The following is a 72089-nucleotide window of genomic DNA, read 5'->3' on the forward strand; positions in this document are numbered from 1 at the left end:
ACACGTTGAAACACTTTATTTACAATAGATCTTTACATGCATGAAATCTAGGTTTAATCCGAGTGCAATTTATTCTTTAAACGGCCATGATACGGGTTCCCAAAATAGGAGTTAAAATTGTTAGGGGTTTAGAGATGTGTTAGTGTCATAGGGACCGTCGTGTTAAAAACATGCCTAGTATTGTTCCACGTGAGTGGGAAAATGTGCCGGTGTAGACGGATTGTCAATCGAAGCTCTCAACGGAATTTTATGAGCGAATTAGTGCGAAAAAGTCACCCGCACGGGGGCACAAATTAAGGTGTTTTATGGATGCCTAAATGGTGTGGGATTGGCTGGAAAAATTTCTCATAGCTCAATGGTTCCATGTGTGAAGTTGTGGTTTAATCTGGGTCCAATTTGGGTTCCAAACAGGCAAGATATGGACCTTCAAAGTTAGGGGATTTTAAGGACCCTTTTGTCTTTAGGGCCAAGTGTGAATGGTCCTAGACCTTTGACCTAACTAGGGTTGTGCACTAACTACTAGTTAGTTTGGGCTCAGTTACCATAACTAGTCCTTAGCCTAACCTAGTTTATGTAACTATAATGATTAATTTGACTATAGTTAGTCCAACTAACTAAAGTTAATTTCTAATTGATCCATAGTTAAGTTAATCTAACCCTCTGATCAACTAACCTAATCGGTGGGCAACTAACCTAACCTAATGTTAACTAACCTAACTATAGTTAGTTTGTTCAGGGTTAGTTTAACCCTCTTTTTTTCCTAGGGGGGTCAGCGGGCGGTGGCTTCGGTGGGTCTCTTTTTTTTAATTTTTTTGGAGAGGGGGGGGGGGATTAATTAGCCTAAAGCCTTAAGGCTAAGGCTTGGTGGGCGCCGCCATCTTGTGGCGCGCGAGCTGGCTCTGCCTTTCCGCGGGCGTCGTGGGGCATCACCGCATGATGGCACGCGTGTGGGCTCCGCCTTTACATGGGTGTCGCCTTTGCATGGGTGCCGCCTTGGCTGGTGGGGTTTAGAGAGAGTGGGAGAGGGGGAAGGGCTGGTGAGGGGGGGAGGGAAAAGAGAGAGAGAGAGAGAGAGAGAGAGAGAGAGAGAGAGAGAACGTGGGGGGAGGGGGAGAGAGAGAGAGAGGGCTTGATTATAACGATTGATAGAGGCTCTCGCCTCCACAGGAATTCAAGGGTTTCGAAGGGGATTTTGGGGCTGAAAGTGGGGGTAGGGTTGAGAGAGTTAACTAGGAGTTCCAGGGTTCAGGAGGGGGTTGAAGGGTTTAGGAGGAGTCCAAGGTTGAGGAGTGGAGAGCTAGTCTCCTTCGTGGATTCGAGGGGTAAGGGTTGACGAGAAGGGAGGGAGGAGGAGGAGGGAGGAGGGAGGAGGAGGAAGGAGGAGGAGGAGGAGGAGGAGGGAGTTCAAGGGAGGGAGAAAGGAGGAGGAAGGAGAATGAGATGGGAGGAGGAGGAGGAGGGAGGAGGAGGAGATGGAGGAGAAGGGCGAATGAGGAGGAGGGAGTTCAAGGGAGGGAGGAAGAGGAGATGGAGGAGAAGGGAGGAGGAGGAGGAGGGAGTTCAAGGGTAGAGAGTGCAAGGGTAAGGGCATGCTAGAACACAATAGTGTAAGAGAGCATGGACGCAATGGAAATCAATTGCATGAACACAATAGTGAGCTTGAACATTGAATCCCAAAGAGTGGGAGCTTTATTCCATTGAGAGATACTTATACATGTTGGTCTCTCCACTTTTGGGCGGGACCTTTTCGGTCCCTACACAAAGTGGGGGGACCTTTTGGGTCTCTACACAAAGTAGAGGGACCTCCGAAAGTGTAGGCTTTTAGCCTTTCTCTCTCTAGATCCTGATTTTGCAAGTATGATTGGATCTTTTCTAGAGAGGATTTTGGCTATCCTCATCCTTTAAGACTGCACTTCTAGCCCTTGTTGCCATAGGGTTAACATTGGTGGGGTGCTAAGTCAAGGAGGAATCCATAGACAAGGCAGGCTCCATCAACACTCAGAGCCACACATCAACGCTTGTCGCCACTTACATTATTCGTGGTAGTCAATGCATTCAAACCCTAGACCAAGATGACCTTCTCAAAACCCTCACCCTGTAGCAACTCTGAGATAGTATTACTCTCACTCATTGATTCACACTCAAACAGAGAACCCCTTGATCTCTTCACACCCTTCCTGCCTAGGACATCCCAAATCTCAATAAGCAAAACAAGCATGCACGATGAATGAGGTCACTCACCAAGGAATGCCTAAGTTAACCAAAAAAGCTATGCTTGTTAGAAGAGGAGATCAATAAGGCGTAGTTACGTATCTAGGAAAACAATTTTGAAAGGGGTGCTCAAAGTTCAAATTAATTATGCATAGTAGTTATTCTTTTGTTGTAAGTCAACACAACTTAAAAATGAAGGAATTATTGCCATATGGAATCTAGAAGCGTTGTTGGACACACAAACAACACACATACCCCCCCCCCCCCAACACACACACACACACGCACGCAATATAATTGTTAGATTAAGGATCTTTTATCATTGAGAAATGGACATAGGAATTTCAAATAGGAAGTTCAAATAGGGGCATTACATCATTGAATGGGTGGATACATGAATGTGTCAAATCATCAAATCTTGAGATTACATATAGAACTTAATGTGTCAAACTCTTAACCTTGAATACATCTTGAACTTTGACCTTAAGAAGATATGCCCTTATGATACTAGAAGCAAGCAAGTATCAAATCATCAACAAAGTAAAAGTTTGTAATGCTTGATTAATATTTAGTGAGTTGAGTCAATTAAATGCTATGGTATTTGCATCTTATTACTGAGCATCAACCACATTAAAATGAGATATAATCAGTCATCAAGCGTGTATTTAGGTGTGGGCATTTGAACGACGAACCTAGGGATCATGATCATTTGATAGAGATTGCTCACATTTTGAATTGATTTTGTTTGATAGAGGCTTTCATTGTATCTAGCTATTGAATTAGCATATTCATATTAAATATGGAGTTGACAAACCACAAAGTGGATTAAGTTATGATATAGCAAAGTGTGTGTTTCTACATGCTACGAAATACAACCTTCACAAGCAAACTAGGTAAGCACATTGTCTCACGAAAGCATGAGGAACCCATAGTGTTGATTGTAGTTGAAATATTTTTGAAGGAGGCTTATGGAAGTACTACGAATCCGCATGGTTTTTAGTTGTATTAAAAATATTTATTGGATGAGGAAACTAGGCAAGGCAGGGATGGCATGAGGAGCCCATGGGTTGTTAGCTATAATAAAACTATCTATTGAAGGAGGGACTTGAAAGCCAACATGAAACACGCTAATAAACAAATTGAACTAATTGAGAATAGGGGCCCCTAGTTGAACTAATTGAGAATAGGAAGCAAACCGATAAACAAGCGGATAAACAAACCACACATTGAATTTTACAAGGAATGGGCCACCCCCCTCTCTCTTGCTCTCTCTCTAATAACTATTTTACAGATGCCCACATGGCTACCAAATTGAGAAATGATTTGTGTGTGCGCTTGCGTGCATGTCTTTGTCATCTTTTTATCTTCCTATATGAAGCCATGTGTTGCAAAAGGCTTATGTTGCCACGTGGCAAGAGGAGGGGAGGAGGCCTTCTGAGTCCTAACGTGTGTCTTTGTCATTTCACCAAAACAGTGTGTGTCTTTGCCTCTTCTCTCTACCGCCCCTCAACTCCCTCCCCCTCTCTCTCCCTTCCTTTCCTTTGATACCACCTTGAGATTATAAAACCTCTCTCTCTCTCTCTCACACACACACACACACACACTCTCTCTCTCTCTCTCCAAAAGATAAAGAGGACCGAGGGCCACATTCGTGGGGTGTGTGCATGCTGGTGTGTTTTCAATGTGACCGAAATTGATTGTATATTAGGGAAGATGTGGTGATCCCTAGCGTGGGGTTTGAAGGAGAAAGGCAGAGCAAGAGGCAGGCTGCCTCCAAAGGAGAGAGGCACGTCGAGAGGGCGTGTGCATGACAACCAGGGTAGGAGGGCGGTGGGGATTAACAAAAGTGAAGAAGAGGTTAAACTGATGAGATCGGAAAGTTGGGCACCGGGAAAAGTAGGGCTACCGGCTGCCGGGAAGTTGGGCTACCGGAAAGTTAGGCTGACGGAAAAAGTTGGGTTGCCGGAATTTCATTTACCGGCCATCTTCCTTAAAGCTCTGTTTTTTAAATCATCTTCTTCATTTTCTTCATTTTTCTGCTTCATCGCCATAGCCGAGCTTCATCTGCTTCGTCGCCATAGCCGAGCTTCATCATCTTTTTCTTCTTCGCCATAGCCATCTCCATCTCCATCTCCATCTCCATCTTCTTCCCCTCCTCCCATCTCCTTCGCAATGCTGATGACCACCTCTTCCAAAGACAAGAAAGGAAACCTCCTCCCCAATCACCTACCCCTCGCCCTCTCCTCCTCCAAACTCTCCAACCAATTCTTCACCGTCTCCCTTATCGCCTCCTGGTACTTCTCCAACATCGGCGTCCTCCTCCTCAACAAGTACCTCCTCTCCAATTATGGCTTCAAGTTCCCCATCTTCCTCACCATGTGCCACATGACCGCCTGCTCCCTCCTGAGCTACATTGCGATCGCCTGGCTCAAGATGGTGCCCATGCAAGCGATCCGCTCCCGCGTGCAGCTTGCCAAGATTTCGGCTCTTAGTGTCATTTTTTGTGCTTCTGTGGTGAGCGGTAACATATCATTGAGATATTTACCCGTGTCGTTCAACCAAGCTGTCGGGGCAACCACTCCCTTCTTTACGGCAGTTTTCGCTTACTTGGTGTCTATGAAGAGGGAAGCTTGGCTAACTTACGCCACGTTGGTGCCGGTGGTAGCCGGTGTTGTTATAGCCAGTGGGGTATGTGATTTTACCTTATTATGTAACATTCATACCCAAATCGAATGGTTGGTTGGCCACCGTCTTGAGCGCTCCAGGGTGAACGATTTTAGGATTTCTGTTTGATACACCCTTACACTTTGCTTTTTGGGATTCCATCCTTTGCCCATTTGAGTATACGTTATATAATTTCTCTTGTTGTGTGTCACTCGGAAGCTGAAGTTGGCGAGGTCTTGTTCATCCATTTCGTGATTGCATTACGAATTGTTACTAGTCGATTAATTTCGAGTTTGGGCTCCATCGAGGATCTCGATCTGCACTTGAACGATTGTCAGTGGATTTCTCTCATGGAATGTCTGCATAATATCTATTGATCTAACTTTGTCCTGTTTGGGGCAGGGCGAGCCCAGCTTTCATCTTCACGGCTTCATCATGTGTGTTGGTGCCACTGCTGCTCGAGCTCTTAAGTCAGTTTTGCAAGGGATATTACTGTCTTCTGAAGGGTAAGTGGATGCTTGCATTCCCAATGGAATGATGGCCTTTTCTGTGTAGCGTTTGCTCTATTTAGGTCTCTGGCAAGTACTTTATCGGTCTAAGGATCTGTCACTCTGTTCTCTTTCAAAACAGGGAAAAGTTGAACTCGATGAATCTGCTTCTATACATGGCGCCGATTGCAGTCATTGTGCTGCTGCCAGCAACCATGCTTATGGAGCCCAATGTGCTGCGGATTACAATTGCTTTGGCTAGGCAAGATTCACGAATAGTTTTGTACCTTGTCGTCAATTCAGCTATGGCTTACTTCGTGAACTTGACCAATTTCTTGGTGACCAAGCACACAAGTGCCTTGACACTGCAGGTCAGTTTTTAGCATCGTTGACAGCTTGTTCTTGTTGCGTTGGTCTGTACCACGTACATCTTGATGGGTGTTGTTGCTTGAAAGTCTCTCTCTCTCTCTCTCACACACACACACACACACACACACACACGCGCGCGCGTGCATAGCATCTTTTTAGACAACAATTGCACAGAGAGAGAGAGAGAGACCCACGCCACACTTTGGCTACTTCGCTTCCTAATGTGTGGTTTGCTGTGTATCGATTTGATGGCTCCAAGTTATCAAAAGTGCCTTAGACCCGACCCATGCCACACTTTGGCTACTTCGCTTCCTAATGTGTGGTTTGCTGTGTATCGATTTAATGGCTCCAAGTTATCAAAAGTGCCTTAGTATGATTAGATGCATGATGCAGGGTACTTCAATCCTTGGCTGAGATTTCAAGAAAGGATGTCAGGACAAAGGGCTTGTCCTCTCATCTCCCCCTTAGCTTGGATTCAACGTTTAGTACCCAACCCATTAGGCTTCTATGTGGATGGGTTAGCTGTACTGGATCCGCTGTTTTATATAAGTAGAGCCTCCTATGCTGACACATGATTATGCTTGTCACCATTCGTGTTCGGTGCCATTGTATGTTTTTGTAGCTGTTAAGTGGACTTTGTTTGCTATGCCAGTTCAACTTGCCATTGTACATGCAAAAATTGAAAAAAGCTTAGAGATGCTTTTCCATCACTGCTTCTGTGCAGAGATATTCTCTCTCTCTCTCTCTCTCTCATATGAAATCTGAGTAGATCAATGACTATGGAGTCTTGGATTGGGAGGGTGTTGTCTTGTATAGGAAGAGAGGGATAATGGCTGTGCATTGCTCATGTGTTACGATTAATAATAATTCAAGCATGTCTCAATTGTCCTGCTAGGACTAAAGCAGGCGATCATCTGACTCTGCTCACTTTTTATCAGTTTGTTTCTTTCTTGAATCTAAGAAAGTTGTACAAAGCAGAAGGAATATGATTGTGTCTATGATTGCCATGGGACCCTTGGAATGCTTTTTACTCATGGGGTGGACAACTTTTACAACACGTACACTTCTATAGACGGCAGACCAGTTGCTATATGCCACGTAGGAGCTAGCAAACTGTGTTTTTGACATGACATCTACTCAGGTTGCATAGGCTGTTGGATTGAGTATTGGACCTATGGCTCCTAGTCAGGGGTGCCCGGCTGTCTTGTTAAATCAACATGGTCTGCAACATGCTACAAGATTGAGTGAATGACCAGTGTCATTTGACTTGATGGAAGTGTATGATAGCATTCAAGCATCTCTTCCTCAGGGGGCACAGCTTAAAACAAACTGTGCACAGGAAGAGCTTCATCTCTCTCTCTCTCTCTCACACACACAGGTGTGGAGATTTTGTTGCTTTATATTACACAGTAGCATCCCCGAAAGGAGAGCTCAAAAGTACATCAACTGAAAATCTCAGTTTATGACGAGTATACATCATAGTCCATGTAATGAGTCTGCAGAAAGAAGAGATTGCTGCAGTGAGCGTCTAATAAAAGGATAGGTAGAAAAAGTAGGATCACCAAAGACTCTATGATTTCAATATTTCCATAGAGTCCATAGTGCCGAGTAATGAACCCAGAAGAAAAATAACTCAAACTCCTGTCAGCGTGGATGAATCCCAAAAAGCCAGAAATGCTTGCCTAACTAGTTCTCAAATGTTGCTGAAGAAGACTCAAAAGTCTTTAGTGTGTGGGCAATGTCAAAGGAGATGAGGCATAGATTCCTGTGGAGGCAAACATCAGTGACAAACAGCAGGAGCAATGTGTCTGTGTGCTAAAAGCTGTCCTGACGGAAAGATCCCTAGCATCACCCGCCACAAAAAAATCTGTTGTCGAAGAGGAACTTTGCAATCTCTTCCTCCACCACTTCACTGGGCGATTCATGCGCCATAGTTTATTTGCCTTATCAGAAACCCAAGGTGGGGGCCAAAGAACCTTGTACAAAGGAGATACCGTGAGATAATCTCAAAGGATGGGCTGATGATCCTGGGGAATGAGGAGTCCAATCTTCAAGCCTGTTCTAAAGCTCAAGTGGGGTTATTGGCAGAAAGGTCTGAAGCATGTGCCCTATCAGCTAGATTTAGATGCTCGTTTGGGAGAGACTAAAATGAAATCGTTTGGACTTCACAAGTAGTTGTAGCTTGAATGAAGAGATTTTGGACTACTTTTTGATTAGCCTTCTCCTTTAGTGCTAGCCTTCGTCATGGCTGAGTCTGCCCTTCACCTACGGAGTGCCGACAGAAAGTATGTGTGGGTGTGTGGATGTGTATGTGTGAGAGCATATTTTTATACTATGGTCCACACCCATTGTTGGGCGCTGATGACCTCAATGGGGATGTCATAGTAGCTAGTCCCTACTATGCGCGATGGAGTTTATGCTTTTCAATCTTATGAGTGACTATCGTGAGATTGAAACTGCACTATGTTGTGTTTTTAGAGGATGAGTTTGGGAATGTTCCTGGATTCATTTAGGTGTATGGAGCATGTGAGCAATGGTTTGCCACAAAGGGCGATAATGCATCCCTAAAACCTATTTCGTGGTGGCCAAAGGAAAAGGTATGTGGTACCATCATCATGAATCACATTTGCCACAGAGCGGACCCCTTTGAAAGTAATAAAGAAGGAACGTCTAGGTTCCTGTAAAGCCAACGGAGGATCAAAGGCCTTTGACCAATGTATACTTTCAGCCCATAAAGAATTGCCCTGTAAAGAGTCACGGCCATGCTATTCCAAGTGTGAAAGGATATGCTTCCAATCAAATATCATTTTGGAGACCAAAGGACAGCCTTTGATCTTGCCATCAATTCTACCAAGTAAAAAATCCCAGTGAGTGGGCTGCCAATAACCAAAAGTAGAGGTGGTAACGTGCGAAAGCAAAGAGCGCATCATGGTAGCCCAAGGTTGATCTCCTTGCAGAAATTGCAGCATCATTTTGCCCTTATGAGCAGGGATATGCATATGAATGTTGAGAATATTTAAACCCCATGCATCTTTGGTGAGCAGAGACGTTGCATTGAAAGCAATCTCAAACTTTTCAGGCCATGTTTGGAATGCCAAAAAGTTTCCATAATGGTTGACATAAAGCATGTAACGTCTGCCTTGCCAAACATGATCAAAGGCTGGTGAAATTGAATGTATGCCACCAAAATGGATTGGACTATTCTTAGGCGAACATGTAATGGCCAAGTTGCTAGTTTCCAGCATTCCAATTGTTTCTTCGATTTTGCAAGCACCCAGTCAGTTTGTTGACGAGGACTAATCGTCCAGCCCAAAGGTTAACGAAGATGACGAACTAACTAAGTAGACGGAACAATTTCCCTCGGCCATAAAAGACTATGCCAGTCTTTAGAATGCAATGGCAAAAGCTTAGATTTCTTGAAATTCAAATGTAGACTAGCGGCCGGGCCGTATAATGATAGAGCATGCATAAGGGAAGAAAGATCCCTCTTAGTATTCTTTGGAGTAAAAAAAGAATCATAAGCATATGCTTGAGCAACCATAGTGCGACTTTCAGGAATTTCCAATCCATGCAACATGTTTGTAGTCACAAGATGATCCATGTATTGAAGCATTGGATGCGTGGCTATCGCATACAAAAGTGCACTAAGTGGACATCCGTGGTGACTCGAACAACAGAGAGTCCAATTATCAGAAATATCCCCAGACAAAATACAAGCAGTTTTATTGTCATTATACAACCAGTAAGTAACATGCTGCATTTTTGTGCCAAAACCCAAAGCTTGCATGATCTGTGAAATGAAATCCCATTGAACCGTGTCAAAAGCGTTGGCAATGTCTGTGGATTTGTATGTGTGAGAGCATACTTTTATACTATGGTCTACACCCACTGTTGGGCGCTGATGACGTCAATGGGGATGTCATAGTAGCTAGTCCCTGCTATGCGTGATGGAGTTTATGGTTTTCAATCTTACGAGTGACTATCGTGAGATTGAAACTGCACTATGTTGTGTTTTTAGAGGATGAGTTTGGGAATGTTCTTGGATTCATCTAGGTAAAGGCTGAGCTGAAGCAATAATTGAGACCAATGATGCCTCTCAGAGGCCAACATATGAGTATTACGAGTTTGTGCTGTTCATCTGCCATGATAACTTCAAAAAAGCTGTTGTAGATGAACGCCACAGTATGATCTTCAGCCACCTGTTGCTCTTAATGATAACCAAGGCAGATGGATTGTTATACAGTGTCTTATCCAAGGAGAGCTATTTGAATTTGCCTTTGTCTATGCACCTCAATCCTCTCATAGTAGAGGTTTGATTTGGGATTGTTTGTGCTGTTCATCTGCAATGATAACTTCAAAAAAGCCCTTAGCTGCATAATGCACCTTGCGTACAAAACAACCTCCCAAAGTTCTTGTTAACCAATTGCCCACATCAAGTTGCAACAGGCATACGACCTAGGAAGAAGATAATGAGAGCGTGATTAGCGTATTCCCGTGTACTGGGTCTACTATTTGATCAACCTCCACCATAATTCCAACAGTTGGAGGAGCATCTTTCCAGCCCTTCCTTGTGTCTTCAAACCCTTGATGCATTACATCGAAAACTAATTGTGCCTCCTGTGAGGGGTAGACAGGGTCATCTTGACGCAAAGCCTGCTTTTGCTTCTTGCTTCTTGTTTTGAGCAATCGTTCTTTATCGAAAGTCTTTTTGAATTCATAAGTTGCCATTGTAAATGAAGAAAGAAGAAAGGATGAAGAAATTTATGCATAGTGACATAGTAAGGTCTTAAGACAGCCCAAAAAAAGGATAAAAATAGGTGCTATATGCAAGAAAGAGGAATAACAGGGCGAGTAAAAAAACCTCCCCAAAGCGAGCTTGGAAAGGAAAAAATGAAATTCTATAAACAGACGAAAAAGAGAACAAAGGTAAAAACAAGGAGCACAAAGAAGACATCAGAAATAGACGACATAGTGTTGAGAGTTCACGCTCAACATCATGTGATCATGTGTGCATAGCACCAGCACATGATCATATGTGCATACCACTAACCTTATAGAGTGCTATAGAGGAAAGGGTTCGATCCCCTAACCCTAACCCTAAAAGGGTTTGTATATAATCTATTTTTTCAACTAAATCTAGTGTACAGTTAGTCATTTGTGGTGTGCTCTCTAGCTGTGCCCTCTCTCCTCATCTCCACTCTTCTCCTCTCCCCTTTTCATATTTTGTCATGGTATCAGAGCTCCCTTGCCTTTCGTTGAGGCATTGCGATCCTTGAGAGAGATTGTGAGATTGAGAGTTCTCGAGTGTTCTCGTGAGAGTTCACTTCCGTAGAGAATTTTCGTTCATTGGAAAAATTTCCGTCCATTCATTTCCGCTGAGAGATTCTTGTGTGAGAGAGAGTCCATCGCGTGTTCACTGAGTTCATTGAGAGAGATTCTGAGTGTGTTTCATTCTCTGTGTGAGAGAGATGAGTTTTCTATGCTTCAGTGAGAGAGAGAGAGAGTTAGTTTTGTGAGAAGAAAGAAATAGAGAGAAATTGCTTGCGTGCTCATTGAGAGGAAGAGACTCTGTTCCATGTCTCCATGGTTGCTCGTGGCTAAGCAATAGCTCCTCAATAAGCAGAAGCCATCGACCACTGCTCCGACAAGGGCTCATGAAGCTCATAGCCAATTGAGACGACCCTTGACTGCCTCTATCGACGGGCTGCCTCCAAACAACAAGCCTACCTTCCAAGCGGCTCTCCTACTCACACACGGGATGCGGCTCAACAACGACTGCTTCGACGCCTCAGGCCTCTTCAACCAGCCTTGCAACATACCTTAGCCTCTGCAAAACCGCTCCCGAAGGATTGCTCTTTCCAACAACGCCCACGGATCTCTTTAGCCTCTAAGGCCAGCCCACGACGTTGCATCTTTCAAACGACAAACCTCCTCAGCGACTCCTATGGCCTCCACACCAACGATGCGAAGCTACATAGCTCTGCAACCTTCGACGCCCCAACTAACAGCCACCATCAACGCTAGTGCCTCCCGAGCGGTTCCATCAACCTGCATGCGGATCTCCTACAGCAGCTCTAGGCATCAAGCACATCGCCCGCTCCAAGAGCCCGTAGCTACAATGAAAGCCCAAGCTTCAACGACCCTGTAGCTCCCAGGCTCCTCGGCTCAGCTTCCAAGCCTCAAGCACCGAGCTCTAGCAGCAGCCTCATAGTAGGCGGATTGACAATAGTGGCTCCTACGTCATCTTCCACAACGATCGCATCTTCGAGCTCCTACGCAGTAGCATCATGTCAACAATGACAGTGCTTATGAGCCACATCGCCTTTGAGCTCTAAAGCTCCATCGAAGCCGCCTTCCTCAAACGACCTTCACGCATCAGAGGACTAGCTCTACAGTCAGCCACGGGCACTGGCTCTCCAACGCAAGTGCATACGCACGACTCGTAGCACCAGCTCCTAGCCCAGCGACACCTCAGCTCCAGACGCGAGCAAACGGTCTACTCCATCTCCAGTAACTAGTTTGAGACTCCAAGGGCTCTAGCAACGAAAAGCTTGTGTTTTTAGTTTTCGACAGCAGCTCTTCTCCGAACGGCCAATGACGGAGAAGATGACGGAATCTTTAAGATTCTGTTAGCACCTCAAAAGATTTCGATAAGCTAAATCACGACACGTGGCATATCCTATCTCCATGCCACGTTAGTAGTCTCGTTAGTTTGCCACGTCAGCATCAGGCTGGTCATATGCCACGTCATCTTATCTGTCACGTGGCAGATAAGCTCTTAATTCTTGACACGTGGCACGAATGCCACATCAGCTCAGTAGTCCACGTCACCTCTGTCACGTCATTTGTTACGTCATCACTGCCACGTCATCATTGCCATGTCATCTGCTGACATCATCTGTGTCACCTCAGCACAGGCTTCACTGGCACACCTCTTGGTAGGCACAGTGCCAGGTCACACTACATGTGACCCATAGTGACACATCATCATTGAGCACATTTGCACTCCTTTTGCCCCTCCACCTAGATCGCTCCAAAAAAAAAAGTTGCTCGTTTTTTCGTGCTCTACGCGCTCGTTACATCACGCGCATATTTCGGTGCAAGTTACACTCACATTTTAGCCTCGCCAACGAAACCACTTCCTTCACGCACATTCGCCTCTACATCGACGCATCTGATCCAGTACTTAAAAAGAACAAAAGAAAAGGAATTATTTGCTGTTCTTTCATCGATCGACGGTTGGTATAGACTAGATCAAAGTAGACTAGATTGCCATAGAGGGGATGCTTTGAATTTTCCCAAGTTGCCAATCTAAGCCATGCCCGAAATTTTCGACTAGTATTTATTCGGAGTCCGTCCATACGCTCACATATGGTTTCACATCATTACATTATCTGAAACCTTCGTTCATCAGCTCAGTGAGTAGACTTCAGAGAGTACAGAGGCATTGCAGATTGATTCAGTGGGCAGATAGCACTTGATTTCACACACACATGCCACCATTGTAAAGCCTATTCGGCTATCTCACGGCATCGTGTACATCATTTCAGCCTTGTAAAGCCTCTTGGCTATTCCCGGCATCATTGCCACAAGCCTTGTAATACACATTAGATTTTATATATTGCAGTCCTATCTTCACCGACGGTTCAGAGATTTCACTTGGCATAGACAATGTATTTGCAGTTGATTCATACAGGGATTTTCACGACACTTTTAAGTACATTTCTTGCATCATGTCGACTAGCAACCTCAATCTGGAGGCATCTGCTAAGTTAGACAACTCCAATTACGGTACATGGAAATACCGAATGGAGGCTATTCTTGTACTTCATGACAAATGGGAGTACGTCAATGAGACCATTGGATGATTGAGCCACCATTAGCTCTACTCCATCTGTTGTCACAGCATCAACAACGGGATCTACAGCTACACAAACAGTTTTCGCACTAGTAGCAGATCCTGCCATCGCCCGAGCTCAGGCAGAATGGGATAAGAAAGACAAGTATGCCTATCATCTGATCAAGCAGAATGTACAAGATGTCATGCTAGGACAGCTCAACACAGTCAAGACATCGAAAGAAGCATGGGATATGTTCGCAGCTCTCTACGAGTCCAAGAACACATCCAGGATTCTCACCCTGAGAAACCAAATCAACCAGAGTTTCCGCAACAGTAGTGAAACCGATCATGCTTATGTACTCCGCATAAAAGACTACAACAATCAACTTGCAGCGGCAGGAGAGACTATGAATCCCGCATAAATGGTTTAAGTAATCCTGAATGGACTAGGAGAGGGATACGAGAATCTAGTCTAGAGTATTACCATCCAACGGCAAATTTCGACACTGGAAGAACTTCAGTCAGTCCTACTTGGTGAAGAACTTAGGACTCAAGCTATTCAAGCACGTAAAGGTCATTCTAATGATCAGGCATTCACAGCTTCAGGCAGAGGCAGAGGCAGAGGTAGATCATATCAGAAAAGTGGTTATCATTAACAAAATCAAAGTCAGAATCAACATCAGCATCAGCATCATCCTCAACAACATTAGAATCAGCAAAGAGGAAATCATTCCAACCTAGGAAGATTTCAAGGACGAGGGAATGCATCCACCAATGTGTCAAACATCCAGTGTAACTACCGTTACAAGTTTGGACACTATGAAAGAGATTGCCGCAAGAAGCAGTACGACCAAGGCGGTCAATCCAGCAGTAATCGAGGGAATTCTCGAGGCAGAGGAAATCATCGTGGTGGACATTCTAGTCACAGTCATTTTGCAAATGAACATGGGCGAGAAAATGCATCAGACTGATATAGTGTACCCAGACACTGATTACAATCTCAAATAGGATTACAGCTATCAAGTCGACCAAGTGGAACATGATCCTTGGTATATCGACAGCGGTGCATCATCTCACATGACAAATCATCAGGAATGGTTCACAGAAATAAAGCCATTAGAAGAATGTCATATATACAGTAAACAATGCACCGAATCCAAATCAAGGGACATGTGTTATCCCTATGAACAATTTCACTGGTACGAAAGGATTGGTGAAAGATGTGCTCTATGTTTCGAAGCTTAGCAAGAATCTTTTGTCAGTAGGTCAAATGACGGAACACAACTACAGAGTCATCTTTGACGGTGATGAATGCACTATCAGAGACAAATCCAAAAGATGTCAACTAGTAGCAAAAGGTGTCAAGGAAGGACGCTAACACAGAATGCTAGCTACAGTACTAGATAAGCATGCCATGTCAGCTCAACCGCAACAGATGCCACTCTCTGCAAAATGGCACAAGAGATATGGTCATGTCAACTTCAAGTACTTATTAGATCTCAGGAATCAAAATATGGCAATCGGGGTTCCAAAGCTACAGTTTCTTGGAAAGGTTTGCGAAGCATGTTGCTTCGGCAAACGAAAGCGAACCAACTTTGTCAGAAGTACCTCTCGTGCACGAGGTATTCTTGATTTGATACATACAGATGTATGGGGTTATGTCCAGACCCGCAGCATAAATGGTTCACTTTATTACTTGACTTTCATCGATGACTACAGCAGATATTGTTGGGTCTACTTTCTGAAAGAGAAATCTGAAGTGTTTTTCAGATTTTAAGAATTCAAAGCCATGGTAGAAAACCAGACGGGCAGAAAGACCAAGGTCATGAGATCAGATAGAGGAGGTGAATACATGTCTTCAGCATTCATGAACTTTTGCAGAAGTCACGGCATTCGAAGACAATTCACATGTGTAGATACTCCTCAGCAGAATGCAAGAGCTGAAAGGAAGAATGGGACTTTAGCAGATAGTGCTAGAGCAATGCTTAGTGAAAAGCATCTTACGAATCAGTATTGGGTAGAAGCAATAGCCACTGTAAACTATTTGCTTAATCGGCTTCCTACCAAACCGATACAGGGTATGACTCCTTATGAAGCATTCACTGGACACAAGCCACACATTGGGCATCTCCGCATATTTGGTTGCATAGCATATGCCCACATACATAATGATCATCGTAGGAAATTGGATGCGAAGTCACGCAAATGCATCATGGTTGGCTACAGTGAAGAAAGCAAAGCATACAAATTGTATGATCCCATCAACCGCAAGGTCATTATCTCCAGAGATGTAATCTTTGATGAGGAATCAGAATGGAAAACCTCACCTACACAGGAGATAGAAGCATCGACTTCACAATCATCTACAGAACAGGTTGATGAAGAAGAGCAAGAATTGCCAGTAACACCCTAAGCAGAGCCATAGTAGCTCAGACGGTCTACTAGGGAAAGTAGACCTCCAGCCATATTGACATATGCTCATAAAGGCAAAGCAATTCAGGTGAAAACCACCAACTATGCTCTTATGACTACCATCATGGCTACAGAAGAGCCAGTGTACTTCGAAGACGCAATAGGCAAGCCAGAATGGCAAACTGCTATGAATGAAGAAATGGATGCTTTGTATAAAAATAACACTTGAGAATTATGCGACCTTCCACTAGGAAAGAAAGCCATCGCAAACAAATGGGTATACAAAGTGAAGTACAATCTAGATGGAAGTATTCAGAGATACAAAGCCAGACTAGTTGCAAAAGAATTTGCACAACAATATGGTCAAGACTATGATGAGACTTATGCTCCAGTAGCAAAGATGGATTCCATACGGTTCTTGATATCACTAGCGACACTCAGTAAATGGAATGTGTATCAGCTCAATGTCAAGAATGCATTTCTCAATGGTTATCTAGACGAGGAAGTCTACATGGAACAACCAGCAAGTTATGTTGAACCAGAAAATGAGAATAAGGTTTGCCATTTCAAGAAAAGTCTCTACGGCTTAAAGCAAGCACCCAGAAGTTGGTATAACAGAATCGACAAGTATTTTGCTAATCTGGGATGCATGAAATCCAATGCAGATCATACTCTCTGCTACAAAGTTCAAGGGGAAGACATTACTATTGCACTTTTGTACGTAGATGATCTGATTGTGACAGGAAGCAAGGATAGCTTCATCAGAAAACTAAAACAAGACTTATCTGCAGAGTTCGACGTGAAAGATCTTGGACTTATGCACAATTGTCTTGGAATTGAGTTTTGGAGAGTTATAGATAGCACATTCATGAGTCAGCTCAAGTATGTTGACAGTTTCCTGAAGAAGTTTCATATGTCAGATTGCAAGATTGCAGCCACTCCCATGGAACAGAGTTTGAAACTTACTAAAGATTCAGAAAAGTCTACAGTCAATGACAGATACTACATGCAGCTCATCGGATCTCTTATATATCTGACAATCACACGGCCAAATATTTGCTATGCAGTAAGCTCACTAGCACAGTTTATGGCAAATCCAAAACAGTCTCATTGGAATGCAGCCAAAAGAGTCTTGAGATACATCAGAGGTACAAGACAGTTTGGGATAGAATATAGAGGAAGTCATCCATGGTTGCATGGATACTGTGACAGTGACTATGCCGGAGATCATGAGACCAGGAGATCGACACAGGGATATGCATTTTTACTTGGTCAAGGTGCTATATCATGGTTGTCAAACAAACAACCAACTGTTTCTTTGTCTTCGACTGAAGCAGAATATAGAGCACTCACTACAGGTGCATGTGAGGCCATATGGCTTATAAGACTATTGTCAGAAACAGATTACTTTGATGAGTCAAAGCCAACAACAATATACTGCGATAATCAATCGGCTCAAGCATTGGCCAAGAATCCAGTATATCACTCTAGGACAAAGCACATTCATGTCAGAGAAAGAGTGTTACTTGGTGACATCACACTGCAGCATTGTGATAGCAAAGAGAATGTTGCAGACATCTTTACCAAACCACTCGGTAAAGAGCTATTCGAGAAACATCGACTAGCTCTTGGTTTGATGCAGAGGAAGGACATTCCCATTAAAGAGGTGTGATGGAATGTAATGCTCAGTCCTTCTTCGATTCCCCAGAATCATCATCTTGAGGGAAGGCCTACTTCATGATGTTGATCTTGAGGGAAGGTGTTGAGAGTTCACGCTCAACATCATGTGATCATGTGTGCATAGCACGATCACGTGATCATATGTGCATAGCACTAACCTTATAGAGTGCTATAAAGGAAAGGGTTAGATCCCCTAACCCTAACCCAAAAGGATTTGTATATATTCTATTTTTTCAACTAAATCTAGTGTACAGTTAGTCATTTGTGGTGTGCTCTCTAGCTGTGCCCTCTCTCCTCATCTCCACTCTTCTCCTCTCCCCTCTTCATATTTTGTCACATAGCACTGCTAAAAGAAACCCCTAGACGCAGAAGAGAGAAACGAGTAAAAGAGCAGAAAAAATAGGTAAGGAGAAAGGTGGCGACAGTAGGAAGGTCGCTGAAATCTGCACGCATGTTGAGGAAACTCAAGGGGCGTAGAACCAAATGCGCCAGTGTAGAGAATGCCTAAACGCAGCAAAGAACCGGGCCAACGAGCTTGAAGACGGGTCGCAGCAACAGAAGGCCTTCGAATAAGCCACCAAGGAGAGCAGAAGACTGTTGGGGTGTGATGGAACCCCTAACCAAAGTCGCTGCAAGAAGGAGGCACGCTATAGCTCTTGTTCCACGCTTTCCCACTCTCACCTCTCACACGCTGCACACACACACACACATAGGTTGGATAGCCAGCCCCCCTTGGGGTTTTCAGCCTTCCCATGACTACCTTTGGGTCCTCCAATCTGTCGTTCAACTTTCTGGGCCTTCGTTCTCTACTCACACTTGTTGCAAAACACCTCCCGAGGCCTTATGTGCTCTGCACAGGTCATCTGGCTCTTCTTCTCTGGTTTCTGTCTATTCCCTGCCCTCTGCTCCCTTTTATGCCGCCCTAATTTTGAGTTCCTGCTGTGTGAGTGCGTGTGGGTTTTATTGGGAGTTTTCCTCAGGCTATGTGTGTATATTTGTGTAGCCTAGTTCTGTTGATAGTTTTGCTGCCATTATTGACACGACCTAGCAGGATCTAACCCCATCAAAACCTTGGTCTGCCACACTAGAATCCGATGCAGGCAACTCACCACCCAACCATGATGCTCATGGGTCTTGAACGTGTAGAATCTGAGCATCTGTCCCGAGTCACAGGCTAGAGAGCCTCATGGGAACTGCCAGCCTTGCAAGACGTACCTCTCCCTTGGCGTCCCATACCGCTTGGTGAAAGCTTGCGCTAGTAGATCCATGCTCTGCTCCTCCTTGGCTGGGTGTGCAACCATGGCCCTGGCCTCCCTATATAACCTCAGGGAAGAGTGTCCGCCAAGCAAAGCCAAGAAAACCACACGTGTGCCAAGAAAAGCGGAGAGCGAAAAACAATCCTATTGACCCTTGTTCCCACGGATAGCACTCTAGCCCGTATCTGCCTACCTGTCCCTAGCGTGCACATGACATACTCCCCTTCCTCAAAGAGCTCACGAGCTTGAAGACAGGTCGCAGCAACAGAAGGCCTTCGAATAAGCCACCAAGGAGAGCAGAAGACTGTTGGGGTGTGATGGAACCCCTAATTAAAGTTGCTGCAAGAAGGAGGCACGCCATAGCTCTTGCTCCACGCTCCCCCACTCTCACCTCTCACACGTTGCACACCACACACACACACAGGTTGGATAGCCAGCCCCCCTTGGGGTTTTAAGCCTTCCCGTGACCACCTTTGGGTCCTCCAATCTGTCATTCAACTTTCTAGGCCTTCGTTCTCTACTCACACTTGTTGTAAAACACCTCCCGAGGCCTTATGTGCTCTGCACAGGTCATCTGGCTCTTCTCCTCTGGTTTCTGTCTATTCCCTGCCCTTTGCTCCCTTTCTGCTGCCCTAATTTTGAGTTCCTGCTGTGTGAATGCGTGTGGGTTTTATTGGGAGTTTTCCTCAGGCATGTGTGTATATTTGTGTAGCCTAGTTCTGTTGATAGTTTTGCTGCCATTATTGACACGACCTCGCAGGATCTAACCCCATCAAAACCTTGGTCTACCACACTAGAATCCGATGCAGGCAACTCACCACCCAACCATGATGCTCATGGGTCTTGAACCTGTAGAATCTGAGCATCCGCCCCGAGCCACATGCTAAAGAGCCTCATGGGAACTGCCAGCCTTGCAAGACGTACCTCTCCCTTGGTGTCCCATACCGACTGGTGAAAGGTTGCGCTAGTAGATCCATGCTCTGCTCCTCCTTGGCTGGGTGTGTGCAACCATGGCCTTGGCCCTCCCTATATAACCTCAGGGAAGAGTGTCCGCCAAGCAAAGCCAAGAAAACCACACGTGTGCCAAGAAAAGCGGAGAAAGCGAAAAACAATCCTACTGACCCTTGTTCCCACGGATAGCACTCTAGCCCGTATCTGCCTACTGAAAGGCCTGAAGGGGGAAGAAGAGCAAGAGGGAGAGAGTGAGAGTAAGAGAGAGACTCCAAGTGTGCGGGTGTGAAGTGATGAGCCACACCACAAACTCATTAGTTTTATTAGGATTAGGTTTTGCCCTATGACTGTCTTAAGACAGTCATAGGTGTCCTATCTTTAATAAAGGGGTGGCAATGTGCCTTTACCCCAACAACCTCCCACCTAAAGGCCAATGTGCCAAAAGGGGAGAAAAGAATAAAAATTACAGCAATATACAGTTACTGTATACAAGACCATAAAATAAGAATGGTCTTATCCTAATCCCATGATGAAATGTCAATGTGCTTGGTCTTTTGATGAAAGACCGGATTCTTTGCCAACATGATAGCACTCTGACTATCACAATGCAAAACTGGCATATCTCCTGTAATGCCCAAATCTCCCACCAGCCGAGTAAGCCATATTGCTTCCTTGCAAGCCTCAGTGGCTGCAACATATTCAGCTTCAGTAGTTGACAGTGCAACGCATTTCTGCAACCCAGACACCCATGATATAGCACCTCCTGCAAATGTGAAAATATAACCGGTAGTAGACTTCCGGTTATCTGCATTCCCTGCATAGTCTGAATCTGTAAAACCATGCACCAATGCATCCTGCCTACCATAGCATATGCACAAGTCTTTGGTACCCTTGAGATACCTCAAGACACCTTTCACTGCTTCCCAGTGCCTCTTGCCTGGATTTGCCATATACCTGCTGATGACTCCCACCGCAAAGGCAATATCCGGACGAGTGGCAACCATGGCATACATCAAAGAACCAACTGCAGATGCATACGGAACCTTGGCCATTTCAGCCTTATCATCATCTGATCTGGGGCTGTCCTTACTGCTGAGTTTTAAATGTGGAGGCAACGGGGTACTAATAGACTTCCCCCCCTCCATTTTAAACCGCTGCAGTACTTTGTCAATGTACTCCTTCTGTGACAGAAACAAAAGTCCCTTGGACCTGTCACGAGTAATCCGCATGCCAAGAATATGATTTGCATCACCCAAGTCTTTCATGTCAAAAGACTTATGCAGTTGTTTCTTCAAAGCACTAATCTCATGCTGAGATTTACTGGCAATAAGCATGTCATCCACATATAGAATGAGTAGCATCAAACTGCCATCCTTTGCCCGTTTGGTGTACAAGCAATGATCGGTTTCACACCTATGATACCCTTGGGACTACATGAAGGCATCAAACTTCTTGTACCATTCTCTTGGCGCCTGCTTGAGTCCATACAAGCTCCTCTTGAGCTTACACACAAGCTGCTCTTTCCCTTTAACAGCATATCCCTCTGGCTGACTCATATAGATCTCATCATGGAGATCTCCGTGAAGAAAAGCTGTCTTCACATCCATCTGACATAAATCCATGTCGTCATGAGCAACAAGAGCTAACACTGCTCTCAAAGTAGTCATCTTGACTACAGGGGAAAAGATCTCATCAAAGTCAATGCCCTTCTCCTGCTTAAATCCCTTGGCAACCAATCTGGCCTTATACCTCGGTAAAGCATTTGAATCCACTTTGACTTTGTAAACCCACTTGCATGGCAAAATCTTTCTGCCTGCAGGTAGCTGCACCAAGTCCCATGTATCATTTTGAAGTAGGGAGTCCATTTCTGACTGCATGGCTTTCTCCCACTTCTTTCTCTGTTCTTCCCATAGCTTCCTTGAAGCTGGAAGGCTCACCACAATCTGTCAGCATGATAAAATCAGCCACATTATTGGCTCCTGGAACAAACCTGGCAGGAGGCCGTTGTACACGGGAGCTCCTCCTAACAAAATGTTTCGGATTAGGCTGCTGTCCAGCCTGTTCATCATGCATGACGGGTGGCTGTACCACCATATCTGGCTGTTCTGCAGCCCCATCTGCTGGTATATCCAGTGGTGCATCATTGGCAAAATTATCTGGCTGATTTTCAGCCTGTATACCCTCTTGAACAGGGTTATCTGGCTGCTGCATATAAATGGGCATTCTTTGCTGTCCAACATCATCATAAATAACCCTCGTGTATTCCACAGGTTGCACGGGTTCCTTGTGTACACTATCCTCTTTAAAGATGACATCATTGCTGCGTATAATCTTCCGTTTAACGGGATCCCATAACCTGTACCCCATTTCACCTTCGTCACCATAACCCATAAAGATGCATCTGATAGACTTTGGCTCCAGTTTGGTGCGCAGTTCTTTGCGTACATGAGCAAAGCACTCGCAGCCAAATACACGTAAGTGCTTATATGAAGGTGGCTTGCCAGTCCACACCTCCTCTGGCACTTTCAACTCCAAAGCCTTGTTTGGCGACCTGTTAATAATGTGAACTGCTGTTTGCACGGCTTCTGCCCAAAAGCCATGGGGTAATGCAGCATAAGACAACATACATCGAACCTTCTCCTGAATAGTTCGATTCATCCGCTCACTTGCACCATTTTGAGATGCATTATGAGGGGCTGTGAGTTCCTGTTTGATGCCCTTAGCTTGGCAAAACTGCACAAAAGCATGTGACACATACTCACCCCCATTATCGGATCTGAGGCATTTCAGCCTACGACCTGTCCGATTCTCAACCTGAGCGACAAACTTCTTGAAAGCATCTAAGGCATCGCCCTTATGCTTCAAGAAATAGACCCACACTTTGCGTGTGGCATCATCAATGAAAGTAATAAAATATTTTGCACCCCCTAGTGATAACTGTGGCATCTCACACAAATCAGTGTGCACTAGATCAAGTGGTGCTCTATGCTGGGGAGTTCTCCTCTTATGAGGAGTCACAGAATGCTTGCCAAATATGCAATGATCACAAGTAGGCAAATCTGAAAAAGAAAGAGACGGCAGATAACCCAAACGTGACAGTTCTTGCATTCCTTTAACAAACATGTGTCCCAACCGGCTATGCCACAATGAAACCTTTGGCAGCTCGGTTATGGCAACAACATGATTACCCACACTGGAAACATGAAGAGGGTACAAGGTATCACTCTTAAAACCCTCAGCCACTTCAGCCTGGCCATCAGTAATCACCCATTTGGAATCCCCAAATGTGGTGTGGTAACCACTGTCATCCAATGAGCCAGTGCTAATCAGATTTTTCTTGATTTGCGGCACATGGCGGACACCATCAAGCATGAATATGCGTCCATCAGGAAATACTATCTGTATACTGCCAATCCCTGCAATCTGACATGCATAGTTGTTCCCAAGATGAACAACTCCATGAGTACCTGTGTAGGAAGTAAACCACTCCCTATGAGGAGTAACATGAAAAGAAGCACCTGAATCCAAGAGCCAGGTGTGCATGTCATGGCCATCAATAACCAAAGCATGTGCTATTACAGCAGAAGAGCATAAAACATCATGTATGTCACTGTCACTATCCTCTGCTGCAACATTCACTGCATCCAAGTCATCTGCTTTGGCCTTGCCTTTGCCCTTGCTTCCACTGCCTGCATCCTTTGTTTCAGCCTTCTTGGCTTTCTGATCCCGTATAAACTTGAAGCACTTAGACTTCACATGTCCCTTCTTGCCACAATAAAAGCATTCAATATCCTTTTTACCACGGGACTGACTGCGGGATTTGGACTTACTAGCAGATCTCCCCTTCTGCTGAGTCCTGCCTCTATCCTGTACCTGCAAGGCATTTGAAGACTTGCTAGTCGCATTATTCTTCCTGCTCATTTCCTCCATAAGGAGAGAGCTCTCTACATCAGCATACATAAGAGTGACATTCGAATTTGACAGGGTGGTCTTGAAAGTGTCCCAACTCTCAGGGAGGGTACACAACAAGAAAGTAGCCTTGAACTCCTCATCAAGGTTCAATCCCTGTGCAATCAGCTGTGTAAAGATGGCATTGAACTCACTCAAGTGTGAGGTCATAGCTGTACCTTCCTTCATGCGAAGATCAACCAGCTTCTTCAACCAATAAACCTTACTGGCTGAGCTCTTTTGGGCATACAACTCTTCTAGCCTCTGCCATAGGCCATAAGAGGTCTTTTCAGCCTGAACATTGAACACAAGAGTATCAGAAATAGTGAGCATGATGGCTGCCCTTGCGGACAAATCAAGCTCTTCCCAGTCATTAGCTGCCATGTCAGATGGCTTGACACCCTTCACCCTTATGGGCTTAGAAATCTTCTTTAACAGAAGTACATTCAAGCACTGTTCTGCCCATAATGCATAATTGTGTGCTCCTTCCAGTTTCTTTATGTTCAGAATTGAAGAATCACTTCCCCCTGATGCCATATCAGATAAGGAAAGTATCTGACTCCCTGGAAGTAAAAAGACTGAATAAAAATTCTGATTTCTCAGAAAAAACCTGCTCTATCAAGAGCCAGAAGCACTCACAATAGTGCTGTTTTTTACTGTCAAAAGAATCTGCAGCAAAACAGTAAATGTCCCTGCAATCACTGTACCTTCTGACAAACTGTACCGTGCTCAAATAGGCATAAAAATTCTGATTTCTCAGAAAAAACAGTAAGTTCAGAATGCAGCAGTTGCTCCACAAGTGCTTTAACAGTGCATAATGAGCTGACAAAGCACAAAACACAGCTGTCCGCACAAAACACAGCTGTCCTGATCACTTCTCCCACCTCAGATGAGGTATTGCACTGATTTAATATGCATAAACCACTTGGCATACACTTGACTGAAAAAAAAAGGGTCCAGACACTTCAGCCTGTCACAAAACCTGCAACAGAAAATGGGATAAATCCCATGCAATCACCCTTCTGCCAAGGGGATAAAAGGCATCTGAAGATCTCTGACAGTAACCCAAGTGCTCTCAAGCAAAATCTGAGCAAAAGCCCTTTGATCTGACACTTGTACCAAGTGAAAACAACCTCAACAGTGAGGTAGCATGCAATGTGAAAATCTCTCTGACAAAATCAACCAACAGTGTAATGCATATACTGCCCTGTGTGGAAATGGCATACACAGATCCCAACGTACAAACACTCAATGAGGAACCTTTTGAGCACTGTCAACGATGGACAGTTAGGGACTGAGTAAACTCGATGCGCCCTGGCCAAGCGTGGCTCAACTGAGGTTCTCTGAGTGTTGCACAAGAAATGTGACCTGCAAGAAAATGTCACCTCCACACTGCGGAAATCGAGGCAAATGTGTGCTCTCTGGCACCACACTACCTCAAGGCATACAAAGCATCACCTGCCGGGCAAAAGCCCTATGATCTGCTCACCTATAAACTGAGATTCAAACCCAGTAAAAGCATATGTCCTCTTGCAAAATCAAGGCATTACCTTCCCAGAACAAAATAACTGTGCAATCAACCACACACTGTGGTTCTCTTTTCCTCAAGCACGAGGTAAATGAAGGTACTTGCTGTACTTTCAAGAAAACACAGTTCTGTGAACTGAAAGATGATCCTGAATCAAGAGGAATGAAGAGCAGAGTGCTCTTTCTCCTCTCTTTCTTCCCCAAACAAAAAAATCTGCGCCTGCTGTACTTCCTGTACCTGCGCAGTGTACGGAATCCCAGAAGAGGGAAAACAAAAAATTTCGAAAGTTTTGCCTTGATGTAGCTCCCTGCAGGTACGGCGGCGTCGTCCGTACTGTACGGACGCCCGTCGTACGGACTGCCGTACAGTCGTGTACCTGTATGTGCGACGCCCAAGAGCTGCTATGCAGCTGTTGGCGTGACGCGGCGCCGCCCTGCTGCAGTTAGCAGCTGCTATACAGCTCGCGCCCGCGCCCGAGCTAGCTCCCGTGCCCTGCTCGATGCCCGCGCCCGCGCCCTGATCCAATGCGTGCCCACGCGCGATGCCCGCACCCGCGATGCAAGCCGTTGCTGCTTGATGCCCGTCCGTACGGATGTACGGACGACGTACGTCCGTACGGCGCTGCTGCTTGCTGGCTAGGTAGAGATCGAGGGGTAAGGGCTAGGCTAGGGTAGAAGGGAAAGGTGGCTCTGATACCAGTTGAAAGGCCTGAAGGGGGAAGAAGAGCAAGAGGGAGAGAGTGAGAGTAAGAGAGAGACTCCAAGTGTGCGGGTGTGAAGTGATGAGCCACACCACAAACTCATTAGTTTTATTAGGATTAGGTTTTGCCCTATGACTGTCTTAAGACAGTCATAGGTGTCCTATCTTTAATAAAGGGGTGGCAATGTGCCTTTACCCCAACACCTACCTGTCCCTAGCGTGCACATGACATACTCCCCTTCCTCAAAGAGCTCACTCTTGAGCTCATAAAAGCTCAGAAGAAGTAATCAACTTGCTAGAAATGATTCACTATTGGTTGAAACCATTAGACTTGATAATCCTACCAAGAGATCCAGCTGCTCATCCGATGAGCAGTAAGTCCTAGTCAAAAAGCAACATCCTTGTCAAATGAACCAACTGGCAACTCTACTTTGACAATGCTACCGGTAACCTAAGGTAGGCACATGCTACAAGTACCCAAGGTAAGCAACAACTTTCAAAGTTGGGCAAAAAATATCTATCATTCGACTTGCTTGCTTTAATCTTGATGTCCTTTACACTGGGAAATTCAAAGACTCGGAAAAGCCCAGAATCTACTACTTGAAGTATAAACGGAATAGTGGTCTCTTTCCAAAAGGAGAAAGTTCAACCAATCGGCACTTCCAAAACTCAGGAGTGAAATCCAATCTACACTTTCAAATTTCGAAAGTGAAATCGAATCTTACCTCCCAAACTTGGAAAGTCAAAATAGCTGCTTTTAAAGCTTGAAAAGCATAGTCGAGGGTCCTAACTCAAAGCAAATCTGACCGGTCAATCTTAAAGTAGCTTTAAGTATCAAGAACCAACATGTCAACATAGATTATTATGATTTAATCCATCTTCCAAAAAAAATGAAAAGATAGTTGTGTGTGCGTAGGCGCAGAGTCCTAAATAAATCTGGATACTCTGGCATAACCCCGTAGCATAAGATGGATTATGGAGTCCCATACCACCATAATACACCACACACCCGCGTGCTATGATTACTACAACACTAGTTTGTGGATCTATCACAAACGATAAATAGTAAATACAAATGGCCAACCAAAAAACAAAAACTGGAAAAAACTTTCGAAAAGTATAACTCAATTCGATATTAGGGAATAGACAACATTTGTGCACTTAGAAACTTCCTTGACTAGCGTCCTAGTTGAAGCATCTGTCTATACCCATCAAATCTTTGGAAACGAAGTGTGTTTCCCTTAACTTTAGACCCTTTCAATGACCTCCACAAGCAAGTAGGAGGTAATAAGAGTCCAAGAGCGGTTGAGTACAAATAAAGGCCGAGATGCCTAGAGATCAAGTCCGAGATCTCTTATGCTTACAAATAACATGGTGTTGATGCTGATAAAAGAAAAGAGGGAAGATAGAGAGAGTGGAAAAAAGGGTGAAAGATAAGCTCAGAAGACTATTAGTTCTTTTTCAAGAGATTCAATGCCCATTCACATGAAGTCTTCCTCTTCACAAAACTCTAGATGCAAGATACATTCAGGGGATCCTCCTCATCTATCAGAGTTATTCCTACCCATTCTTCTTCTATTACTCGTAGAAGCAACGACCAGTAATTTCCATGAACCTCACTAAACAATACCTCAATTTGGAAACCATAAAAAAGAACTCCGAGTACCTCTGAGTCTAACTCCAAAGACAGAATCATATTCAACTTCAAAAAAAGTACTTATGAAACCCAAATTGAAACCAGGACAAGTAGGATCAGAAACAGTGTGGGCTCCAAGTGATGAGCTTATGCATTGGGCTCCAAAGCATGTATCCTCGTACAAGAAACCGAGACAAACCCCCCCACAAAACTGACTGATATCAGATATACAAAAAAAACAGAGAATCCACGATTCAGGATGCATAGGACATTGACGATCTCCAGATCTGCACCACTGCCAAATAACCTCTTCACGGTTCAGTAACAAGTCAACCATGTATAGCCACAATAAACAGTTCACAGTAATCGCTATCACTTTGTGTCTGCTCAAGAACCCAGCCACGAACCAAATTCAGAGCTCCACAAAACAGGTCGCACGTAGTCTACGCAGGCTTTTCTCCAAGACAGAATTGCTTCGTTCAGCGTGTGTGAATCAGCTTATCCATGCATATACGTACTCAATAAGAGTCTCGTTCATGCTCACAAACCAATACCAGCCTGTGTAATGAACCGATTTTCCGGGTTCATTTCTAAATCTCTAATTTCCCTCCATCCTACGACTCTATGGCTGATTTACAGGCCCTTCTACAGCTTTGAAGCTGTAGTAAGCGTCCCGTGACCTCTATGGTGGGTATTTCTTTCCCAATCCTATTCATTTCCTACTCTAGGCTGACCTACCTATGTGCGTAGGACCTATCCTATGTGCCGGTACTGCTCTTCCTATGAGACAGGACCCTCCTTCCAATAGAAGGGGTGGAAGATGGGATGTGACCATACGAGTGGTCATATCTCATTAAATGTGCCCCTTTGATTCTCCCTAAGACCTAGGTTAACCTTTAGACCTTAGGTACTAGGGTTTCTAAGGTTCCTTGACCCCTCTTCCTACACTTTAATTATTATAATCCGCTTTTGCCCCTAGGCATTGACCTATAACTTAACATAACCCTTTTTCCTTCCTATCTCACTCAATATGTCTCCGATTTCAAAGCCGTCTGAACGAACGTTTGCCACTCCAACATACCTCGTGTCAGTTCAACCATGATCGAGATCATCCACGATAGGGCAGCTCTGATACCAACTGACACAACCTTGCAGGATCTAACCCTATCGAAACCTTGGTCTACCACACCAGAATCCTATGCAGGCAACTCGCCACCCAACCATGATGCTCACGGGTCTTGAACCCATAGAATCCGAGCATCCCCCCCGAGCCATAGGCTAGAGATCCTCATGGGAACTGCCAACCCTGCAAGCCATACCTCACCCTTGGTGTCCCATACCTTCCTCAAAGAGCAGTGGTATTGTTCTTTCTACGATGTATGCATGATGCAGGAGATGTGGCACAATGGATTAAATCCTTGCTTAAGGGATGTTTTGTTGAGGGTTGTTATAAGGCAGATAGAGGATTCTGTGAGGTCATTTTCACAGATGTCCAATATAAGCTACAGATCTTACAAAAATCTCCTCTCTTTTTGGGAATCAGTTGGTGCATGTCTATCCTTGGATGCCTTCTTTAAGAGAGTATTGGCTGGTTGATTGTCCCTCTTTCGAGTTCTTCATAAACCCCCAAAATTCAGATCATGCAAATATTGGTCTCTCATCTCAAGGTCTTGATTATATGCAATAGTAACATTATCGACTTGGGGCCTCCTGGACAATGCATCAGCCACTCTATTCTGTGCTCCTGGTGTATGTAGAATCTTAAAATGAAGCATGGACAGAAAATCTGCACATCTCATATGCTTCTCTGAAAGCTTAATCTAGGTCAAGAAATACCTGAGATCCATCTTCACCATGAAATCAGCAGCCAAACGGTTGTGTTTCCAAATGGTCAAAGCATGAATAACAGCCAATAACTCTTTTTCATACGGTGTAAGTACCTTTCTGCATCACCCAGTCACCTTCTCTCGTAAGCTATCACATGTCTTTCCTGCTGTAGAATAGTTCCAATGCATTCTCCACAAGCATCACAATCCACATCAAAGATTTTATGCGAGACTGGGATAACGAGAATCGGCTTTGCAGTCCACTTTTCTTTAAGAGTGTTGAAAGCTATCTAAGAATGCTGTTTGGACTGCTTCAGAAGCTCACAATTCGCAGACTTGAGTATGGAGCCCAACTCACAACCTAAGCAGGACTATTTCTGGATTCTGCTGGCCACGAATTGCGAACAGACTTGCTGGTTCTTTAGTAGGAAATCAGTCAATATTGATTGCAAGTTTGGACAGCTCCAAAACGCATAGATTAGTGCTAACAAATTCGCCTCAACTTGTTGGGGTAAAGGCACATTGCCACCCTTTAAAATGTTAAGACCACTATGATTGTCTTAAGACAGTCATAGGGTGAATCCCTAATCCTAATAAAACTCGAGTTTGTGGTGTGGCTCAACACTCATACACACCCACACTTCTTGTGTCTCCCTCTCTTTGTCTCCATTGTTCCACTCCCTCTCACTCTTTCCCTCACAAGTGGTATCAGAGCCACTCTCTCCCTCTCTCCGGTCTACCCCTCCCTCTCCCCTCGGGCCTCGTGCCCTCAGCAGCGGCACCAGCGAGCAGGGCAGCAGAGCGCGCACGCAGCGCGCAGGAGCAGCCGCGCGCAGCTATAGCTGCAATAGCTGCTACCCGCCTACCGGCGGCCGCAGCCAGCGCGCGCAGCGCGCAGCACCGGCCGCGCAACCAGGCTGCACAGGCAGCTGTACCGGAGCGACCAGCCGCGACAGGTACGGCCAGCCGTACCGGCTGTACGGAAGTCGTACAGGCAGCCGTACCGTACCAGCTGTACGGATGCCGCGACAAGCAGGTACAGTTCGAAATTCTTTTTGGGGATCCGTGCCCTCGCAGGTACAGGGTACAGCAGGTACCCTGCGCAGGTACAGCAGGCACAGATTTTTTTTTGGGGGAAGAAGGAAAAGAGAGAGCACTCTGCTCTGCATTCCCGGAATTTTTTTTTTGGTTCTAAAACTATGTGTTTAAGGTACAGCAAGTACACTCGTGTCCCTTGTGCTTGAGGTGACTAGTGCCACAGTGTGTGGTGGTTGCACAGTTATTTTGTTTTGGGGAGGTCAGATGCCTTAATTTGCAGAGGGCTTTTATGCTTTTGCTGAGTGCAAATCTCAGTTTTCGGGTGACAATTTCAAAGGGCTTTTGCCTGGAAGTGTATGCAGTGTATGCCTTGAGGCAGTGTGGAGCCAGGGTGCCCACATTGGTCTTGTTTCCGCAGTGTACTCAGTGACATTTCTTGCAGGTCACATTCTGTGTACGACACTTTGAAAATCTCAGTTGAGCCACGCTTGGCCAGGGCGCATCGAGTTTACTCGGTCCCTAACTGTCCATCGTTGACAATGCTCAAAAGATTTTCTCTTCAGTGTTTGCACGTTGGGATATGTGTTGTTACTGTGTACACAGGGCCGTTTATGCATTACATTGTCAGGTGAAAGTGCCAGGAGAGCGCTGTATTTTGTATGCTACCTCAGTGTTGAGGTGTTTTTCACTTGGTACAGGTGTCAAATCAAGGGGCTTTTACCGAGCTTTTGCTTGTGAGCACTTGAGTTACTGTTTGAGAACTTCAGATGCCTTTTATCCCCTTGGCAGAAGGGTGATTGTTTGGGATTTGTCCCATACTTTGTTGCAGGTTTGTGACAGGCTGAGGTGTTTGGAGCCTTTTTCAGTGGACAAAACAGTGTATGACAAGTGGTTTATGCATATAAAATCAGTGCGATACCTCATCTGAGGTGGGAGAAGTGTCCAGGACAGCAGTGTTTTGTGCTTCGTCAGATGATGATGCACTGATAAAGCACTTGTGGAACAGCTGCAGCATTCTAAAGTTACTGTTTTATGCCTATTTGAGCACGGTACAGTGTGTCAGAAGGTACAGTGACTGGAGGGAAAATTTTCTGTTTTGCTGCAGATTTTTTGACAGTAAAAAAAAAAAACAGCACTATTGTGAGTGCTCCTAGCTCTTGATAGAGCAGGTTTTCTGAGAAATCATAGTCATTTTTTGACTTACAGGGAGTCAGGCACTTTCCTTATCTGATATGGCATCAGGGGGAAGTGAATCTTCAATACTGAACATAAAGAAATTGGAAGGGGCACACAATTATGCATTATGGGCAGAACAGTGTTTGAATGTACTTCTGCTAAAGAAGATTTCTAAGCCCATAAGGGTGAAGGGTGTCAAGCCATCTGGGATGGCAGATGATGAGTGGGAGGAGCTTGATTTGTCCGCAAGGGCAGCTATCATGCTTACTCTCACTGATTCTCTTGTGTTCAATGTTCAGGCAGAAAAGACCTCTTATGGCCTATGGCAGAGGCTAGAAGAGTTGTATGCCCAAAAGAGCTCAGCCAGTAAGGTTTATTGGTTGAAGAAGCTTGCCGACCTTCGCATGAAGGAAGGTACAGCTATGACCTCACACTTGAGTGAGTTCAATGCCATCTTTACTCAGCTTATTGCACAGGGTTTGAACTTGGACGAGGAGTTCAAGGCTGCATTTTTGCTGTGTACACTTCCTGAGAGTTGGGACACTTTTAAGACAACCCTGTCTAATTCAAATGTCACTCTTATGTATGCTGATGTGGAGAGCTCTCTCCTTATGGAGGAGATGAGCAGGAAGAATAATGCGGGCAGCAAGTCTTCCAATGCTTTGCAAGTACAGGAAAGAGGTAGCACTCAGCAGAAGGGGAGATCTGCTAGCAAGTCCAAATCTCGCAGTCAGTCCCGTGGCAAAAATGATATTGAATGCTTTTACTGTGGCAAGAAGGGACATGTGAAGTCTAAGTGCTTCAAGTTTATACGGGATCAGAAAGCCAAGAAGGCTGAGACAAAGGATGCAGGCAGTGGAAGCAAAGGCAAAGGCAAGGCCAAGGCAGATGACTTGGATGCAGTGAATGTTGCAGCAGAGGACAGTGACAGTGACAGACATGATGTATTATGTTCTTCTGCTGTAATTGCACATACATTGATTATTGATGGCCATGACATGCACACCTGGCTCTTGGATTCAGGTGCTTCTTTTCATGTTACTCCTCATAGGGAGTGGTTTGCTTCCTACACAGGTACTCATGGAGTTGTTCACCTTGGGAACAACTATGCATGTCAGATTGCAGGGATTGGCAGTATACAGATAGTATTCCCTGATGGACGCATATTTATGCTTGATGGTGTTCGCCATGTGCCGCAAATCAAGAAAAATCTGATTAGCACTGGCTTGTTGGATGACAGTGGTTACCACACCACACTTGGGGATTCCAAATGGGTGATTACTGATGGCCAGGTTGTAGTGGCTGAAGGTTATAAGAGTGATACCTTGTACCCTCTTTATGTTTCCAGTGCAGGTAATCATGTTGTTGCCATAACCGAGCTGCCAAAGGTTTCATTGTGGCATAGCCGGTTGGGACACATGTCCGTTAAAGGAATGCAAGAACTGTCACGTTTGGGTTATCTGCCATCTCTTTCATTCTCAGATTTGCCTACTTGTGAGCATTGCATATTTGGCAAGCATTCTATGACTCCTCATAAGAGGAGAACTCCCCAGAATAGAGCACCGCTTGATCTAGTGCACACTGATTTGTGTGAGATGCCACAGCTATCACTAGGGTGCAAAGTATTTCATTACTTTTATTGATGATGCCACACGCAAAGTGTGGGTCTATTTCTTGAAGCATAAGAGCGATGCCTTAGATGCTTTCAAGAAGTTTGTCGCTCAGGTTGAGAATCGGACAGGACGCAGGCTGAAATGCCTCAGATCCGATAATGGGGGTGAGTATGTGTCACATGCTTTTGTACAGTTTTGCGAAGCAAAGGGCATTAAACAGGAACTCGCAGCCCCTCATAATGCATCTCAAAATGGTGTGAGTGAGCGGATGAATCGAACTATTCAGGAGAAAGTTCGATGTATGTTGTCTTATGCTACATTGCCCCATGGCTTTTGGGCAGAAGCCGTGCAAACAGCAGTTCACCTAATTAACAGGTCGCCGAACAAGGCTTTGGAGTTGAAAGTGCCAGAGGAGGTGTGGTCTGGCAAGCCACCTTCATATAAGCACTTACGTGTGTTTGGCTGCGAGTGCTTTGCTCATGTACGCAAAGAACTGCGCACCAAACTGGAACCAAAGTCTTTCAGATGCATCTTTATGGGTTACGGTGACGAAGGTGAAATGGGGTACAGGTTATGGGATCCTGTCAAACGGAAGATTATACGCAGCAATGACGTCATCTTTAAAGAGGATAGTGTACACAAAGAACCCGTGCAACCTGTGGAATACAGAAGGGTTGTTTATGATGATGTCGTACAGCAAAGAATGCCCATTAATATGCAGCAGCAGGCTGCTGTAAATAACCCTGTTCAAGAGGGTATACAGGCTGAAAATCAGCCAGACAATTTTGCCAATGATGCACCACTGGATATGCCAGCAAATGGCGCTGTAGAACAGCCAAATATGGTGGTACAGCCACCCGTCATGCATGACGAACAGGCTAGACAGCAGCCTAATATGGAACATTTTGTTAGGAGGAGCACCCGTGTACAACGGCCTCCTGACAGGTTTGTTCCAGGAGCCAATAATGTGGCTGATTTTATCATGCTGACAGATTGTGGTGAGCCTTCCAGCTTCAAGGAAGCTATGGGAAGAATTGAGAAAAGGAAGTGGGAGAAAGCCATGCAGTCAGAAATGGACTCCTTACTTCAAAATGATACATCGGACTTGGTGCAGCTACCTGCAGGCAGAAAGGTTTTGCCGTGCAAGTGGGTTTACAAAGTCAAAGTGGATTCAAATGCTTTACCGAGGTATAAGGCCAGATTGGTTGCCAAGGGATTTAAGCAGGAGAAGGGCATTGACTTTGATGAGATCTTTTCCCCTGTAGTCAAGATGACTACTTTGAGAGCAGTGTTAGCTCTTGTTGCTCATGAGGACATGGATTTATGTCAGATGGATGTGAAGACTGCTTTTCTTCACGGAGATCTCCATGATGAGATCTACATGAGTCAGCCAGAGGGATATGCTGTTAAAGGGAAAGAGCAGCTTGTGTGTAAGCTCAAGAGGAGCTTGTATGGACTCAAGCAGGCGCCAAGAGAATGGTACAAGAAGTTTGATGCCTTCATGCAGTCCCAAGGGTATCATAGGTGTGAGACCGATCACTGCTTGTACACCAAACGGGCAAAGGATGGCAGTTTGATGCTACTCATTCTATATGTAGATGACATGCTGATTGCCAGCAAATCTCAGCAGGAGATTAGTGCTTTGAAGAAACAACTGCATAAGTCTTTTGACATGAAAGACTTGGGTGATGCAAACCACATTCTTGGTATGCGGATTATTCGTGACAGGTCCAAGGGACTTTTGTTTCTGTCACAGAAGGAGTACATTGACAAAGTACTGCAGAGGTTTAAAATGGAGGGGGGGAAGTCTATTAGTACAGCCCCAGATCAGATGATGATAAGGCTGAGATGGCCAAGGTTCCGTATGCATCTGCAGTTGGTTCTTTGATGTATGCCATGGTTGCCACTCGTCCGGATATTGCTTTTGCGGTGGGAGTCATCAACAGGTATATGGCAAATCCAGGCAAGCGGCACTGGGAAGCAGTGAAAGGCGTCTTGAGGTATCTCAAGGGTACCAAAGACTTGTGCATATGCTATGGTAGGCAGGATGCATTGGTGCATGGTTTTACAGATTCAGACTATGCAGGGAATGCAGATAACCGGAAGTCTACTACCGGTTATATTTTCACATTTGCAGGAGGTGCTATATCATGGGTGTCTCGGTTGCAGGAATGCATTGCACTGTCAACCACTGAAGCTGAATATGTTGCAGCCACTGAGGCTTGCAAGGAAGCAATATGGCTTACTCGGCTGGTGGGAGATTTGGGCATTACAGGAGATATGCCAGTTTTGCATTGTGATAGTCAGAGTGCTATCATGTTGGCAAAGAATCCGGTCTTTCATCAGAAGACCAAGCACATAGATGTGAAATACCATTTCATCAGGGAGGTACTGGAAGACAAGCGGCTTGAGCTTGTGAAGGTGCATACTGATGATAATCCTGCAGATTTGCTCACTAAGAGCTTGCCTACAGAGCGGTTTGCACATTGTCGCCGCATCATGGGATTAGGATGAGACCATTCTTATTTTATGGTCTTGTATACAGTAATTGTATATTGCTGTACTTTTTTATTCTTTTCTCCCCTTTAGGCACATTGGCCTTTAGGTGGGAGGTTGTTGGGGTAAAGGCACATTGCCACCCTTTAAAATGTTAAGACCACTATGACTGTCTTAAGACAGTCATAGGGTGAATCCCTAATCCTAATAAAACTCTTGAGTTTGTGGTGTGGCTCAACACTCATACACACCCACACTTCTTGTGTCTCCCTCTCTCTGTCTCCATTGTTCCACTCCCTCTCACTCTTTCCCTCACACAACTCAGAAAAATCTGGAGTATTTGCTGGTCGGTGCACTGGATAGTTGACTTGAAACGGAAATCGATGATAGATAGATAGATAGATGGATAGATGGATTGATAGGATGATAGGATGATAGGATGGATGGATTGATAGGATGATAGGATAGGATAGGATAGGATAGGATAGGATAGGATAGGATAGGATAGATAGATGGATAGATAGGATAGGATAGGATGGACAGGACAGGATAGGATAGGATAGGATAGGATAGGATAGGATAGGATGGGATGGGATAGGATAGGATAGGATAGGATGGATCGGATGGATCGATAGATAGATAGATAGTTCTCATAGCTAGATAGATAGATAGTTCTCATAGTTAGAAAGATAGATAGATAGATAGTTCTCATAGTTAGATAGATAGATAGTGGAGAATGGATTGCTCTCATTTTTCTATAAACCAAGCATAGGTTGGGAAGTGATTTAACCATATGAGAAATACAGTTTTAAAAACCATGCTTGGAAGACTTATTTATTGGCATGGCAGCAAGATAAGGCCAAGATAGTAAAGCCATTTTGCAAATTACTTCCATGTTCAGCCACAAAAGGATAAAGGAAACAAGCTCATTCATTTTCTCTTGGATTAAGTGCAACATTCAGTGGTGTGTTTTGAGGCCAACATCCAGGGTCGTATTGTCACACATTAAAGCCCATAATTTGAGACAATTTGAGACTTAAAGACAGGTGTCATCATACAGAGGCCACAATTCTTCCTTGAATTTGACAGCAAATAGTAGGTTATGCGAATGTAGGAAGAAGTATGGCAAGCATAAGGATGGTTCGACCAAAGAATCTTATCATTGCAACTTCCGTGGTATCTTGTCATAGAGTGGCAATGGAAGGAAAAGGACTAGATGCTTTTGTTGTCACTTGATAGGCCATTAAAGAAAGGCATGCTTGCACCTCCAGGACACAGCAGTGGCCTCACATTTGAGTTTCAACAATTCTAGCAGCCTATCAGCTTGAATAGATCTTGGGTCGGAGAATATGAGCAAAATAGGGAAGAGATCACTAGAGTTTTTAAATAGACCATATAGAGTTTACAAAGGACCATGTTTCTTAGGAGTTACAAGTTAGACAGGGATACATAGACACACTCTTATTCAACTCCACAGAACACATGATTTGGTCTTTGTCATGTACCTCCTGCAATGCCATGTACTTCTGATAGCTGGCTGTGTTTACGCTCAGCTGAGGCACACAGGAGCTGCTAAAGGCTTGTGTAGATAGGCGGTCAAGAGCATGGGATGGCTGGAACTGCAGTGAAAGAGCAGTACAGCAGACAGCGGCAGGCGCTACAGCACATGGACTGCTACGTATTATCTTTCCTTGCTGCACTATGAAGCAGTTGCCACCAACATCACATTAAGTAATTGCAAACCTGTCAGACCTGCCAGCACTGCCATGGGTCGCCGCTCCTGCAGACAGCAACAGCAAATCATCACAAAAACACACCAAGCCCCATCGGGTTTACACTTCACCAGCTGCTGTGCATCTGCACATTATACGTGACCAATGGGCCAACGTGAGGATGAGGTCACTACCTTCAAGAGCACTATCTTGTGAGACTGCATGCTGCTGTGTCCAGTGAATTGCAAGACTAATCCTAGGTCCTTATCCATCACACTGCATGGGGTAGCCCAGGTCTGATGCACTTGATTGCTTGACTAAGTAAAATGGTCAGAGCAATGAATGCTTAAAGTCCTGCTGCTATGAGTAGATTATGGTGAGGCTGGTTGAGCAACCCATGCCTGGTACATTGTGGTTGCTTTTTTGCTTAGGCCAGAATATTGTAAAATGCAATGGGTGAGTTGCATCCTGGGAAACATGCTGTGTCAGTATGCCATTTTCCCAGATGAGCATATGCACTAATGAGTTCAAAGCTGGCTACTATCAGCTGTTAGAATGAGAATGGGAATGGAAATTAGAAGGAAGCCTCAAAATGGGACACCACATTACAGGTGACAGTACACCACTTCATACCATATGCCACGCTCCTGCATATACAAAGATGTCGAGAGGCTTAAAGAAAATTCGTCCTTGTCCATGTGTTGTACATGTAGCAACTCTGACGGCCACATCGGGTGAGGATGGCCAAGGATGGAAACATTCCTTGCTCTTCTAGTATTGGAGCATCAGGATGTTCTCAGGCATGGAAATGTGGCGCTTCTGAAATTCCTTTAGTCCACAAGGGGAAGAATTTAGGGAATCACACATACAAAAGTATGGGATCATCCCATAACAGGAACAAATGTAGTGACTGCTTTTACTAGAGAATGGGCTATGTTCTTCACAGGTGCCAGCTTTCTAGTTTTAGCCTTCATTGTGATTGAGAGTCTCCTTTGCTTGTGAGGAAAAAGAACCTTTTTCATCTGGTGCTATTAAGAATATATGGTATGCCTAACACATGTAACCTGTGCACGGTGACGCATCCACTATGAGCCAGCCGAAACGGAAACGGAAGAAACGGAGTTTCCGGCCCCTGCCAAAACGGAAAGGGAAGAAACAGCAATATGATACAATTTATGTATAAAAATTTATTTTTTATACATAATATAATTATCAATAGAGTGCAAATCATACATAATACAATTATCTATACTTGAAGCTTCAAGCATCAATGCATCATTCATGCCTCTATGATTCTAAATTCTTGAATGATGCTTCAATAATCTGAAATCAACATGTATCATGACTAACAAGTTTGACATTACAAGAATCTGAAATTTAGAAGTTTGAAGTACTTTAAACTTAGCACACAAGTTGAAACTTGAAACTTGAAACTTGAAAGCATCCAATGTCTAGACTCCATAGATGATCATGATTCATGATCCACAAATTCCATGATCATGACTCATGAGTCATGCAAGACTCAAAATAAAAGCACCCATGGATGATATAAAAAAAAGCAGCTGCCACCTGGCACCAAGGTCCAAAGTATACTCAGTAGTAAGTACTGTATCTACTATCATAAAAAAAGAAATAACATAGCCTAGGAATCAAGATGCATCATGCTGTAGCCTGCAGGCTGCTTGCATGATGCATCTGAAGTGTCATGACTAGGAGTAGGCTAGCACTATAGTCTGTACAGTCGTAGTCAAGTGACAAGGACCAAGGTACATCACTACTGATCATTTGCATCATCCATGGACTCCTCGTCATCGTCATCCTGTGCCTCCTCAGATGAGCCTGAGGCATCTGTGTCACTGTCTGAAGAAGAATCATCAACATCAGGAGGGAGACATGGACCCAATAAGCATCTCTCGGCATTGAGGAGGATGGAGAGGTGAGGAGGAGGATGGAGAGGTCACAAGTGAGAAAGGATGGAGAGGTAGAAGGAGGATGGAGAGCTCAGAGGTAAAAGAGGATGGAGGGGTGGAAGGAGCCTAGAGGATCAGAGGTAGAAGTGAAGGAGGATGGAGAGGTTACAGGTAAGAGAGGATGGAGAGAAGAAGGATGGAGGGATGGAGCGCAGGCTGCCAAGCTGCAGCTTGCAAGATGGAGAAGATGGAGAGAAGGATGAAGAGGATGGAGAGAGAAGGATGGAGGTCGGAGGAAAACGCGATGGAGAGTCCAAGAGCAAAGGATGGAGGGATGGAGAGAGCTTAGAGAAGGTGGAGAGAGCAGCAAGGATGCACAGAGGAGTGCGATGGGCGGGAGGCGGCGAAAAAAGGAGCTAGGTGGCGAAATCACGATTTTGGGGGTCTAGGTCAAAAACAAGTTTTACGAAACGGTGTTTCTTGAAATGAAGAAACGCCGCTTCCGTTTCCTATCAAGAAATGGCCGTTTCTGGCAACTATGATGTGATGTAAGACTGAAAATCTGTATTGAGATACATGATGTAGTCATGCTGTTTTGCGTACCCTCTCATGTACATCACTGGGGCAAAGCATAAGTTGCATGCAGGTGTTGACCTTGTCTCTAAAAATGTGCCTGGGATTCAATACAAGAAATCATGAAGTTGGCATGTTCTGACTGATTTACATAATGAATGCCAGTCAATTTAGTGACAGTTTATGTGCAAACTGAAGTCTATTCATAATCCTGGCTTGTTGGATAGAACATCCCTACAAGATGAATGCCATCCAATATAGTCACATTTTATTTTGCAAACTGAAGTCTGCAGGGAACTGGCGGTCTACAAATTTTGACTGCTTTTCTTGTTTTCTTGATTGTACATAGGTCCTTGGGAATGCAAAGGGAGCTGTGGCGGTTGTGGTTTCCATTCTTCTATTTCGCAACCCTGTCTCTGTTACTGGCATGCTTGGCTACACTCTAACAGTGTTTGGGGTGATAGGCTATGGTGAAGTAAAGAGGCGATGTAGGTAATTATTTCAATGAAGGTAAGAGTCTCTGCTACATCTAAATCACAGGGTCCTTACAGCCAGCTGCTTTGTTCTGGAAAGGATCATGCATCAAAGGGATATGTTCCAGAAACAATCATGCTTGGGCTGTATCTTTGTACACTTATACTCCACATTGGATCTATTTCCAGTATTTGATTCTTTTGTACGGCCCCCTTCACCTTCTGGATAGCTAATCCTTTTCCAATCCAAGCTGTATTTTCTACTCAGTGAGTTCTTAAGACCTGCTTGGATGCTCAAGGATTATCATCAGCATTGGTTAACATTACAGCAACATACAGGAGTCTTATTTTTTAAACATAGTAGATTTGCTGAGGCACTCTGCTCAGGATAGCTCATTGTAAAACCTGCCAGAGCATTTTTTCTTCAAGGTTAAATACACCACCACGTTCGTGATAAGCAGATGCTCTCGAGCAGATTTATGATCATCTTAGCAGCATTGGCACTGCATTGGATTTATATTTAATGCAGGCATCTTCTTGCTCATTCATGAAAAGGAGAACATGAGAACTGTGGACTTCAAGAGACATTGGGGCCTCATTAGAGTTGGTTTTTATATTGTGTTTCTTATCTTGATATTGAACTTTGAAAATTGTCTGTTCTTTATGAGGAAGCTTTGTAGAAGGGAGGATTGAGCAGGTTTACGAATTTGCCTTGTTTGTTATAAGGACTTGGTTTCAAGTAATGTCTTATGATCACGTGGGTTTCACTACAAAGGAATCTTACATTTTTAAAAAACATCTAAACTGGAGTATGTAATATCGAGTTGTAGAATAGGGTTCTAGAATTTCTTTAAAGAGATTTTACCATAAAGGTAAGCAATTGGTAAGCTTTGGGATGCAGTTTCTCAAGAGCCATTGAGGCCTCATTATACATTGTTTTTGAAGTGATTTCCTAGAAGCTATTCCAAGTTTTTCTCATGCTTACTAATGGGTCTCTACTTAATTCAAAAATTTATTATCTCTTGACTCAGAAGTCCAATTCATCTCGGCTTTTTTGCATCAGGCTTGTAATTTTGAGATCTAATGGACTCAGCATTTCGATTTGGCATTGAATCAACAGAAAACCAGGAATTTGCAGAAGTGGTATATGAAATTCATTCCATTAAAGCAATAAGGGTCCTAATCTAATCAATCCAATTAATCCCTCCCCCTCCCTTCGCTCGGCCTCACCACCTGCTCCCGCTACTCCGCCTTGCAGCCTCTCACTACCTCTGTTCCTCCATTCCCTCTGCCTTGCCGCCCCAACCCCCCTCTCTGAGTCCCTCCGCGCACCCTAGCCTGCCCCCTCTCTCACTCGCTGCGCATCCCCTGCCCCCCCCTTCTCCCTTCCCTCCCCCTCCCCCTCTCTCACTCCTCCGCTCAGCAAGCTGTCTTTCCAGTCAAGTCGCTGCCAAGTCTTCCTTGCCGAGCCAAGTGAAACTTGCATCTCTCAGACCTTTCTTTTCTAATTGTTCAGTTTTCCAAGAATTGGACACAAAAAAATTTGCCCAGGTTTTTTTAGTGGAATTTTGCCAGGGATCTCCGGGCTACAGCAAGCTAGGCGGTGGGTGGGGTGGAATCCTTGAGAAGCAACAGCAAAAGAGCGAGTGAGGTGACGTTGCATGCCATGATCAATATTGGGGAGACCGGAGAGGCTACATAGGCTATATGAAAGGTTGGAGGAGTGAGCTAATTGCTCATGATGGAGGTGAAGCTGCTGTTGTTGAGCGATGGCTATTGCGAGGTGATCATCCTGCGAGGAAGAGGAAGTTGGCTTGGAAGTAGTAGAAGAAGCTCTTGGCTGTTGCTTGTGCTTGGGAGGTTTAGCGAGCTTGATGTGGAGCTGATGGCCGACCTTGCAGGGATGCTCCAAGCAGCGGTGGGCAGAGGCAAAAGACTTGAAGATGGCAGGAAGGGCTAAGTCTTGAAGTGGAAGCGGGAGATCTTGCGTCGCCGTGGTGAGGATGGGGCCGCAGGATATTTGTTGACCAAAGCGAGCAAGGCAAAGTTTTATCCTTGCCTGCATGATTTGGAACTCTATGGACTGAATTGGCATCGGAGACACGTGGATGGTCCCCCTTACCCCCTCTCCCCCCCCCCCTCTCATGCTAATGCATTTTTGGCCTGCCCCTGGGCTAGGCCTTAGCAATGGGGATTTTTGTACGAAGCTAAAACCGATTATAGTAATTCTGAAAATTTGGCCATGATTTTTTCCCCCTTTCTCTCTCTCTTCTTCTTCTTCTCTCTCTCTCTCTCTCTCTCTCTCAACTTTTAGTTTGCCAGGGTAGGCCTCTTGAATGTATTCACTTGTTAGCTTAGAGAGAGGCCTCTCTCTAAGCTAACAAGTGAATACATTCAAGAGGGTAGTCAACTTTTAGTTTGCCAGGGTAGGCCTCTTGAATGTATTCACTTGTTAGCTTAGAGAGAGGCCTCTCTCTAAGCTAACAAGTGAATACATTCAAGAGGCCTACCCTGGCAAACTAAAAGTTGAGAGAGAGAGAGAGAGAAGAAGAAGATAGCCCCCCTATTATGGAGCTTTGTGAATCTTCTCTTTATTAGGAAGTTTGGCAAGATTGTGTTTTTTATTGTGAGGATTATTGTTTCCCATATTATCATATGATATTGTTGTGTTCACTTTGACTAAGAATGGTAGCAATCTTTAACATTTAAATTTATGAAATATCTGGAGTACTTTCCACAATTGGGTATAAGAATTTTGTGGTGGCTTTAAAGATACATTAGAAAAATGGTGCAGCTTGATGGTGAAATTTTAAATGGATTTCCATCTGGTGCATGGGTACTTTGTTGGATTTGGGTAGGTGCTTTCATACCAGGTGAATTTGTATTGGCTTGCTTATGCATTGGGTCTTTTGTTTGTTGGAGTGACAATAATTATATAGAAGCCAATCATTCTTCTGATGATTGCAAGTTGTGCAAGTTCTTTGTGTGAGTTGCGAAGGCTACTCAAATGTCTTATGGGGACTCATGAGATCTAAAAGAAGTACACAAAGCTAACATTCAATTTTGTAACCACCGAGTAAATATATGAAATTGGTGTCCTAAAATAGCTTTGTTCTTTTTCCCTTTTACCTCGTCTTTATGGGCAATTTTCCTATTTCATGACTTTGAACGCCTCTAGAGATTAATATGTTATAGTGTGTGTATAGTGGTTGATTAATGTTTGAGCTCATATGACTAAGGAGAACATTAATTAAGATATATTTCAGTCAATTGCAATTCGATAGAAGATCTCCTACATCATGAATGAAGCCTCTCAAAATTACAAAAATATAGCACATGAGTACTTTTTTATTTTGACATGTCAAGGACTTGCACCAACTTTGAGTGTGGTGCTAGTATTAGGATTCCAATTATACATGATCAAAGGTAAATCCATATGGTCATGTATAGGTTGGAAAATGTTGGAAGACAAACATTGGGAGAACCTTATTTACACCAAGGCACCATCAAAGATTTAAGGAAAACAAGTGATTTTATTTAATGAATAACATAATGAGTTAAAGGATGTGCAATAGCATCCCCTTTGACCTTATTGCCAAGCAAGTTGGGTTTGGTAATATTTTGTTTCTTGGTTTACAACCACTTGTGGCCAATATGGAATGGAGGCATCTTGTCACTTGAAGCTTGAGATGACATATGCTAGAGTTTGCTTTTCAATACTTGATGATGGTATTTTTTGTCGAAGTTTTTTTCTCTAGCATTTTAGATAAGGAAGGAGATAAACATGTTTTGTCAAGCTTGTGCTTCTTGGTATAGATCACAATTCTAGGACGTAATTGTGTTTACTTTTTATGTGAAGTAGTACTAAAGAGAGATTTATCTTGGTGAATGAGAGAGGGCTTTGATGTAACAAAGGCGAAGGAGTTAAGGTCCTAATAAACAAGGCGAGTAACCTTGTAGGGCCTTGTTATGGCCTTGTTAACACTAGTTTGGTAGCATAACAGGACATAAAAGTGTCTTTTTGAGGTTTTTGGAAAGATTGATTTATCAATTAAGAAGAGTGGTTAGCCTAGCAGGTTGCGTTATACGTCACATTTCATAAATAAGCATCTTTATATACTACACGTAATAGCCACAAAGTGTCATATCTTAACTATAACAATAATATATCATAAGGAAAAGTCACTACAGTACAATAAAGGCTAAAACTAAAATAGATTAAGTGCTCCTAATATCAACTACTAAAACAGGTTCCGTATTAAATCTCATTTTTATAGTTTTGAATTATCATGTATATAAGTGTTCTGCATATAACTTCTTTAAATTGGTATCACTCATTCATGATTAGAGGCACTCTATAAGTATAATTTAAATATATGAAGGTTCTTATGATATCCTTAAACCCTTGTATCTTGAATTTAGCGTGAATTACATCATAAAGAACAATCAATATATGATTTGAATTTGGTGTTCTACATGATTTTGGTCTCCTAAAAACTCACGCTACTCCATAACATCCTATTGAAGACATATATAAAGTATGGTTGAGCTTGGAACTTGTTAGATATGTCAAAGAATTTGCAAAAATCAAAATTTGCCTCGCCATCAGCATTCACTAAAATTACATTTAAGGCCATAGATCGTAATGAGTATGATTATCTACCTCCCAGGAAATATAAACATATGTGTTATAGTTATCCTTAGGCTCTAGGACTTATAAACTCTCTAAGAAAACTCATTCTAATTAAGAAGTATGGCCATTTTATCTAAAACCTGAGAAAACAGCTTGAAATGTCGGTGTTAGGTTGACCTTCAAACTTTAGGTAGAACTCAAATTAATAGGCGCAAGTTCCAATCCATAATAATTCCAAGTTTTTTTCAGCATATAAGCTATTATAGCAAATAATCAAAACCCCAAAATACCTTATCGATGCTTTTGAATAATTCTAGGAAGTGGCTAAGTAACAGGACATAAAAGTGTCCTAGGACATTTTTATGTCCTTCTACCAAACTAGTCTTAAGGAACTATTGGTCCTAGTAGTAAAGGGATATTGGTCTTGGTAAATGAGTTAAGGTTATGGCCTTGTTAAGGAGTTGCATAATAATATCCATATTTACCAAGTCGAGCCAAATGTCTCCTAATGGATGAAAAGCCATGATAAATCACTTAATGGCTTCATGTGGAGTCGACATTTGCCTTAAGAACTTGCTCCTAGATCGTGCGTTGTAGAGAGCATTGTATTGTAGTTATTTCAAGTCTATTCCTTCTCCTTGTCTAACTCATGTGCACACATTCTCCTCTGTGTGTGTGTGTGTGTGTGTGTGTGTGTGTATGTGTGCGCGCGAGGCTAAGTGGCGGCGCTTCGAGAGGTTGCATGTGACTATGGGATCTAGGATGATTGTGGGCAAGCCCTTAGTCTCCCACCAAATCATACAGGTAGAGTTTGGAATGACATTGCTCTAGGTTGATGCCATCTTCCAGATGGTCACTTATTTTCACAGGGTCTGGACCTTACCTAGAGGGGAAATACCAAGATTGGTACTAGAGTCGCCTATACAACTAGTTGAGAGTGGGGCTAGCATGGCTTGGTATGCACACATACCGAAATGGCTTTGCAGCTAGGGCATTCAGATGGATCACCTCACCTCCTTTCAAAACAGTCTAGATGTCCTTGATCCTTTGATCCCACGAGATAAGATCAACCGTATTATACAGTTGGACCTACTCCAACTCTATACATCACTGATTGGGGGGGGAATTAGGGGTTTTCCTACAAGATACGATGCTACTGTGGCCACTTCTTGATAGTATTGGAGGATGTAGTGAGTATCAGATCCCAGTACCTGGAGGACAGATGAGTCTCCCACGCCTTGAAGATTGGCATTGAAAAGATGCAGGTCTCATCCCATTAGTTGAGGATTGAGGCATGGAGAGCCATAAGTACACCTAGGGAGCAGTGGATCGGTAGATTATGCACATTGGAGGAGATGGAGACAAAGGAGCACTTCCTGTGTACTTGCCCCGTTTACTATGAGATCTGAGGATTAGGAGGGGCACGGTTTTGGGCCTCTCTCCAAGTTGATTTACTTCTAGGACCAAGTTTGCATTGGTCACAATTTGATGGAGATGCGATGGCATAGAGACCTTGAGGTGCTGAATCAGCGAGGTGGAGGAGACTGGCACATGAGATTGAGATAGACTGAGCCTAGCGGCATGTCACGGATTTTTACACATTTGAGTCTGCCCCTGGACATAGTAGAGTAGAGGAGGAGACAGATGATACGAGGGCAAAGTGGATGGTGGGATGCGATGATGACAAGGAGAGATGTAGGAGATACATATGATGCAAAGACGGACTAGGGCATGCACGATGGAGGTTTAACCCATCATATCTATATGACAAGGGGGTTGCTCAATTAGAGGTGTCACTATCAACATGGCCCAATGAATACAAGGATCATGGAGACCATGTCCCCAGCCACAAAGAGAGACGTATCGACAAACATAGCTATGAGACATTTTCGTAGCTCATAGGAGAGCCACCTTGGCACCGGTTGGGTTATGTATTTTAACTCTGAGATTGAGTACTAGTTTTTGACTCTTGTACTTTGAGTTTAGTTTAGCATAGTACTTAGCAAAGGTCCTTAGTGAGCCCTCTGCTTTAACCCCACAGTGGCTTGTATTGAGTTATTTTTGTGTTTGTAATTTGTTTCATAGGCATGTGAAGATGGTAATATCCCTCTCTCTCTCTCTCTCTCTCTCTCTCTCTCTCTCTCTCTCTCTCTCTCTCTCTCTCTCCCCCCTCTTCACTCCCCCCTCATCTCCCTTATTCTTGCTCAGATGTGCTTTGCTCTAGCTCTTTCTTCTTGATCTTCATTCCCTCCTCATACTTTCCTCTCTATTCCATCTCTCTTGTCTCTTTGCGTGTGTGTGTGTGTGTGCGCGCGCTCCAAATCTTAAAATCACATTTATTGTTTTAATCCTTAATTTCTCCCCGCCGCCTCCTTTACGTTCACACACCTAAATACACTAAGTTTTTTCGCCTTACATAACCATTTATTTACTTTTCCTTAAGCTCACCCCAATTATTTACTTTTCCTTAAGCTATTTTTACACTTAAAGCATAATATCAAAAATTAGCTTTATAAGTATATGATGTGAGCAACAATTTTTATTGTGATCCAGATAATAAGGGTGGGGTGTTTATGACATTTGTCTTCCCAACTAAGATAAAATATGGCTCTTATTGCTTATTTCTTATCTTCTAAATTCTTATTTCCCTTATTTTTTATTTTCCTACTATTTTCTTTTAATTTTTTCCTTATTTCTTACCTCTTGCTTACTATTTTATCTTCAATTTTTAATTTACTCCTTATCTCTTCCCTTCTTGGTCTCCTTCCCTTGATTTTTCTAATTCTTTAAAACTCACTTCTAATTTTTCCTTATTATTATTACTTTTCGATTCCTGTTGTTTAATTTTTACTTCTTCATAAAAAATATTTCTAATAAATTTTCACTTTTCCTTTATTGATTTTTAACCTTTCACTAATTACCCCCTAATTTGTTTTCATTCATACTCCCTACCCCCCCCCCCTTTTTTTCCTTTAACTTTATATAACTATTTTTTCTCTCATCACTCTAAATTGTCCCCTCAACTACTTTCCCTAACCACTCTGTAACCTAACATATTTTTAACCCTAACCTACTCTTACCCTAGCTTGACTAACTCCCTGCACACCCGTCTCTCTCCCTTCCTCGACTATCCTCACTTAACTCCCTGCCTCCCAAATTTGGTTTTATAAGTCTGTAGCATGAGCAACTTTTTTTATTGTGATCTTGATAACAAGGGAGGGGTGTTCCTTTTCCAAACAAATTTCGTTTCACTATATGAAACATGGTTTTGTCGAGTCTACACACACACACACACACACACACACACACACACACACACACACACACACGAACAAGTTTTTCTAAATTAAGACATGACACATGTACAAATAAAACCCCATTGAGTAGGGAGTGGCACAAATATGTAAAGCACTCAAACTCAAAATTAGACACAGTCCTCAGAAGTCCGTGATCATATTGAATATCTACTTTATGCATCACAAAATGCCCAACAAGCTACAAGCGTACACTTTCACAATCTCTAGGTGAAAATAGGAAGCCAGTGTTAAGAGCATAACAAAGGCCATCAACACAAAGTAAGTACATTCAACTCAAAGATATTGACTTTATTAGAAGAAGAACATTAGATTGTAATGAAAATTTAAGAAAAACTGAGGATGGGTCATCTTAGAGCAATATAATACCCTTGCTTAGTATTAGGGTTAGGGTACCTATGGAGAGGATATGTATCCTCATTTTGGCTTTCATCAATGTAACACACAGTACTACAAGATAGTTTGACTCTTTGTGTGTTTATCATTGTTTCAAATATCTAATATCAGAGCATAAGGTCCTGATCGCTGTACCTCAAAGCTACACTCTTGTGCTTAGCATGTTTTTCTTGCCAATAGTTAGTTGTGGGAGAAGACATTTCAACTTGGAGGATTGGACAAGTCATAATTAGAGTCAGCCCTACCGATGGGTTGGTGGGTGCATGAATAGACCTCTTTCTGAGGTTGTTTTTGTTCTTGGGACCTATAACTCGTAGGTTCCAACTTGTCATCCTCATCTTTCACCATAAGGACTCTTGTTTGGGTGGGGTAAATTCAGGATTTGTGCTGTTTTATGATGGTTTCCTTGGTTTTGGCTCTTTTGTGATGGTTGCCTTGTTTTGAAGCTTCTTCTTCTATACCCAAGCTGCCTTGATTTTGGGCGCTTCTTCTTCGCCTATGTTTTATGTCACTTCCAGGGAGTCGCATGATCTTTTTTGTGAGTGTTTGGGTTGTTAGTGTTGTTTCCCTTCCTATTTGGCCTTAAAACTCACTGCTTTGGGGTTGCATCATTAAAAACAACTTTGCTAAAGCATTGTTTGGGACTGCTTTTGCTTTATTTTTCAGATCCACTTAAACGAATGACCTGCTATATCACTTTTTAGGGTTGCTCTTGAGGCCACGTATCTCTGTAGGATTAGTAGTTACTTATTTGGGACTAAATTACAAAACCGACCTACATTTCATCACTTTTGGGGCTACTATAGTAGTTACACTATAAACAACTTGTGTTTGGGCATTTACAATTATTGTTTTGCTAGATTTCGTTTCTTCCCAAAGGTAAACACTATTTTGGAGTATTATAAGGATTGCTCATTTCCATTATGAATAGCTTGGCCTTACTCATACTTATTTGACTAGACATGGTTTCAATAACAATCCAACTTAAAGTACCATGTATGTCAAGAGAGACAAAGGGGATTCGGTGAGAGTAATCCCTTATGGATGATTTTGCTACCCACAGGCACCAATCAGAATATAATTTAAGAATTTAAGAATGACCTTAAGGCCTCATTTGAGATGTCAGATTTGGGACTATCACATTATTGTTTGGGTATACAATTTATGTAGCAGAAAGAGGGCATAACCATGAAATAGTCACAAGTATATACATGGGCTGATGGGTATGGCATTTTTATAGACCTTAATGTAAGTAAGGTCCTCACAAAGCTTGATGTGTGTTGGATATTAGTTTAGAATGCAAAATTGTAAGCCAATTTCAACTCTTGGGCTTAAGCTATCCATGGATGACAACACAAAAGGTGCTTAGTATTTTACCACAATCATGCTACATGTTAGAAGCAACGTGATAACAGAGCAACAATGCGAGAAATAGAATGCATAAGATACACAATACCAAAAGTGCACAGAATGAAAGAGAAATAGAGACATTGATATACATAGTTCACATGGTTCACCTAGTGTGGGCCACATCCATGGAGAAACAGCCAGTCCTGCATTTTTCTTATCCAAACAGTGAGAAGATATATGATACAAGTAGTATATCCACCACTACTCTCTTACTATGTGAGTACAGAAAGTGCACAGAATGAATGAGAAATAGAGATATTGATATACATGGTTCATCGAGTGTGGGCTACATCCACAAAGAAACATTAGGTCCTATGCTTTCCTTGTCCAAACAGTGAGAAGATATATGATACAAAGCAGTATATCCACCACTGCTCTCTTACTATGTGAGCCACACCATTATCTTTCAATTTTGACCACACAACTCACGCACCAATTTTCATGTATTTTTTGCTTCAACGGTGTAGCCCCCAACTCGAGGGCCTAATGCATGTCATCGGGCCCCCTTGGAACCCCCGGTGAATAGTCCTAGGGGGGAGCATTGCCTGCCCCTACCCCCCCTTCATGGAATGGGTAGAAACATGCTTGGATCCAAAGCACAACAAAAACAAAACCTCTAAAAAAAAATAGGCTCCATATACAATACTACATACAAAGTATCATTAAATAAGAATTTATGAAGTGAATGTGTACAAAACTAGGTTTAGGATGAATATCACGAATTCCTAGTAATACTATTTAGTCTTGCAAATGCTCTTGCCACCTTTCAAAAAATTATGAATGACATATTTTGGCTTTATTTAGGCAAATTTGCAGTGGTGTTTTTAGATGATATCCTGATCTATAGCAAAACACAATTGGAGCATAACACCCAGCTTAGAATTGTCATTGGTATTCCAAGGCAAGAGAATTATGTGCAAAAGGGTCTAAATGTGGATTTCTTAAACTAAGATCTTGTATTAGAAAAATCTAGTCTTTTCTAGGATTTATGGTATTCTTTTATTTGAGATTATGCTAAGATAGATCTCCCACTAATAAAACTTCTTAAGGGGGTGGCAAAGAAGAGGAACAAGCTTGTAAGTTGGAATGAATGCTTGAATGATAGTTTGAGACTTTAAAACATCAGGTCATTATTGCATCTATGCTAGCTATTGTGGATTCTAATAAATCATTTGTGATTGAGACATATGCTAGTGACTTTGCAATAGGTGTTGCTCTATTCCAAGATAATAATGCTTAACTATAGGCTTACACATAAGAAAATAAATCTTATGCAATAGTACATGCCTTAAATAACAATGCTGAACTATAGTTTTACACATAAGAGAATGAATTTCATGCAATAGTACATGCCTTAAAGATATGGAGACATTATTTATATGGCTTGAATTTGAGGTTTTGATAGATTATTTCGTCTTATGATTTTATTTCCTGTTTTGGGAGCTCTCCTAGGAGTTCTTCTATCTTTGCTTCTAGTTGCTTTGCCTCTAGCGGAGCGGTTACTCTACTGATGGAATTGTTTGTATGGATCCTTTTGACCATATGAAATAAGAGCAATGGAGCTCTTGTAAGGCAAAAGGAAGTGCAAAGACCTTTGACCAATGAAGGTACGTAGCGAACAAAGTGTTTCCAAGAAAAGTATCCTTGCCATTTCATGTGAGACGAGAAAGTATATGCTTCCAATAAGAAAGCATGCAAGAGAGAAAAGAACAACCCTTGAACCTGCCATTAATTTTTGCATGAAGAAATTTTCAATGAGAAGGCTACTAGTGACCAAAAGCATCTATGGTCAAATGCAAAAGCAATGGCCTCATCATATGCACCCATCATCATTTCCCCCTTATGTGCCAGAACATGCACATAAATATTCATGATATTCAACCTTCCATGCATTTTGGAGAGCAAGATGCTTCACAGAAAGTAACTGGATAGCTTATGGCCATGTTGTGATCTTCATAGACATGAATCTGGAGATGTCTTGCTTAGCAAACATCATCAAAGGCAAATAGAACTATATATAGGCAACCAAGATGGATTGAAACAATATAAAAATGGATATGTAGTGGCCAAGTAGCCAATTTCCAATACTCTAGTTTCTTTTTAAGTTTTGTGAGCACCCAATCCATTTGATGATGGCGAGTAACCTTCCATCCCAAAGGGTAACCAAGATACTGTGGGAGTTAAAGGCCACTGTACCTTAACCCCGGTTATGTACTATACTCAAACACACACACACACATAGATGGCATAGAAGATTAGGGTATTCTGCACCCACCAAAACTTGTGTGGCTCTCTCTTCTAGCTCTCCCTCTCTCTGACCTTCTTCCATTCCGCCTTTGTTGTTGAGATCTCTCAACTAGTATTAGAGCGCGGGTGTTCTAGCTGACCCCGGGTGAGCCTGGGGCCTGAAGTCTACTAGTGCAACTCTGTGGGAGGAAGAAAAAGCTCTGTTGGGTGAATTTACTTGCATCTTGGTGTGGTTGTTGAGATCTCTCAATTGGTATCAAAGCGCGGTTGTTCTAGCTAAGCCTGGGTGTGAGCCTGGGGCCGAAGTCTGGGGTGCAACTCTGTGGGACGAAGTAGAAGCTCTGTTGGGTGAATTTACTTGCATTTTGGTGTGCAGAGACCTTGCAAAAACCTTTGGAAAGTTCTCTGAGTGGTTTTTTGCTAGCCAGCAGGTGGGTTTGAAGGAAAAAGACGGTTTTTGATGATTCCCTTGTTCCTTTTGATGACCAACTAAGAGTCCGAAATGACTTGCAGAGGCAACCATTGCTTGCTTTTGTGGTCCATTGCACTTTAGGAGTTCAAAAACTCCTTCATTCTTGAGTTTGGGATCATTTCATTGGAAATTGACTCACTGTCTCTCTTTCAACGTTTTTCTGCCCGTGTGTTGGAACTCAAGTTTGAAGCAACCATTCACAGATTTGCTAGTTTCGGTGGACTCAAGAGGTCCTAAAACTTTTGTGTTGCTCATCATTCGCAATCCGGTGGTGTTTTCAAATAGGTTTGTTTGCAAAAACGTTTTTTGGTCCATGTGTTGGACTCGGTGATTAGGACCACGGTTTTTAAAACAGTCTGTTTCATTGTGTTTTGAGGCCTAAAAACCCCTACCTACTAGCTCTTATGCAATTCCGTGGAGATTTGAAGAAGTTCCATCTCTCTGAGGTGCCAAATCGTTTGTTTCTCTGTCAAAAATCCATTCAAAGGTTCAAACCTTTGAATTTTTGGATTATAGGTCAATTGCAAGGATTGACTCCCTGTTTCCCATTTATTGGTTAGGATTTTGGAGTTCTAGCAGAAGAGAGATAGTTGCATATTGTCTTGCTGAGTCCGATTACGCAGTGATGCCCATGTTTTGAGGCATCCCAGGTTCTATTTTCACTAGCAATCATTGCCATGGGGCCATGATTTCTTGGATATACCTTATGCAGATCACTTTGGTTGCAGTGAACAGTGTACGCTCATTTGTGGTTTGCATTGGGTTGCAGTGGATGCTTTATAGGCCATTTGGATGCATTATGATCCTTGTTGGATGCGCTGATAGGCCAAGATTTCCTTGTGGGATGCTTTATTGATGGACGTTTAGGATACATATGCTATTTTATGCTGAGGGACAGCTTTGACATATTGCAGTGGATGTGCAAAATATGCTATGATCTCTTGGATGAGATTTTATTGATGCTTATGCCCATGGATGGTGTTTATACTTGAGGAATTTGGCTCTTATTGGCATTGGGTTGGCCATTGTTTTGTCATTGCAGGTTGACATTTTCTTTGGGCCAGATTTGCTCATATGGATCCATGGTATATGCACATGAGTCAGATGCATTTTGATACTTTGAGGTTTGGTGATTTTACCTTCCATTTTGGCATACACATTTGGGTGCACCTGGTATTTGGTGTGATTTCTCTCTTGCAGCACGTACTAGCATTTGGGATTTTGTTTCATTTGCGTCATAGCATCCTCTTCCATGTTTAAGGAGTTTTTCAGTATTAAAAATTTTGATGGGACAAACTTTTCTTTGTGGAAAGAACAGATAAGGGATGTGCTTATTCAAAAGAAGTAGATTAAACCCTTGGTAGGGATTAGAGCTAAGCTTGTAGATATGTCTGAGGATGATTGGAATGAGTTGGATGCATTAGCAAAGTCTATAGTTAGACTTCATCTTGCAGAGTCAGTCTATTTCACAGTAGTAAATGAGCAGACTACAGAAGACTTGTGGAAGAAATTATGTGCCACTTATGAGAAGGAAATTGCCTCTAATAAAGTTTACCTCATGAAGAGGCTATTTGAGCTACAGATGAAGGAAATGGTCTCCATTGCTTCTCACTTGAATGAATTCAATATTATTTTCAGCCAGCTTCAAGCTCAGAAGATGAATTTTGATGCGGAGAGTAAGGAAATATTCCTCGTGTTCATTGCCATCCTCATAGGATACCTTTTGTACAATTGTAAGTAACTCTACACCTAGTGGAGTACTGAAGTTTGATGACGTTGTGGGTAGCTTGTTGCTTGAGGAGATTAGATGGAAGTCTATGGATGGAAACAAGTAGGATGCAACCTTAAATGTGCAAAGGGGGGGGAAGTCCTAAGAAAGAGGGAAGTCTCATAGCAAATCTAGGGCATGGAACATTGAGTGTTACCATTGTGGCAAGAAGGGCCACATGAAAAAGGATTGCTACAAGTTGAAAAGAGAGCAAAATGATAAGAAAAATAATGCAAATTGGGGTGCAAATAAGAAGGAAGAGAGTCCCAGGGAGGATAAAGAAAAAGTGACAATGACATTCTCTTCATGTCTAGTCTACCTGCAGACTTGCTTTTACCACTTCAGATGATGCATATTACCAGGATTGGATTTTGGTGCTTTATTCCATGTTGCTCCCCATAGGGAATGTTTCTCCACTTATGACAGTGGAAAGATAGGTTGTGTGCATCTTGGAAATAACTATGCATGTGGCAACGGTGGGAGCAGGTGACAAAGTTTCCTTTTGCAAATGGGCCTGCATTTGTTTTAAAAAATGTGAGACATGTGCCTAAGATGACCAAGAGTCTTATTTCAGTGGGTCAACTAGATGATGCTGGTTTTCAAACCACCTTTGGTTTTCAGAGTTGGAAAATTTAGAAGGGCCCTATGATTTTGGTAAGAGGTGTCAAGTGTGGGACATTGTATCCCTTACATGTATCAGGGGTGTCTGGTCATGTTGTTGCAATAACCGAGCAACCAAGTAGAGAGAGAGAGAGAGAGAGAGAGAGAGAGAGATTTGTGGCATTTGTGGTTGGGGCACATGAGCCAGAATGGAATGAAACTCTTATGCCATTTGGGTTATGTGCCACATTTGAGTTTTTTTGACTTTGAATTTTGTGAGCATTGTCTCTATGGGAAGCAGACTAAATCAGCCCATAAAAGAAGGGGAAAGAAAGAGCTTGAAAGGCTTAATTTGGTGCATTCAGACGTATGTGGTTCCCTGCCTACACGGTCATTAGGCAGGGTTGAATACTATGTGACATTCATTGATGATGCAACTAGGAATATGCTATAGCTCAGAAGAGCGATTTGTTCCAGGTATTTTAGAAATGGCTGGCTTTGGTTGAAAATCAGTCACGTAGAATGCTTAAATGCCTACGGACTGACAATGGTGGAAAGTATGTCTCTCATGACTTTCAACATTTCTGTGATACACGTGGGATCAAGAGGAGCTCACATCCCCTCGTACTTCGGAGCAAAATCCAATTGTAGAACAGATGAACCGCACCATTTAGGAAAGGTTGCAAAGTATGCTTTCCAATGCAAGTCTTTCTGGTGGTTTTTAGGCTGAGACAATGAAGATTACAGTGCATGTGATCAATAGATCACCTAGTAAGAGTGTGGATGGTGGTATTCCTGAAGAGGCATGGAGTGGCAAGAAGCCTTCTTACTCTCATTTGCGCATATTTGGGTGTGAGGCATATGCACATGTGCCAAAAGAGCTTCTGAAGAAGCTAGATCCTAAGTCTAGGAAATGCATCTTTCTGGGTTATGGGGTGAAAGTGGAGAGATGGGCTATTGTCTCTGGGATCTAGAAGCAAAGAAGATCATACGAAGCCATGATGTGGTCTTCAATGAGAAGAAGATGCATGACACCCATGAGGGATGTGGAAATGAGGAGAATCACTTTCTAGGATGTGAATCCACCCGCATACGTTGATAGACAACAAGTTGTCCATGCACCAAATGTGCAAGAAATGGTGCCTCCAGGTACTCCCACAGGTACACAATCAAGGGTAGATGATGGATCATCTATTGGTGGAAATGATGAGCCAAATGTGGTTGAGATGCAGGCAGGATAACAAGCTGAAATGCCCTTGAGAAGAACATCTAGAGTGTCTAGACCACCCGAGAGATTTGTTCCAAGGGAAGACTATGTGATGCTTACTGATTGCGCGGAGACTTCTTGCTATAAAGAGGCTATGATGCATGAGGATCAACGCAAGTGGGAGTGTGCTATGCAATAAGAGATGAATTCACTCATGAAAAATAAGACTTGGGACTTGGTTTCTTTTCCACATGGAAACAAAGCCTTGCCATTTAAATGGGTCTACAAGATGAAGGTGGCAAGGCCCATTTGGTTACTAAAGAGATCAAGCCAGAGAAGGGTGTGGACTTTGATGAGATCTTCTCTCTGGTTGTGAATATGACCACACTTAGATGCGTACTTGGACTTGTGGCAGCAGAGGATATGGACCTTATGCAGATGGATGTTAAGACACCTTTCTTGCATGGGAATCTATATGAGGAAATTTACATGGTGCAGCCAGAAGGCTTTGAAGAAAAGGGCAAAGAACATTTGGTTAGCAAGCTGAAAAAGAGTCTCTATGGACTTAAGAAATCACCTAGAGAATGGTATCAGAAGTTTGATGCTTTCATTCAGTCCCAGGGTTTCAGAAGAAGTGTGATTGATCATTGCCTCTACACTAAAAGGGCTAAGAATAATAGCTTGATACTCCTGGCACTTTATGTGGATGATATGCTATTGGCTAGCAAGAACACTTATGAGCTCGATGCATTGAAGGCCAAGTTGCATGAGGCCATTGATATGAAGGATTTGGTGTTAAATTACATGGCGCAACAGAACAGAAACTGAACAAAAAATAGAGAGTACACAACAAACTGGAGATGAACAAAATTTTCCTTCAATACTGATGTAGTACAGATGATGGCTCCATCCACCCGTGCGCTCCCACAATGAGATGGTGATCTAGACAGATAATAGGTAAAGAGCTACTAGCTAGAAGATATGATATGATATGATCTAATACAATGGATTGGGAAGGTTGCCTCTTTATAGCTATGAGGGCAGTAGTCAGATCAACATAGTCGGTGGAGCCAACCAGTCAACCTAGTCAATGGAGCTGACCAGTCAACCTAGTCGATGGAATCGACTAGTCGTCCATGGAATATTCAAGGAATATTTCCTATACCTTTAGGGAATATTCAGTGAGAGCAAGGGGCTCCCACACAATCAAGACAATGTGCCTCGTTGTGCTACCAACTTACCTACCCTGCCTAGCCCATAGGCTAGACTCACATAGATCACCTTCTACCATCAACAGTCTCAGTGATAGACCTCATCTAACATGCAAGTTAAGATCCATCCAATGTCCCGGGCTCACACATGGCTTCTCCTCATATGGGGGCCTTACAACTTGACCATCTCGGCCCAATGTTGACTCTCTGAAGATGACCCTGAAGCTGATTCTTCCCGAGTGCCTTGGTGAAGATATCTACTCCATTTTGCTCTGTTGGATAGTAGACCAATTCCACTATCCTCGATCAAATCACACACATAGTGATATTGAATCTCTATATGTTTTGTGCGTGCATGAAACACTGGATTTTTAGCAATGGCCATGCAACTTTGATTGTTGCACCTCAGCACAGTTGCCTCATGCTCTTGCACTCCCATGTGCCATGAGATCCCCCTCAACCACACTACACATGCAGCAAAACATGCTGCCTTGTACTCAGCCTCGGTAGAGGACAATGCCACTGTTGGTTGTTTCTTACTGATCCAAGAGAAGAGACCTAAACCTAAAGAGAAACAATATCCAGAAACTGATTTCCTAGAATCAACATCTCTAGCCCAATCTGAGTCACAATGACCAGCCAAGGAAGTGCCCGTACCATAGGTGATGCCATAATCAAGAGTGCCCTTCACATACATGAGCACCCGCATCCCTGCATTCCAATGATTCTCCCAGGGCTTATTGGAGAACCTGCTCAAAATTCCAACAGCTAAACTGATGTCGGGTCTGGTGTTGTACAGAAAGATGAGACTGTCGACCAATTTCCTGTACCTTTCTGGTGGTGAGGCATCCTCCATAGATAGCCTCGCATTTTACCTCCATAGGTGTAGCTATCTCCTTGCACTCGGACATACCAAATGCCTTCAAGATCTCCCTTGCATATTTTTGTTGAGAGATGAAGATCTTGCCTGCCAGACTTCAATCCCCAAACAGTAGTGCATCAAGCCTAAGTTTGTCATCTCAAACTCAATGCTTAACACACTTCTAGTCTACTAGATCATGTCTTCATAGTCATCTGTAATAAGGAGATCATCCCCACATATAGAACAATAATAGCAGGTTTTCCACCTTTCCTGTACACATACAAGTTAGCATATGAGGCACATCTTTTGAAGTTTACTTTATAAAAGAATTTGTCTATCCATTGGTACCATGCTCTTGGGGCCTATTTCAGCCCGTACAAAGCCTTTTTCAGCTTGCATACCTTGTTCTCAGAATGGGGGGCCTCAAACCCTGGTGGCTGAGCCACGTACACCTCCTCCTTGAGGTCACCATTCAAGAATGTTGATTTAACATCCATTTGATAAACTAGCCACTTTTTATGAGCAGCCACCGATAGTACTGTGTGAATAGTGGTCATTCTGGCAGTCGGAGTAAAAGATTCTTGAAAATCAAACTCTTCAACCTACGAAAATCCTTGTGCAACCAATCTGGCTTTGTACTTTTCCAAAGTCCCATCGGCCTTGTTCTTTACCTTCCAAACCCAATTGGTGCCAATAACCCTTCTATTAGGTGGTCGATCTACCAGCTCCCAAGTTTCATTCTTCATGATGCTATCATATTCTACTTGTATAGCATTTTTCCAATCTCGGTCTGCAAATGCTTCCTCCAAACTCGCAAGCTCCTTTACTCCTGCAATAATCTCAACCATCAAGGCCATATTGACTATGTGAGTAGAAGCCCTCCTTTGCTCCTCAATTCTCTGAGACCACCTTGGTCCATTTGCATGCTGCTCAATAGACATAGGCATCTGATTATCATGGTCATAGAGCTACCTTACCCATCGCGGCAATGGCTTTTCTGGTGGTGTAACAATAGGTTGGTGACTTATACCTTCATCATCTGATATTTCCTCCTCCTTTATAGCTCTTGGGATAGGTCCATAGTGAATTACCTCTTTGCTTGATGATAAAGTGGAAGAGCTCTTCTCTGCCTCCACTGCATGTGGCTACTCCCTGAACACCACATCGCGCCTCGCTATGATCTTCTTTGCCTCTCGGTCATATAACTTATAGTCTTTCTTCTCATCACAATAGCCTAAGAAGATACATTTGGTGCTTTTTGGTTGTAGCTTGTTTCTCTCTTTATTTGGTACATGTGCATAGCATTCACACCCAAACGTTCTGAAGTGTGAGATAGATGGCTTCTTACGGCTGTAAGCCTTATGTGGTGTTTTACCTTTGAGTGCCTTTGTATAGCTCTGCGATTAAGGATGTAAACCGCAGTATTGATAGCCTCAGCCCAAAAGTGGTTTGGCAGTCTAGCACCTTTCAACATACACCTCCCCATCTCCACGGTGGTCCACATTCAACATTCAACAATAGAATTTTGTTGAGGCATATGTGATGTCGTCGTTTGTTGCTTGATCCCTTTGCTCTTGCAAAAATCTCCAAACTCTGTAGAAATAAACTCACCACCACAATCCGATCTTATTTTCTTCACTTTTCTCCCTGTTTCATTTTCAACAAGATGTAGCCATTCTTTCAATTTACCAAAAGCTTGAGCCTTTTCGTGAAGAAAGTACACCCACATCTTTCTGCTATAGTCATCAACGATCAATAAAAAATAGGAAGATCCCCCCAAGGCCTATGTAGGCATCTTACCGCACAAGTCAACATGCACCAACCCTAGAGGAGCGTTTGCTCGATTCTTGCTTTCTTGTGGGAGTGCCTTTCTCTGTTGCTTGCCCATCATGCAAGCTTCACACGGTTCTTTGATTTCTACTACTGCAGGTAAGTGAGCAACCATACCTTGCTTCTGCATCTCCTTCAGCACTGCAAATCCAATGTGGCCGAATGTTTTGTGTCAAAGTCTACTTGTGCCCACTCTAGCGGTGGCTATAAGAGCACTTAGCTCATACAGGTTGTTCCTCCTTACTCCTATCCCAAAACAAGATTGCTAGCACTATCCAAAATTTTTGCTCGTCTTGTTGAACCTCACCTCATGGTCAAGGTCAGTTATATGGAGGCAACTGATAGCAGATTTCTCTTGATTTGTGGAACATACAGCACATTAGGTAGTTTCTTAACCTCTCCATTTATAGAAACAAATGAAACTGTACCTGTACCCTCAATAGGGCATTTTGTGTTATTTCCAACCGTCACGGTGATGGGTTCTTGTAGAGGCTACATGGAACAATATAGACCCTTCTTGCAGGTCATGTGACGAGAGGCACCACTATTCAACACCCATGAATCAGTGCTTGAAGCTTCTTGAATTGAGGAACACTCTTTCTCAATAGCCAGAAATAGATCCAACTCTACTTCCGCTATGTTAGCTATCTCTTTCCCCTTATCTTTCTTCTTTAGGGTACCATTATTTTCATCTGCTTTCTTAACCTGGCAATCTGCAATCACATGGCCCTTCTTCTTGCAGTAGAAGCATTCTCCTTGAAACTTCTTCTTGCCACCCTTCTTCTTTTTGTCACCACTAGCAGAGGACTCACCTTTGGTGGAGGAACCACCTTTGCCTTTCGTAGTGGTAGAGAATGCAGCATCCCCATTGCCACCTCCATCTCGAGCTTTAAGCCTCAATTCCTCCTCCATAAGTAAAGCACAGAACTCCTCAAATGCCAATGGTTGGGGTCTCACCTAAGTGTTAAGTGCTATTACCAATCTATCAAACCTTGGTGGACATGTTCGGAGACACCATCGAGCTAGCTCTTCGCTAGTCTTTTGTATCACAGCACTAGCCATCTAGTCACGCAGATTTTTGATTCGGGTTATGAACGCCTCTACTGTCTCTCCTTCATTAAACTTCTCAACTGTGAGCTAATTCTCTAGGTTTTGGATCCTTGTCTGATTTCACATCTCATACTGACTCTTCAATATGTTCCAGGCCACAGATGCCTTAGATGTTAAACACTATCAATAGTACTTGTAACCAGGGCACACAGAGCATTTGCGTTCCTTCGTTTCCAAGCTTGTAGAAGGTTGGCATTAGGAGGTATCATTCTCTCTGCATTTGTTGGGTCGAGGGTTTCTTATGGTTTTGGGTCAGGGTCCCCAGTATTGTCTCCAGAAGCTCATACGAATCTAGAATAGTAGTAATTTTTAACTTCCACAGAGTATAGTTCATACCATCTAGCTTGCCTTCAGTGAAGGCTGGTGGGCGAATCCTCAATGCCTGGATTGTTGGTATTGTTAGTGCAGCTGCTGAGCCGCTTCCTGATGCCATCACTCTGTATGCTATTGAAGCCCTCGCCTCTCTTCTACTCTTTGATCCTTAGAGCCGCCTGGGCTCTGATACCATGTTAAATTACACGGCGCAGCGGAACAGAAACTGAACAAAGAATAGAGAATACAGCAAACTGGAGATGAACAAAATTTTCCTTCAATAATGATGTAGTACAGATGATGGCTCCATCCACCTGTGCGCTCCCACAATGGAGCTTAGATGGCAATCTAGACAGATACTAGGTGAAGAGCTACTAGCTGGAAGATCTGATCTGATCTGATCTGATACAATGGATTGGGAAGGTTGCCTCTTTATAGCTATGAGGGCAGTAGTTGATGGAGCCGACCAGTCAACCTAGTCAGTGGGGCTGACCAATCAACCTAGTTGGTGGAACCGACTAGTCGTCCATGGAATATTCAAGGAATATTCCTTATACCTTCAGGGAATATTCAACGAGAGCAAGGGGCTCCCACACAATCAAAACAATGTGCCTCGTTGTGCTACCAGCTTACCTACCCTGCCTAGCCCATAGGCTAGACTCACATAGATCACCTTTCTACCATCAACGGTCTCATGATAGACCTCATCTGACATGCAAGTCAAGATCCATCCAGTGTCCCGGGCTCACACATGGCTTCTCCTCATATGGGGTCCTTACAACTTGAGCACCTTGGACCACTGGTGGTTACCAGGAGGGTGGGGCATTGAGCATATCTAACATTGGGAACCTGTAGGTCATATTCTTGGTATGCACATCACACATGACCGGAGTAGGAAACTCCTTTGGCTATCACAGAAGGAGTATGTTACAAAAGTGTTGTAGAGTTTCAATATGGAGGGGGGAAGGAAGTATGTACTCCATTGCCTCCATATGTGAAACCGAGTCAGGCAGATAGTCCCAAATCAGATGAGGAGAGGGACATGATGGCCAAGGTTCCTTATGCATCAATGGTTGGGAGTCTTATGTATGCTATGGCAGCTACTAGGCTAGATATTGCATTTGCAGTGGGTGTTGTTAGTTGGTATATGGCTAATCCAAGAAAGAGGCATTGGGAGGTAGTTAAGTGCATCATGAGGTACATGAAGGGTACTAAGGAGATGTGTATCTACTTTGGTAGAGGAGAGATGCGTGTACTTGGGTACACAAATTCAGACTGTGCAGGGCATGTGGATAGCAGGAGATCCACTTTTGGTTATGTATTCACCTTTGCAGGTGGTGCAGTGTCATGGATGTCTCACGCACGGAAGTGTGTTGCTTTGTCTACCACAGAGGTCGAGTATGTTGTAGCCACAGAGGGTAACCCCCACTTTCAACCCTGAAATACCCTTCTAAACCCTTGAACTCCTGTGGAGGCGAGAGCCTCTATCAATCGTTATAGTCAAGCCCTCTTTCTCATTCACACATGCATGAGATCTGCTTTCCATGCTTTAGCCTACACCTCTCATCGGAACATGACTCAAGGACCTATGCTACACTTGTGAACACCTATGCTACAATGAGCAACAATACGACTGTAGGTGACCAATGCCCTCGGAACCTGCACCTAGGTAAAAAAGAGACAACAACCACCCTTCCCCTGCCTCGACGTTGGGTAGATTTGGCAACCAAAAGAACCTCCCCCGATGGGAGCTCGCCACTCTTGTCTTTCTTCATTGGCTTCATGAGCTCAAAGTAGAAGGCAATCGTTGCTTCTAGTGTAAATATTACCATAGTGCCATTGAACAGTATGAATAGACCCAATAACCACCCCAACTACACTATCTTCCACAATAATCATGCTGCTTGCCTTATGCAAATAAAGGCTACATCAAAGAGTGTAGCCTTACACTAGAGGCTCACCCCCCATTCTATAGGGCCCTCTTTCGACATGGTAGACCTTTTGAAGCTACCGAAAGCTTGAGCTGCTCTCTAGGATGTGAGTTGATTCTGCATGGGGGAAGAATCAACAAGATGCTATGGAGATGGCTAAGCAACTTTGCATTGCTCTAGTAATCAGGAGGAAGCGCCTCAAGATTTCCCAGGCAAATTTGCTGCTCCTACAAGCGCATCTTATGCAAAAACTCTTTTGGCCATATTAGTATCTATTGTTAGAGGTAATCTTATTGGTCATAGAGAACCATGCCTCCCTACCAATCCGTTGCCTAGGAAGAAGGGAGTTGAGCCCGAGCACACTTTCATCAAAGTTGCACCGTCAGATGCCCGACAAAAAATGGAGGTTTGACTACCACAAAGCCACAACAATTTGTGTTTCTACATAACTGACATGGCATGAATTTGGAGGTCTGGGGAGGAATTATAGAGGTTTGAGGGAGGAGCAGCCAGGTTCGGGAAGAGGAGCAGATCTGGAGAAGAAGAGAGAACATAAAAGAGCCACATGGTGAGAGGTGGACATGCAAACTATGTGAACAATGATTGTGCCAAGGAGCGCACTACACGGTGCACAGACGTGGTGCACTATGGGGCCAGGTGGCGGCACATCTCGCTGACATGGCAGTGCAGTTTTGAGAACATGGGTAGACTATAGACACAACTAGAGTGGCAGTTTTAGCAGCAGTGCATTAGATGGTGCAGGACCCGAGATGTGGCGATATGAGACCCGACACATGGCGGCGCATTGGATGGCGCACGAGGACCAGTCAAATTCAGGACTGGTGCCTCACATAGGAGCTAGTAGAGAGAGAGACGGGGAGGGAGGGGGGCGGAGAGAGAGAGTAGAGAGAGAGAAAAGGAGAGAAGAGAGAGAGAGAGTGGCAGCACATTAATGCAACGTGCGATATGGCAACACACACAGGCGGGGCAGCCACCAGTTGATGAGTTGTGAGACACGTGGCAAGCGAGTCGAGACTGGTGCAGTCAGAGCAGTCGCTAGCACCAACGAAGGGTAAACACAAGGATGATGTGTGACGCATGCATAAGAGCTGGTGCAAAAATTGGACGGGATTTGATGATGTGGCACGTGTGAAAAGTGGTAGCATGAGAGAGAGAGAGAGAGAGAGAGAGAGAGAGAGAGAGGAGATGCAAGAGAGAAGAGAGAGAGAGAGAGACGCACGTGTGCGTGCAAGAGAGAGAGAGAGAGAGAGAGAGAGAGAGAGAGGCAAGAGAGAAGAGAGAAGAGAGAAGAGAGAGAGAGAGAGAGAGAGAGAGGGGGGGGGGGGAGGGGGGGAAGAGAGAGAGAGAGAGAGAGCTGCCGAGATTCATCCTCCTAAATCTTCAAGAGCCACGGGTGAAGAGAGAGAAGAGGGAAAAGGGAGGGAGATAGAGAAAGGGGGGGAGAGAGAGAGAGAGAGAGAGAGAGAGAGAGAGAGAGAGAGAGAGAGAGAGAGAAGTAGAGAAATAGAGAGTGAGAAGTAGAGAGAGAGAAGTAGAGAGTGAGAAGTAGAGAGAGAGAGATAAAGAGAGAGAAGTAGAGAGAGAGAGAGAAGTAGAGAAGTAGAGAGTGAGTAGAGAAGTAGAGAGAGAGAGAGAGAGAGAGAGAGGAGTAGAGAGAGAGAGAAGTAGAGAAGTAGAGAGTGAGAAGTAGAGAAGGAGAGAGAGAGAGAGAGAGAGAGAGAGAGAGAGAGAGAGAGAGAGAGAGAGAGAGAAGTAGAGAAGTAGAGAGAGAAGTAGAGAGAGAGAGAGAGAGAGAGAGAGAGAGAGAGAGAGAGAGAGAGAGAGAGTAGAGAAGTAGAGAGTGAGAAGTAGAGAAGTAAGGAACCAAATAGTATTTACAAAATTTGCTAAGCTAAAAGTCCATCCAAGGGGACCATTATAGTTCGAGGGATGTGATCCTTCAAACATGTGGGAACTATAAGAATGTTTATGGAAATATAGTATGCTAGTCTCCAAATGATACAATTGTGAATGTGTTATTGGTGTAGGAGATGGGCATACAAGTCTTTCCAACAATAGCACACTCTCTAGTGATGACACATGTGATGGATCTAGATGTACTCATGATGTGGGCATACTTTACCCATCAACTGTAGGCATATCAAACCTCTCTCTCTCTCTTTCTTTGTGTGTGTGTGTATGTGAAGAAAATAGTACCAAGAAATTTTTGTGTGAAGGAAATAGTGCCAAGAAATTTTTTGTCCATGTAGACTATATCAACAAGGATGTCTACATGTATGCGTGTGCAAGTGTACATGAGAAAGAGAAGGGCTAGGGAGAGATCTCCTATGTTTGAGTGTTCATGTATGTATGCATGTGAGGAAGACACTGAGGCAAAGAGAGCACATGTAGGTGTGTGATTGAGAGAGAAATGGAGAGAATGTGTGTGTGTGTGCGCGCGCATGCGCATGTGTATTTCTATTTGTGTGAAGGAAATAGTCCCAAGAAAAAAATTGTCTAGGTAGATTGTATCAACAAGGATGTCTACATGTATCCCTGCGCTGTGCTGCCCCCCCCCTTTCTCCTCCTCCTTCCCTCCAACACCCGCCCCCTCATCACCACCTCTCCCCCCCCGCTTCCCCATACCTCTCCATCCCTCCCTCTTCCCTCCCCCGCCTCCGTACCACTCCCCCCATCCTTCGTCTCTTCTGTTTCCTTCTCTTTCCCCTGACTTTGGAGCGTTTGCAGTTTGTCAGTGCGGTATGGTGGCCACGAGCCCGAAACCGGTGGCCCAGATGGACCCCCCCCTTCATCAGCCTATCGCGTAACACTGACAGAGCACCAGGTCTCCTTGGTGAAGCAGGCCGCCACGGACTTCTCCCAGACATCCGTTTATGGGAGAGTCATTGGCTACTCCCCTTCACGAGCAGACATCAGGGACAGGTTGCAGTCCACCCTCTACCTCAAGGACAACCACATTGAGGAGGTTGCACTCACGGGACGTGGTATCTTCTGGCTCAAGCTCTCCTCAGCACAGGCTGCGAGCGATATGGTCAGGCATGACCTCCCCCGCGCCTATCCCTCCTGGCCCGGCGGAGGGGAGAGGCCCTTCCCCGCAAAAGGCCAGCACCCTTCTCTCTGGTTCAGACTCCTCATCCTCGTCCCCACACCCAAGGGCTGCTCCTAAAGCTCTACCTTTGGAGTTTTATCAAGCAGGACCTTGGGATTATCTGGATGCAGCGGGTATTGGCTCCTTCCCTGCATGCCTAGACATCAGCATCTTCTTCCTCCGCAAGGGGCGGAGGGTAAGGTGTCCGTCCTCGCCCCCCACGATGGTCCTAGCTATTCCTTCACTATCACCAGTGACGGGAATGAGCAATGGACGAATGAAAATGTTTGGGAGACGATACGAGTTGTGTGCAAGTTACATGAGAAAGAGAAGGGCTAGTGAGGGATCTCCTATGTTTGAGTATTTGTGTATGTATGCATGTGAGGAAGGCACTCAGGGAGAGAGAGCACACATGGGTGTGTGATGGAGAGAGAAATGTAGAGAATGTGTGTGTGTGTGTGTGTGTGTGTGTGTGTGTGAAAGAGAGAGAGAGAGAGAGAGAGAGAGAGAGAGGGAGATTTTAGTGTGTGTACATGCACAAGGGAGAGTCAAAGGAAAAGAGGGAGTCAAGAGAGAGGGGGGGGGAGGATTTTTGGTACAAATGCTTTGCCCCTCAATCAACATCACATGGCTGCTCATCTAGCTGAATGGTTGAGTAAACTGAGTAGCCAAGCAAGTAATGGCTATGGTGAAGGGGGACTTGAAACTTGAAATTGTGTGTCTGAGTCATTTTAAGCTCTCACTTTGAGATCTAGCGGAGCGGGTCTCTAAACCCGTGCTAGATGGGTCATGCTACTCACACACACACACACACATTTATATTTATATTTATTTATATAAATAAGTCCGAGAGAGAGAGAGAGAGAAAGGGATATATATATATATATATATATATAATTTATTTATTTATTTATATAAACACACACATTTATATTTATTTATATAAATAGGTCTTAAGGAGAGAGAGAGAGAGAGAGAGAGAGAGAGAGATTATATATATGTGTGTGTGTAGAGAGAGAGAGAGAGAGAGAGATTATATTGCATATACAATCTATAATATCTTAGCATGCTCATGAAATGTAGGCAAACTACTAAGCTAAAGATGTTGAGGAAATCTTAGTATGATTTGCATAGTATTTTTGGTGAAATGAGGGCATATTTCTAAATTAAAACCCCCCAAGACAGTGATCAAGTAAAAGGAGGCGTGCCATCCAACAATGTCGAACATTGTAGTGCTAGCCAAAAGAATATAGCACATTTTCTCAAGAATTTCTCGAACATTCCCTGTAAGTTTTAAGTCGTCGATTGCCTCCTTCCATAGTGTCTGCTACCAAGGACTAAGTAGTAGGAATCTCCAATGCTAGATTGATCCCGTTGGTTACACTCGATGCTGCTACCAATATCACGTATGAGAGGTTAATTTAGTTTGCTAGACAGCTTAGTAAACAATAGATCTCTTTGATTTTGGAACATATTCTAGGTGCCAATCAATTTACTTGTACAGCAGTGGAGGAAGTGCCCACAAAAGGCTATGCAGTGGACGAATGTGCAGGCAAACCATTCTACTTAGAACTGCTTGCAACTGTTATTGATGGTGAATTTGAACGTGTGTGTAACCACACACACACACAGATTGATTATATATATATATATATTCCTTTTTAAATACTTTTTATTTAATTTATATTTTAAAGAGAGAGAGAGAGAGAGTTTATAAGATATTTATTTATATTTTAATATTTAGTATTTTATATGTGTGTGTGTGTTTAGAAGTTTGGTTTTATGAAAGACAACTGAAAATTCTTGAATATTTATGTGTGTGTGCACGTGTGCATGCATGCGTGTTGGTATGTATATATACGTTTTTCACAAATTTTGTTAAAATTCTTCAAAGTTTGAGATTGATAAATGAAACCATAAATTTTATTAAAAGCGATCTATTATTGCAACTTTAAGACCCAACGGAGCAGGTCTCTAGCCCATCGTAGACGGGTCAGGTTACTTGTACATAGTACGAGAGTAGCAAGCTCAATGATTACAACTATGGCAATTGGAAGGTCAAAATGTTGAATATTTTTTAGTTCAAGGGCTTGTGGGACATTGTCACAAAAGATGAAAAGAGACCCGAGCCTACCTCGACCACTCCTCTTTTCTCACAGATCAACAACTAGAGCTCACAAAGCAGCAAAAAGAGTAGGATACCAAGGCCTGGCTTGCCTTGAATATCATCAATTTCAATGTAAAGGATATGATGATCCCTCTTCTTTGTGATCAGACCTTAGATGTACTTGCTTCTGGGCATAAATCTCACTGAAAGACTATATAATAAAAGTGACACATTTTGCCAGCTATGATGATCACTATCTAAGGGTCTTATGTCATGTCGAGGAAAAAAAGAGGGGAACCGTGGGGGAAATACGTAAGATACAGGGGGGATCACAGGGGGGATCATAGGAAATATCACTCCATGCTTAGATCTTTGGTGCTATTTCCCACATCCTTGAGAACTAATCAATGTGACTTCTCTACATTGATGTGACATTTTTTTATAACCCACCCTCAGTGGCCTTGCTAGGGAAAGTTGGGGCGACTTTTTGGAAATTGAGGTTAGTGTTAAGTATTGTGTTAATTTGTTTACCCTAACCTAACTTATTATAAGTATTGCATTAGTTCCTAGTCCTAGCCTATTATAAGTTGTTAATGGTCATTAAAAGTTGCCTTCCTTTAGTATAACCTCAACTTATCTTCTTTCATTAAAGGAGGGACATTGGCCACTTTAGAAAGACTTAGTACTTGTTAATGGGCACTAAAGGTTAATTTCTCTACCTTTTCTCTAGTGGAACCTCAACTAATCTTAAAGGGCATTCCCACATACCTCTTGATTTTTCTTCTCATCCTCTTATTTGTCTTTCCATGGTTTTCATCGTGAGGATAGAATGTCCCGTTAACATCGAGAAACGCGGAGGAAATAAGCGTGAAGATAGCAATCCATAATTTCACAATTCACAATCAGTGCTTGAATGTAGCTACAATCATGAGAAGTTTCACAGCATACAAAATGTATCGTTCTCATGTAGGTGCTGACTTTGAAGGTTGAAAAATTGTAGCATAGAGTTTATCATCCCAAGAATGTCCTCTTAGTTTCATTAAAGGAGGGCCGCCTTGTTTTCATCTTGATTGTTTTCTCATACACGGCCCAAAATATGCTCTTCCAAGAGAAAAACGTTCAAAAAAGACATTCGTATTTCCTTCTGAGCATTGTGCACCAAAAACATTTTTGGGTATCAATACAAAAACCTTGAACTTCAGAATTTACAAGGCTTTTTTCCAAGATTTTGCAAGTTTTTTCACTAAAATATAATTAAAAGGGCCTCAAAATTAAGAATTCAAAAACCTTCTCTCGCAAAATTTCAAGTTTTTTGGCTTGCCACCATAGGTAGGCCTTAGTGAAGGTTCTACTTTGAGATGCCACAAATAATTTCGAGCATTTTTCGAATGTGTTTTTTTTTTCAAATTCTGTGATTGGTTGGTGTGTTGACTTTAGAGCATCCCTTTCAAATTTGGGTTGTTTTTTTTCTAAGTGTTTTAAATATTCCTCTCTCTCCTCTTCCATTTCTCTCTCTCTCTCTCTCTCACTTTGGGAAGGCCCATTGAATACTATTGAACTTTTCCTCACCCTCTCTCTCTCTCTCTTAGTCTTTTCTCCTACTTTTCTCTCTCTCCTCATATATATATAGGCCACATAATGAAATTCATTTGTTTCTACATTCACATGACATCAAACCTCCTTATTCCCCCCCCGCCTCTCTCTCTCTCTCTCTCGGGAATGAAATTCATCTTGTTTCTACATTAACATGACATTAAACAGGTCAAGACAGAAGACCCTATAAGAACCACGATTCGAGTCTCGACCGACCATAATTGTTCGCATTATCTACGACCTTAAAGGCGCAACGGATCTACTGTGGACAGCAACCTTGGAAGCTTGTTGTCTGCATATTCCCACTCGGGAATAGGAACCCTGGGGCCAACGCCTCCAAAACCACCGCATGGCTTTCGTAAATTTCACTGTGGCGGTCGACACTCTCATCGACCCGTTCGGCTAATACATGCACGGCAATTTGCATTTTGCGTCGCTACGACATCAGTTAAAGACCCACATTTTCTTCATTGCGGAGAAGTGTATGTTGCATTTTGCGTCGCTACGAGATCAGCTAAAGACTCGCATTTTCTTCATTGCGGAGGAATGGAACGTACAGCCTGAGAGAGACTTCACAAGGCCAAGCGACTGCTGTACGTAGCGGCATTACGAGGCCTAGTTTAGCTCTGGGTCTTGCAGAACACCGCAATACATGCACGGCAACTTGCAATTTGCGTCGCTACGAGATCAGTTAAAGACTAGCATGATATTCATTGGGAACATGTCAAACATAAAGTCTCGCATATTGGCTACAAAAGACAGAAAGAGGGAGAGAGAGAGAGAACGAGCAAATGCGGTAGCGGCATTACAAGGGCGCCTAGTTTAGCTCTTTGCAATGAGAGCCTTGAGCTTTTCGACTTCCTGCTCTGAGAGCTGGAATGCCTTTTCCAAGACCACGTCCGGAATGGACGGTGTAGTCGCAAACAATGCTTTAGGGAGCAGGGATGCGCCGGGATTCTGGCTGTTGAGCCCCGAGAACGAGAGAGCGGGGCCCTCGCCCACATTAAGGATGAAATGCACAAGCCCACGAGGGAAGACGAACAGATCGCCGGTTTGGAGGGTGTCCTCGAAGAGCTTGTTGTTAGTATCGACGAACCCGACGGAGAGGGTGCCGGAGGCGACGAAGAGGACCTCGGAAGCGCGGGGGTGAACGTGGGGGGGGACGAGGCCACCGGGGGCGTAGTCGATGCGGGCGAAGGAGAGGCCAAGGGAGTTGAGGCCGGGGAAGGAGGAAGCGGTAGCAACATTGACGGAGGAGCCGGAGGGGGTGTGGGTATTGCCGGGAGAGTTGAGGAGGGAGGATTTGAAGTCTGAGGAAGAGACGGAGGAGGGAGATTTACAAGGGAAGCCATTGATGGAGAGGGAGGAGGAAGGGAGGGCGACGCAGAAGTCCTGGAGGGGATCAGCATTAGAGGAAGAAGAGGGGGAGAGGAGGAGGAAGGAGATGGCGATGAAAAGGAGGAGAGAAGACGCCATAG

General features: G+C 43.5%; 1 protein-coding gene and 1 pseudogene across 1 annotated transcript; one reads left to right on the forward strand and one right to left on the reverse strand.

The window, feature by feature from the left end:
* The first annotated feature begins 4251 nt into the window (after nucleotides 1-4251).
* On the forward strand, nucleotides 4252-41251 carry LOC147897618 (putative sugar phosphate/phosphate translocator At3g11320). Its single transcript, XM_087380240.1, has 4 exons — nucleotides 4252-4899; nucleotides 5278-5381; nucleotides 5506-5734; nucleotides 40376-41251. Exons 1-4 carry the CDS (start codon nucleotides 4384-4386, stop codon nucleotides 40520-40522), a joined length of 996 nt encoding a protein of 331 aa, XP_087236366.1. The 5' UTR covers nucleotides 4252-4383; the 3' UTR covers nucleotides 40523-41251.
* A 29889-nt stretch (nucleotides 41252-71140) lies between these two features.
* Nucleotides 71141-72087, reverse strand: LOC147897619 (germin-like protein 5-1 pseudogene; annotated as a pseudogene).
* Between the last annotated feature and the right edge of the window lie 2 nt (nucleotides 72088-72089).

This window comes from Dipteris shenzhenensis, chromosome 10 (genome assembly GCF_047967505.1).
Source record: "Dipteris shenzhenensis isolate YYH24624 ecotype China chromosome 10, Dip_SZ_1.0, whole genome shotgun sequence".
Classification (NCBI taxonomy): Eukaryota; Viridiplantae; Streptophyta; class Polypodiopsida; order Gleicheniales; family Dipteridaceae; genus Dipteris; species Dipteris shenzhenensis.

Excerpts from the sequence above, each read along its gene's own strand:
- LOC147897618 (XM_087380240.1), top strand. The coding sequence starts at position 4,384 with ATGCTGATGACCACCTCTTCCAAAGACAAGAAAGGAAACCTCCTCCCC. Across the intron at positions 5,382-5,505 it reads ATATTACTGTCTTCTGAAGG|GGAAAAGTTGAACTCGATGA; the intron begins GTAAGTGGATGC and ends CTTTCAAAACAG. Across the intron at positions 5,735-40,375 it reads CAAGTGCCTTGACACTGCAG|GTCCTTGGGAATGCAAAGGG; the intron begins GTCAGTTTTTAG and ends GATTGTACATAG.